At 39.8% G+C, this 60,948-nt stretch overlaps 6 protein-coding genes across 8 annotated transcripts in view; 3 read left to right on the top strand and 3 right to left on the bottom strand.

The window, feature by feature from the left end:
- Positions 1 to 675: 675 nt before the first annotated feature.
- Positions 676 to 5,931, top strand: gfi1aa (growth factor independent 1A transcription repressor a). Its single transcript, XM_084733119.1, has 7 exons — positions 676 to 832; positions 2,403 to 2,594; positions 2,749 to 2,943; positions 3,680 to 4,086; positions 4,309 to 4,446; positions 4,586 to 4,751; positions 5,561 to 5,931. Exons 2-7 carry the CDS (start codon positions 2,483 to 2,485, stop codon positions 5,737 to 5,739), a joined length of 1,197 nt encoding a protein of 398 aa, XP_084589245.1. The 5' UTR covers positions 676 to 832; positions 2,403 to 2,482; the 3' UTR covers positions 5,740 to 5,931.
- A 1,386-nt stretch (positions 5,932 to 7,317) lies between these two features.
- Positions 7,318 to 20,562, bottom strand: rpap2 (RNA polymerase II associated protein 2). Its single transcript, XM_084732898.1, has 12 exons — positions 20,458 to 20,562; positions 19,736 to 19,781; positions 19,434 to 19,548; positions 18,775 to 18,873; positions 18,618 to 18,683; positions 18,413 to 18,501; positions 18,266 to 18,301; positions 16,943 to 17,978; positions 16,348 to 16,454; positions 15,530 to 15,610; positions 13,098 to 13,166; positions 7,318 to 7,468 (listed from the first exon to the last, which is right to left on the bottom strand). Exons 1-12 carry the CDS (start codon positions 20,501 to 20,503, stop codon positions 7,324 to 7,326), a joined length of 1,935 nt encoding a protein of 644 aa, XP_084589024.1. The 5' UTR covers positions 20,504 to 20,562; the 3' UTR covers positions 7,318 to 7,323.
- A 212-nt stretch (positions 20,563 to 20,774) lies between these two features.
- Positions 20,775 to 28,833, top strand: glmna (glomulin, FKBP associated protein a). The gene is made up of 19 exons (XM_084732029.1): positions 20,775 to 20,903; positions 21,217 to 21,295; positions 21,941 to 22,066; positions 22,166 to 22,279; positions 23,150 to 23,258; positions 23,363 to 23,651; positions 23,764 to 23,863; positions 24,074 to 24,255; positions 25,112 to 25,165; positions 25,528 to 25,558; positions 26,089 to 26,178; positions 26,300 to 26,341; positions 26,503 to 26,576; positions 26,671 to 26,755; positions 26,874 to 26,983; positions 27,540 to 27,603; positions 27,789 to 27,924; positions 28,199 to 28,269; positions 28,366 to 28,833. The coding sequence occupies exons 2-19, from the start codon at positions 21,257 to 21,259 to the stop codon at positions 28,453 to 28,455; spliced, it is 1,806 nt and encodes a 601-aa protein (XP_084588155.1). The 5' UTR covers positions 20,775 to 20,903; positions 21,217 to 21,256; the 3' UTR covers positions 28,456 to 28,833.
- A 3,037-nt stretch (positions 28,834 to 31,870) lies between these two features.
- On the bottom strand, positions 31,871 to 38,785 carry cdc7 (cell division cycle 7 homolog (S. cerevisiae)). 3 transcript variants are annotated; one of them, XM_084732031.1, is made up of 11 exons: positions 38,422 to 38,785; positions 37,564 to 37,650; positions 37,273 to 37,408; positions 36,447 to 36,540; positions 35,959 to 36,101; positions 34,751 to 35,096; positions 34,441 to 34,548; positions 33,558 to 33,730; positions 33,342 to 33,424; positions 33,069 to 33,218; positions 31,871 to 32,340 (listed from the first exon to the last, which is right to left on the bottom strand). In XM_084732031.1, the coding sequence occupies exons 1-11, from the start codon at positions 38,513 to 38,515 to the stop codon at positions 31,934 to 31,936; spliced, it is 1,821 nt and encodes a 606-aa protein (XP_084588157.1). In that variant the 5' UTR covers positions 38,516 to 38,785; the 3' UTR covers positions 31,871 to 31,933. The 3 variants fall into 3 exon arrangements, with proteins under 3 accessions (XP_084588157.1, XP_084588158.1, XP_084588159.1); XM_084732032.1 differs by having other exon boundaries at positions 35,030 to 35,096; positions 38,422 to 38,780; XM_084732033.1 differs by having other exon boundaries at positions 35,033 to 35,096; positions 38,422 to 38,721.
- A 667-nt stretch (positions 38,786 to 39,452) lies between these two features.
- On the bottom strand, positions 39,453 to 55,903 carry hfm1 (helicase for meiosis 1). Its single transcript, XM_084732057.1, has 39 exons — positions 55,754 to 55,903; positions 55,543 to 55,658; positions 54,883 to 55,192; positions 53,360 to 53,694; positions 52,871 to 52,912; positions 52,678 to 52,748; positions 52,415 to 52,547; positions 51,577 to 51,728; positions 51,393 to 51,470; positions 50,721 to 50,876; positions 49,724 to 49,924; positions 49,469 to 49,557; positions 49,303 to 49,346; positions 49,054 to 49,155; positions 47,696 to 47,841; positions 47,336 to 47,430; positions 47,085 to 47,218; positions 46,896 to 46,943; positions 46,567 to 46,647; positions 46,344 to 46,435; positions 46,081 to 46,187; positions 45,907 to 45,954; positions 45,621 to 45,718; positions 45,389 to 45,523; positions 45,168 to 45,253; positions 44,245 to 44,328; positions 44,011 to 44,168; positions 43,813 to 43,916; positions 43,297 to 43,476; positions 43,087 to 43,152; positions 42,792 to 42,916; positions 41,753 to 41,835; positions 41,474 to 41,589; positions 41,303 to 41,386; positions 40,743 to 41,051; positions 40,565 to 40,646; positions 40,328 to 40,421; positions 39,805 to 39,956; positions 39,453 to 39,654 (listed from the first exon to the last, which is right to left on the bottom strand). The coding sequence occupies exons 1-39, from the start codon at positions 55,822 to 55,824 to the stop codon at positions 39,600 to 39,602; spliced, it is 4,662 nt and encodes a 1,553-aa protein (XP_084588183.1). The 5' UTR covers positions 55,825 to 55,903; the 3' UTR covers positions 39,453 to 39,599.
- Positions 55,904 to 57,668: 1,765 nt separating this feature from the next.
- The window catches only part of znf644a (zinc finger protein 644a), a 13,438-nt gene continuing 10,158 nt past the window's right edge, over positions 57,669 to 60,948 (top strand). Inside the window, exon 1 of the mRNA XM_084732012.1 lies at positions 57,669 to 57,965. The gene's annotated coding sequence lies outside the window, so the exon portion shown is untranslated. The remainder of the gene's footprint in view (positions 57,966 to 60,948) is intronic.

Below are 60,948 nucleotides of genomic sequence, written 5' to 3'. Positions count from 1 at the left end.
TGGAGATGATTGATCTGGAGCCTATCCCAGCTGACATTGGGCGAGAGGCGTGGTTCACCATCGGAGGACTGACACATAGACTCACAGTCACCAATTAACCTAGCATGCATGTGTTTGGACTGTGGGAGGAAGCCGGAGAACCCAGAGAGAACCCACGGGGAGAACATGCAAACTCCACACAGAAAGGCCCTGCCCCCAGCAAGCCGGGGAATCGAACTCAGGACCTTCTTGCTGTGAGGCGGCAGTGCTAACCACTGCACCACCGTGCCGCCCCCATGATATAAGAGCTTATCTTGGAAAAATGGTTCATGACTAAACTTTCTGGAAATTTAGTAAAGTCCTGCACACAGAATGAGTCACTGGCTGTTTTTAATCGCTTTCCAGAAGATAAACATAATTTTTTACTTCATTTAAACTTTAATAAGTTGTATTTATAATTCAATGAAGGAGTAATCTGTAAAATAAAGAGACTTTCCGAGGAAATAAAAGCCTGTAATAATGAGAGGAAATCAGTTTCAAAGTTCAATTTAAATGATCTATTTTTGTAAAATGCAAATGTCTGCTGCACTCTTTTATCAAAACATGAATCAGTGTTTTTGTTTGACGGTCATGGCTGACTGACATTAAAAAAGTGTGAGTGTGAAAGAGGGAGGGGAGGAAAGAGAGAGAGAAAAAGAGAGTGCACATGTGTGTGACAGTATGAGTAGCGGAGGGTTTGTGGTGTGTGTGTGTCTCTGCAGCTTGTGGCTGATAGTCATGACACTCAGACTGAATGTTGGACAGAGTTCAGGACAGTGTGTGTTCTCAGAGCTGGGATATTAAGTGCTGCAGTGTGAGTATGGGACATGTGTTTCAAGCTTTTACGCCTCGGCTATCTGCGCTTTGCTTGCAGGGTCTCTCACTTGTTGCAGCTGCATCAAACAAACTCGGTTCCCACCACGGACAAAAATCGATAGCGCCTTGCTTTGGTCCGACCTTGAACACAACCCAAAACTTCGCTATGATTTTGTCAGATTTCTACCGGCAACTTTTGATTTAATTTATCTTTTTTTTCTTTCTTTCTTTCTTTCTTTCTTTCTTTCTTTCTTTTTTTTTTTTAATATTCCACTTGGCACTTTGCGCGTCCTGCCCCGCGTCTTTTTTCCGTGGACAGTCTAATTGGGCCCGTGTTATGGGGCCGGGAGGGGGCTTTAATGATGTAAAACAATAAGGCTGAAGTCAGTGTAACTGTAAAGGGATACTGCGGCTCCCCACCAGCAGGCTGTTGTGCAGAGCGGCCGCGCACGTCTCATTAACAGGATCACTTTACAAGCAGTCAAACAAATAGGTCGTTATCCATCACAGGCTGCGCTGCCTCTCCACAAACACACGTTTTATGTCTCATCACACCCAAATCATATCGACAAAGAACGTTTTGGAATCATTTGGCCTGACGAAAATCCATTTTTTTAAATCAGTATATTCGATTAAATTAGAGTTTAGGCTTGTGATATCAATTTGAACCAACGTTACAGACTGGTGGGCGCACGAATTCAATCTCAGTTTGAATTTAGTTTTTATTTCTTGAGACGTTTAAACACCTTTTCCAACAGTGGACACCCATTAGAAGCAGTTTCCAGTATTAGAGAAAAATCTCTTTTAGCTTTATTTTAGCTTTTTTTTAAACTTTATTTTAAAATAGCCTTCATACTGATCATATTATAGTTAATTATGTCAACATCAGGCATGTACTGTAAAAATGTTTTCTGTTTTCACTTGTTAGTGTCCCGGCTGCCTTAAAATTTTAAGTTGACTGAAGTTGAAAAGACAAGCTGAGGTAATTTTGTAACGATACAAAACAAACTTCAAGTCGGATGAACTTGATTTGAATTCAGCTGTATTTGAAAACTAACGCAGTTAGGTTAAGATAGTAAGCTGAACTAACAACTCCTTAGTCACACTGAACATGACAAACAATTTTGATTTCCTTCTACATTCAACTTGTTTCAAAATATTTCAGGTTAGAGCGACCGTGTTTGTAAATCATTAAGTGTCCTGGAATTTAATACTAGAAACTTTAATCATGAATAAATAAAATCTGTATATTTGAGTTAAGTTAATGAGCAAAGATTAGTTAGGTCATAGAATAGTTACAGCCTAAATTTACAGTGTACTAAACTCTATAAAACATCCCTGTAAACTTCCTCTTATGTGATTCGGCTCTGCTACCACTGAGGACATATAATATATCCTCTCCAATCCCATCTCTGCCGGGATCCTTTGGGGGGACGGTGGTCCCGCTTTTGGCCACCTGCCCCCACAACACCTGGTAAACGATACGGCTCCTCTGCGCATGCGTAATAGCCTGCCAAAAATCCCAACGCCGTCTCGCCTGTCAACCAATAGTGTTCCAATCTGTCCAGAGATAAAGTCAGAGCAGCGTGGAGAGGAGAGGAGTGAAGTGGCGGATTTCGGACCTTAGCAGCACTCAAAGACAGAAACCATGCCGAGGTCTTTCCTGGTGAAGAGTAAACGGGCCCACAGCTACCACCAGCCCCGCTACCTGGACGATGATTACAACAGACTGGACACTATTCTGGCTCACGTTTGCGCAGGTAGGTTCATTTGTGCGTAATTACGCACGAAAATGGTTGAAAAATCCCGTTAAAACAGCTCTGTCCCCATGGGAATTATTTACATCATATTTTCCTTTTAAAGTATAATTAATTTCCTAGTTGTCAGTCAGTTGCATTCCTCTGTTGTCACCAGAAAACAAATCTCAGGCGGAGTTTGAGCCTAACTTGGAGGATGTGAGCGCCGCCGCTGACAGACTGTCCCCCGGGTCCAGGCTGCTCTCACCGGGGTCGCTGTCCTCCAGCTCCCCGCTGAGCTGCGGAGGCAGCGTGTGTGACCGATCCTCCGACTGTGATTTCTGGCGTCCCCCGTCTCCTTCCTCCTCACCAGGTCTGTTTTCATCCATTTTCATCCATCACGGTTGTTTTCACAAGTGTCAGAGGAGGATTAAAAATACAACAAAGTTTGTTTGAGCGTGCCAGGCTTCTGTAAACTGTGAGTGTGTCATTATTATAACAGACCAGCTCAAAATGTAATCATCAACAGCTGCCATAAATCCATACCAGCTAAAATCCTTTCAACATTCTCTGCACTGTTTTTAAATTGATATATGTGTCCAATATTTTGTCATAACATGAAAGTTATAAGACATTTCTTAGGACATTTTCACATAACCTTCCCTATATCTCCCTAGATAAATAAATGATACAGAGAATATTAATGTTAAAAAGCGATTCTCAGTGCTGTTAACACTTGGAGTAAAGTGATGATGTGGATTTGATTATTATGAAGGAGAAGATTGAACACAACTATTGTGATGTTGAAGTCAAAATAGGGGCATCAAGGAATGTGCATACCTTAATCTGTATTAGATAACTGATTTCATTTAAAAAAAAAAAAAAAGGAAACCAAATATTTTGTCACATATCACAAAGTCACAGAAAATCTAAGGTGCAGTATTTTGGTGCGGTGACTTCAGGGGTTTACATGTTTATAGTCTAAAATTAGCCTAATATTACGCACGTCATTTCCAGTATAAGGCCCAGTGTGCAGTTTCCAAATCATCAAACTTGAAGACAGGCCATGAAGTACAGATCTCACTCACATCCTCCAAATTAACTTCCAGATTCAGAGAAATGCTCCCCTCCAGCAGCTGACGACGCTCAGCACTTCAACATCCCGCTCTTCCCTTACTCCTGGACGGCCTACTCCGGCTCTGAGCTCAGGCACCTGGTTCAGGGGCCCTATCATCATCACCACCACCACCTCCAGCAGGGCCACAGGGAGCCTCACTCCCCTGTCAGCATCTACGGCGCAGAGGACGGCGGCGCCGAGCCGCTTTACGCACAGCGGGGCTGCTACCAGGACTATTCCTCAACTGGCCACCAGATGTGCAGGACTCGGGACGGAGACGACCTGTACCTGGATGTAAAGCAGAAGAATTCCCGCGGTACAGAAATCAAGTCTGAAAGTGACTTCACGTGCTCCAACCTCGAGTCAAGTGGATCGTATAAGTGCATCAAATGTTGCAAGGTGCGTTTACTGACCAAAAGCATAATAGTTCGATTGTTTTGATATTGTCTGAGTTTGCAAAGATTATTATTATTATTATTATTATTAATTATTATTATTATTATTATTATTATTATTATCAGGGTTAAGATGAATTTAAATGTGTATTTCAACCATAAAATTAATTTTCCATTTTGAGTTTGATTTCAAAATAAAAATGTAATCCGTCTTATTTTCCCAAAGGTGTTCTCCACCCCTCACGGGTTGGAGGTCCATGTGCGGCGGTCGCACAGCGGGACGCGGCCGTTTGAGTGCGGGATCTGCGGGAAAACCTTCGGACATGCGGTGAGCCTGGATCAGCACCGGGCGGTCCACTCACAGGTACAGGCCTCTGACTGGAAATGAAGTCCAACAAAGGCCTCTGAGCCGCTCAGAGATTTCAGGCCTGCTAAATTTTTGCAGTTAAATCCAATATTTTGAGGCCTTCCACGCTGACACTTCCCATATATATTTTTTTCAGGAGAGGAGCTTCAGCTGTAAAATCTGCGGCAAAAGCTTCAAGCGCTCCTCCACGCTGTCCACGCACCTGCTCATCCACTCGGACACGCGGCCGTATCCCTGCCAGTACTGCGGGAAAAGGTTTCACCAGAAGTCAGACATGAAAAAACACACGTTTATCCACACAGGTGAGACACACTGAACAAAATGAAAGTCATAATAACACCCCACACTCCACCCCCAAAACAAAAACAAAAACAAAACAAACACCATTGCCTACACTGTAAAAATAAAACATCAATTTAGTGGAACCAACTAATCTTTTCTCATTAACTTAACACGATTTTACACATTTTATTTGTTCAAGTTATTTAAAATAAAAATTTCAAGCCTTTATTTTTGGAACTTATAAACACAAGTTCTTCAGACTTGAAATTGACTTGAATGAACGTACTGTACAGAGTTCAATCAACTAATTAAGTTTCTAAAGGAACACAATCAGCAAATTAGCAGACTTCCCAGCATGCATTGTGTGAGTTAAAACTCTCCTGATATCCTTCTTTTTTTATAGTTTGAAGAAAATATATATGATGAAAACACGTTATTGTTTTCACATCGCAAACCTCGTACTGAATTCCGTCTCTACACCCTCGAAGTTAAAATTTAATAAATTTACTGGCAGCAGTTTCACATATTGTTTTCGGGGCAGTGCTGGAACAAAGTAGCCTCTTCATGTGAAATGCAGAACTAACTCTTTAAACTGAGAAAATGTAAAAGGAAATCAATTTTTGTTGTTCCTCAGTGTGACTGAACTGTTGTTGGTTCAACTTAACATCTTAAGTTTATTGAACATGTTTTCTCAAGTACAGCTGAATTAATATGACGTTTTGTCCTTTCAGATTCAATCAACTTTAAATTTCATGGCAGCCCAGACACTTACTTTTTAAAGTTAAAACAGTTCTGTTTTTTTAACCATGCGATCTCGCTCCCGCCGCAGGTGAGAAGCCGCACAAGTGCCAGGTGTGCGGGAAGGCCTTCAGTCAGAGCTCCAACCTCATCACGCACAGCAGGAAACACACGGGCTTCAAACCTTTCGGCTGTGACCTCTGCGGGAAAGGCTTCCAGAGGAAGGTGGACCTGCGGAGACACAAGGAGACGCAGCACGGACTCAAATGAACGGACGAAGATGCTTCAGAGTGAAATCTTGCACTTTTAATGTTTTCCTCCGACTACTGTACATACAGATGTTTTATTTGATTCTATTTGTTTGTTGAATTGTTTTTTTCCCCCGCTATTGTTGAATTTAGTTAATTATTTACCCTGAGATATTCTTGTTGATTTTCTGGAAATAAAAGTTTATTTATCGAGTGTGTTTTTATATTATTATTATTATTATTATTATTATTATCATTATTTAAAAGCATACAGGCTGCAAACATTAGTTTCCAAAGCTGGTTAATAATTTCTGAACAAATTTTCACTTTTAATGACCAAATCCTGCCTTTTCACATTAGTAGAGACTTAACAATATATCAAATATCACAGTTAAAAAATGGCTCAATACCACATTGACTACTTTTATTTTACACTAAAAATAAAAGGGAATTGTTGGACCAGCTTTTTTTCAAATAAAGTTCAAACCATTTCAAAAATTAGAGCAGTTAGTTTAACTTGATTTGAAAAATCATAATCCTTCTTGTTTCCAATTCAAGTAATTTTTCAATTGATTCTTCTTTTTTTTTTTCGGTGTACTGAAGAAGAAAAGCAGAGGCACAAATTTTATATGCACAAAAATGCTGTACACAACAAATTTATTATTTAATAAAGGACATTTTTTCAAGCTGTCATTTCCCTTTGTTTTTTAATATCACAATAAATATCGTATTGTGGGCTTTTTATCGCACCTTGAGCTTTTGGTATCGTTACATCCCTACAATTTAGTATTTAGTGTTATATAATCAGGGATTAAACATTAACTTCTGGAGCTCAGTTATCAGTTTTTTCAGTTATGAATTGACACATCTTTGATTTCAGTCTTTCTACATCTCAATACTTTCTAAATGAGTAGAAACATTCTCATTATTTATATATTTCTTTTACCTTAAATGCAGAAAAACAGAGTTAAAACCTGAATATACGTTTGTAAATCCTTTTGCGCCTTGAGTCACTGATTGTTGGTACGTTGTGAAAAACGAGAAGCTGTGTTGAGCCATGCAGGCCATCAATCACATCCCCAATCTGCATGACAGCTCAAAAGTTATATCTCCACTGTTCAATAGAAAAACGTTTTGTTGCGTGCGCCATCTGGTCAAAACCAAATATTTTCACACACGCATTGTTAACATACCCGTATAACAAATGACAATATGGTGCCATAAACACCCATGTGAAGGAAGTCAGGAGAAATGGCGTCACTTTTATTACAGCAGACCAGCGTGTCCACATGGCGTCTTCACTGGGGAAAAAAGCTGGGTGTGATTTATTTGGCCCTGCGGAGGTTAAACATCCACGGCTCTAAAACTTCAAGGATGTGATTTGCACATATCTCACCACAGATTGTGTGCACACGGTCCTGTCTGCACTCCACTCCTGTGTCCTTGATTGGTTCAAACAAATATTATAAAAAAAGGACATGAACTTTTGTTTTTAAAAATGATCCCAACCAACTTTATTTGTGGAAAACAAACACACACACATTTTTTAATTCAGTCCAAGATCCTGAGTGCATGTCTGTAATTCGTGGGCTGTTGTGTGAGTGTGTCAGTGTGTCGGGGTTTTAAAGAGTTGCACTAAGCTGAGGAGGTCCTGCTCCCGTAGGCCGAGCTCCGCCATCAGCGTGTTCAGATACTCCGCCGACGCCGGCGTCTCGAAGGCTTCTCGCACCACCGGAGACACCTCTGACAACCTGAAACACAAAATCACACGCTGTCACGCATAGTTTGACCAGCCTATTGTCGTTACAGATTCCTAAACACACACCAGACACCAAAACAAAAACAGGACATTAATACACTCAGAAATGTGTGTGTGGATATTGTTGACCAAAAGAGATGGAGAATGAAACTCATGTCATTTTATACTGCCATTTATATCACGATTTGTGGCAAAAAGTTCATGTTTCTGATTTAAAGTTGATTGTTATTGAGATTTAATTGAATTACAGTTGCTACAGTTAGTCGATTAATTGATTAGTGGATCAAAAGAAAATTAGTCGCCAACTTGTGTGATAACTGATTAATCACTGCAATAATTTTTCAAGCAAAATGTCAAACATTTGCTGGTTTCAGCTTCTTAAATTTATGGATTTGCTGCTTCTTATTGTCATTTATGATGGTAAATGAGAAGTCCTTGGGTTTTGGACAGTTGGTTGGACAGAAGAAGCCATTTGAAGGCATCGTTTTGAACTCTGGCTGATTTCTTTTTCCATATTTTATGGACTAATTGATAAATCAAGAAAATGATCTGCAGGTGTTTAATGAAAATAACCGTTAGTTGCAGCCTTAAATTCAGTATATTTTTGATAATGTTTTTGCATTTTTTTAATACATTTCTGAAGCATGGACAGGAAGAAAAAGTAACAAAATGGATAAATTCCTCAGACTGTTTGGTGATTGTTCGGTTTGTTCTTGACGCATCCTCGACAGTCCAACGAGGGATGGATCATGTAAAATGACCAGGCGCAAAAATAAAATATTCATTCACTCATTTTTACACATACAGGGACACACGTCATCGGTGATTATAAGACTGCCCTGACATTAAAAGGTCTCATCTTTAACAGACAAAGCTCAGTTATTATTAAGCTCTTATTCGAGCCACATGCTGTGTGACGGGACCCACTTCGCTGTGGTATCAAGTGCTGACTGGGGTTCATGTTGCTGTAAAGGAAAACAGGTTCACTGAGTCATATGGTTAACTCATCTGAGAGGGTTCTAGTTTTTACTCGGTAAATCTCTGCTGTTTTACACGAGCGTGTTTACATGCACATTATTGTCCCGGTTATAAATCTTATTCAGCGGATGATGTTTATATGGAACAGGAGCAACCTGGTAATTCATCTCCCTGTCTGTGTGATTATAAACAGCAGGTTTCTGATCGTCCGTGTGCAGTTGTGTCATCTAAGCCATTTGTTTCTCTATGAATGGAGAAAGTTTGGACACCAGGATCAGGGTTTACACGCCACAGGATCCTGGTTACTGGCACACCCAGACTTACCAGTTTATTAGGGACACTTAGTCAAAACTAAAGCTACACTTAAGTCAATAAATGCTACTCTCATGAAGGTTATAATGTTCAGGTTTTAGTCTTTTATTGATTCGGTGTTTGGATTATTTTGGAGGCTACAGTCTGTGGAGTTTTCAGCTGTTGTGCCAAAAGGACTTGAGAGGAAAAGGTCCGTCCAGATTGTTACCAACCCTAACTTCAAAAGCCAGCGGTGATGGTATGGGAGTGTGTTAGTGTCCGTGGCACCGTAGTTAACTGTCACGACTGTGACAGACAACGTCGATGCTGAAACGTACGCAGGTTTTAGAACAACATAAGCTGCCATCCGGACAACGTCTTTTTCAGAGACGACCCTGTTTATTTCAGGAAGACAATACCAAGAAACATTCTGCACGTGTTACATCAGCGTCGCTTCGCAGTAAGACGATTCCTCCAGGAAGTTAAAATGTTATGACTGCAACAATTCATGCAACCTTTTCTGCAAATTTGCTGGTTCACACGAATTCTACCAATAACAGCAACGTCACACATATGTCTCAGTGAACCGACTCTACGTTTTGATAGTTGACAGAAGAAAAGTTGCTGTATCACCGTGGTTACCCTGCCCCCGTCCAAACTTTTTTCAAACTTGTTGCAGGCATCAAATTCATAATGAGAGTATAGTTACAAAAACCAACAAGTTTATCAGATTGAACAATAAATATCGTTTCTTTGTTCGGCATTCAATCAAGCAGATGCCAAAAAGTTTTTGCAAATCATTGCATTTGTTAAAAAAAAAATTAAACACAACACCCCAATTTTTTGGAATTTGGGTTGTAATTAAAGTACAAAATTATTCTCTTTTTAATCAGTTTACTGACAAAAAAAATATCTGATTAAATTGCAGTTACTAATCAAATTGATGGTGATTACAAAGAGTTTACATCCATATATTCTTTTTGGGTTGTCTGGCAGAGATCTGTACTCTGCTGAGTGCACTTTTTCAGTTATTTATTATTTTGATAATGAAGTTATAGCTGATAAAAGTCAGATATAATAAAATCAGATTTGACAGGTTATGTCAAAGCACTTATTTTGAATTCTGATTTGTTTTTAAATGTAATTTACTAGAAAATCTAAATGACGATTAGAGGAGTCAGAACTGCTCTTGTTTTAATATGAAGTTAGTTTGGTTTGGTCAGAGCTGTGGATCACTATTATTATTATTATTATTATTATTATTATTATTATTATTATTATTATTATTTTATCAGTATCTGCCATGAGAAGCAGGTAATTATTAGTCTGTATTGGCTGAAAAAAATTAAGATTAACACCCCTACGTACAGAGCGTTTACCCTCCAGCTCTAAATCCACTGTTTGCAACCTTCTAGCTGATCTCCGTCACCTCTCTAACCCCCCCTGTCCCTCTCCTCCTCCCTCCCCCTCTACCTGTCCTGTCTACCTGCGCGGAGGTGCAGCGCACTGCTGGCTAATCTCCGGTTCACCCCGGGGTCTAGTGTTGCAGGGGGGGCATCCATTATTCAGCTGGCCTGAACAATAGAGGCCAGACCAGCTCCACAGCTGCCATGCAGCAGATAGATAAGACAGCGCACCAAATTATTCATGATGGAGGAATGGAAGGACGGAGAAGCTTGAAGTTAAATGGGAACTAATGAAATCATAGAGTACCAGTGGGACATGTGACAAAGAGAATAAACGTTTCCAAAAGGGCTGATTATCAGAGACGGATCAAATAAAAGCTAACTGTCAGAAAAGTGGCTGCTCATCAAGCAGTTCATCAGTTAGATAAAATCAAATCTTAATGGCGGTGCTTTGAAACATTTATCTCTTAACATTAACTGTCAGCAGTGCAGGACACCTGCAATCAGGTCAAAGCTGCAGTGCAAAATAACAAATCCAAACTCTTCTTTTTACTACAGAGATTGGAAAAATATTTGATCACAAAGTTTTATTTTTCATTCGCAAACATTACTCAGCATTTTTTTCTATATATTAGCAAGTTTTTACTTTTTTCTACATCTAAAATTACTTTTATTTCCATTTTCTTATAATTTCCATATAATTATATCTACACACTTCTATTCTTGAATGGGAGAAACTGTGATGCATCCAGTTTTCTCCTGAGGATCTATCTGATTCTGGTCTGATTTGTGTAGGACAATTATTTTCAATCTATTTTATTTTAACCAGAGTTATTTCATACTTTTCAGAGATTTTCAAAGACGCTGACAACATAATTTAGGTGCAAATCTCCACGATAAATTCAAGCTAACCCTCAGTATCTTTGTAATGTAATAATTTTTATATAATTGTGTTTTCGGGAAGAGTTTACAGCCACAATGCTAACTTTCTGTAAGAGTTATAGATTTGTGTTACCAACTGCCCCTCAAGCTGCAAAACACTTAATGTTTTCTTTTGTTAAACTCAAGAGAGCTCACAATGTAAGTTATGATACTGATGCAAACTGAGCGGGGGCCACTGAGGGAGTCATAAATCAGAGTCAGGCATCAGGTGAAAGTTTTCCCAGGCGGGGCAATTTAAAGTGCTCATTTTGCCTGGATGTATACAGAGCAACTATTGTGTGTGTGTGCGTGTGTGTGTATATTTAAGGGCTGCTTGTGTGTGCCTTCTGTCCTGCATCACGGATCTGGAGAGGTGCAATCAGGGGGAGATAAGGCCGCGAGGCGTCTGTGTGTACATAGACGGGAGCAGCACGGAACTGTCAATGAAATGCCAGCAACACACACACACACACACACACACACACACACACACACACACAGAGACAGACAGACAGACAGACAGACACACAGACCATATGGCATGGCACCATACACCGTCTTGTCAAACGCACCATGAAGCCTTGAAGCTGAAAGTGAATCCAACTTTACTTGTTTTCGTCTTTGAATGAAGACCAGGATGTTTGTGTAAAAACGCACAAAGCTCATCGTTGTGTTGCTTTGATTTCAGCACAGTATCAATCTGTTAAAGGACCACTGTGTCACATTTAGTGGCTGAGCTGTGAGCATGCAGACTGCAACCAACTTGTCTCACCATCCTCTTTCAAATTTACAGGTGGTTACAAAACTTGCAAAAAATGCAAAAGGCTGCAGCTACAGCCGGGGTTTGGTTTGTCAGTTCTGAGCTACTGTAGAAACATGGCAATGTCCCTGCCATGCACCCTCTTCAGATATTAACAGCTCATTCTAAGGTAACAAAAACTATTTTCAGGTTATTACAAATTTATGAAAACATATTTATGAAAATTATACTCCCTTTCCAGCAATAAATCCCTGAAAATCCTGGATATTGGTCCGTTAATGCAGAACAGAAAATATAGCACAAGGCAAACATGTCAATTTTAGTTCTATTTTACTCATGCATGTCAGGATTTTTTTCACCCAGTCACATCTTGCATCTGTAAAAACAGTTATTGCACAGAAGCTTGGCAGCTCCTTATTTTTGGTTTATTTATATCACTCTACGTAACGGGAGAATAAGTAGGATTTGTCAGTTGCTATTTGGAGTCATACCAGAAAGAGGAAAAAGGATCATTATTCCCAGGAAGTCAAATACCAATGTTTGGGCTGGTAAAGTGTCCCGAGCACAGAAAAATAATAAGAAAATAAGAAAGTACAGGTAGAGGGTGGGGTTGCTGCAGATGTAGGATTGACACACACTTCTGGTGCATTTAGTTTTTTTTTTTGTTTTGTTTTTGTTTTTTGAGAAAATCCTGCATAGTTTGCCTTTAAGTTTGGCTTATCCTTAATAAGCTACTTAAGTACACTTGTACCAGTCATGTACTCACACAGAAACAGTTGTGCACACGTAGGCAGTGAAGAACTGTGGTTTTGAGTTTGCTGACGGGGCGATTTTCATGGGAAACAACGGTTCTTTAAAGACGTATGCCAAAACCAAAAACACATATTTTTCTTCATACCCATAGTGCTATTTATTCATCTAGATAGTTTTCATGTGAGTTGCAGAGTTTTGGAGATATCAGCTGTAGAGATGTCCGCCCTCTCTTGAATATAATGGAACTAGATGCCAAGAAAAACTTTCTTTCTGTGGTAGAATAGACATGAAACTGCTCACAACAAGGCCTGTGGATTATCTTGAGTAAAGAGAAAGCAGACATCTCCAAAACTCACCAGCTCACACCAAAACAATCTATATGAATAAACAGCACTACAGGCCAGAGGAAAAATATGTGTTGATGACTTTTAATTTCCTTGTCCTGCTCTCATGGTGCATCCCATTAACAGTGAAGTAACATATTCGCACACAGACACACACTGCAAACTTACAGATGGAGAAGCACGACGGCTATGAGGGTCCACTCTGGAGTTTTGTGGATGATGTTTGTGTTGGTGAACCTGTAAGAAAACAAAAGTGAATAACAGAGCAGTCACAACTAATTTGTTTGTCTACACTCTGCAGATAAATGTAACCACAGAACATACGTGAACTAACTCCTCCTCTCGGCAGGTGTCAGAAATCACCTGATTCTGGTGATAAGCAAACTAGGCAAAGAAAATGTGCACAAGGCCGGAGCGACCTCCACAAACACTGGCTGCCACAGTGAGGTGATGTATGTCTGTGTGACAGCGCTGCGTATATTCTTTGGTTTAAGGGTTCTGACAGCACAAAGAGAATTCCTGGAAGCGGGCAGGAGTCTGGAGGAGGTGTTACTCACTACGCAGTGATTTAATAGCACTCCTGCTGAAAACATCCTCACCAGCCAATGGGAACACAGAGCTTGTCTATGGCAGGAAATGTTCAATTATGGTCCAAGTTAGATAGATTTTTTTTAATCAACTACTATACGAACTACTTGTGATAAGTAATAAAAACCATTTCAAATAATATGTGTTCCTTAATTGCACAAGGAGGCTGAAGTTGAAGGGAAAAAGAGGAGACAGAAGATAGATGCTAAGATGATGCTAAGATGCTAATTTAGGCTGGAAATGAAGGGGATGAGACAAAACCTAAAATTCCATAGACTGAAATTGCAAATTCACAGAAAAAAAGCACTTGGATATTTTTTAAAGTCAAAAATTTACAAGAAAATTAAAAAAAAAAGGTTAAAATTGTCATTACTAACTATTAGATATACAGTAAGCTATGCTGGCAAAAAAAGCATCTTTTTAATTGTAAATTATGACTTCATAATCTCAGATAATATTCAACATGCATATTCAAAAACGTCTCCACAGGCATCCAGCAGGACTGCAAAGTCTCAAGACACTTGGTCCACCCACACTGGTGTTTCCACTAGTTTAATTAAACAAATGTAACTTCCTCTCAGGACCTTGTTGGTGTGTACAGACTGAACTTGATTGGCATCTCACTGACCCCTCCTCCTTAGTTTTATTGCACCTGATTGGGTGGGACTCCATCACCTGCCGCGGTGAACGCCACACATGTCTTTGCTACGGACCTTTTTCATGGCAGGATACAGATATAAAATAGTCGGGCAAATACATGTTTTGTCTATGATACTAATTATGGTTCCACTCCATTTGGTGTGGCAGATCCTTTCCAGTGATTCAACAGCTGCTCTGTTTGACCTGAATGGAATGGAACCTTAATTACTATCATTGGTGACACCTGTGTTTACTCAGTGATTTCATGTGAAAATGGCTGCTGTGAAAAAGATCTACTGGTTGAGGCTCAAGGTCAAGGTTCACCAAAGTTCAAGACATGAATCTGCACGTGTGACTATACCTTTATGGACCTGTGCATGCTGGCTCACTGTCACAGCTTACTGGGACATTTAGGCAGAACAGAGCCACCGTTAACATTATCAGTGGTAGCACCTGTGTTTTCCTGCAGTGTTTCCTGCCAAGTCTTATTGCTTTATGAAGTTTGGTGGACTCAGCTAGTTCTTTAAACTGAGCTGAAGTCTAAAAAGCAAGAAGTGGCAACACCTGTGTAGGTGTACAGAGCCTTTAAAAAACACATGGTAAAAATATTTAAAATTGTATATTTATGTCTTACAATGACAGATTAACACAGACTGGGTGTTTCCTATATGTATCTATAACTATTTATTATATCTGTATTATATATAAATGTTAAGGAAATTGCATTTTGAGCTTTTTTAACCTCTCAACAGAGCAAAAAATGACCTGATGACACTGGAAGATGTTGCATCAAAAGGAGACATCTACAAGACATCTGTGCTTATTTTTGATGTGTGCTTTTCTGACATATCAACATTCAAGTTACTTTGTGGTGTAGCCACTAACCCTCTTTCACAGTCTTGTCAAAGTGAAGAAAAGCACAGGTGCAACTCATCACATGTCAGTTTGCCAGCACATCGACAACACCGGAACTAAAGCACCTAAACAGAATTAATCTTAGTAACTTCACCTGTGTTTTTCCTGCTAAGACACAGGACAAACTGTCAATTGACAAAAGGGTCTATAGACAGCTGATAAGTCTCCTGCTGATGTCATGTTTCATGCCAGCCTATAGGGGGCGCCAGAGTTCTTTGTTGTGAAAGACAAAGAAAATCCACACTACAATTTCTCTTACTCTGAAGAAGATTAGCTGCATATTTTGGAGAATGATGCATGAATTTCAGCAGGCAAATGGTGCTCTAATTTAATTATTATTAGAACTATTTAAATTAAGAATAAAGCCTACATATGCAATATATACAGGCATGACTGAATTCCCAAACAGCTGCATGCAGTCCTGCAGAGAGGAGAGTGTGTGTCTGTGCCACACTGACCTGAACGTCCTGACCAGGTTGTTCAGGTCAGTGGAGACGTCGCTCATGGTGAGACGCAGAGGTCCGACGATGTTCCTGAGGCTGCACAACGCAGAGACAAAAAGATGAGACAGGGACACAAAAACAACAGAAAAATCTGAATTGTGAATGGCAGTAAATTTGTGGTATTAAGTGGAGCTAGAAAGCGTCCAGTGATGAATTTCTGTTTATTGATGTAGTGTTTATAAAACCAACACACAGTCCTGTAACTGCATGCCTCAAAAGGTGAAGAAAGACACTGACAAGGCCAGCAGCCTCATTAAAGGGACAGATTTCATGTGGCTGTCCCGTCGATGTTGATGCAATAAATTCCTCAGTATGTGTTATATTGACCAAGTTTTCCTGCTTTGTCTTGAGCCCATGTAGTAACATCCTTTACACATCATAAGTTTCACAGTGTGGTGAACTTTGCTTCAACCTCGCAACCTGCTATGAATTAACCTGTTTTCTTGTGAAATGCTCCAAACAGTTTTGTTTGAGCATTTTATAACTTCCCCAGCGTTTTGTTGCCGCTGCCGAAAAGTGTTTGAAATGTGACATCAAATTCAGAATAAGCATACACTGCAAAATAGTCTTTGGACAGTTTTGAACTGAATATATTTCAAAAAGGGTTAGAAAATTTGAATATTTTGTTTTATTTACGTTTCAACCAGCATCCCAATTTTTTTTTAAATCATGATAAAAGCATAAAATGTCCCAAAAATGAGAAATAACAGATATTCACTGACACACACACACACACACACGCCCTCAGACACACAAATGAAAAGTGTACACACCAGCTGGTGAGCTTCTCCACCGTGATCCGTTTCTGGATGACGTGCTGAGCATGAGAGTCGACGAGCGGCAGAACCGGGTCCTTTGTGCTCTGGTCCTGGACTGTCACCTGGTGGGGGGGGCAAAAAAAAAAAAAAAGATGTGTAGGTGTCTGTGAGAAAACCTCCGGATATAAACACGTCTTACTACGCCGATCAAATCTGTCATTTATTTTTCCAGACTTTAAAATGACAGAAAAAGACATTTTCAGACCATTTTTGTGGCAAGAGATGACAGAGCTGAACCATGCGAGGAAGACAGCAAAAAAAGATTCAGTAAGGCCTCCAGAGAGTCATGTGACAAATTAAAATACTGCTATTAGTTTCCTTAGGCCCCTGACTCTTTTTTTAAAGTACTGCACCATAATTGAGGATGTATTGTTTGAGTGTAAAAGCCAAAATGGGTTTATTATCTTGAGGCAACGCCGTACCATAGAGAGTTAAACATGTAGACTCGAAAAAGCACTGAAGTATCAACGCTTTTGACAACCTTACTCCATGTGGCCTTTGACTCTTATGAGTCCCTCCTCTCTTTTCTCTCCCTCCTTCCTCCACTAACCTCGTCTCCATGCGGCTCCTCTTTGGGCAGAATCCAGGTCCCTTTATAAAACTCTTTAACTCTCAGCTGCAGCTCCTGGCTCTCCTTACGCAGCGTCTCGTAGTCTGGAGCCGGGCCGGACGCTCTCTTCTGCACCCCTGCATCTTCATCATCGAGGTCGTCTTCATCCAGCTCCTCCTCTTCTTCTTCCTCTTTAACATCAGCGTAAGGAGAGCCCAGTGAATGTCCTGCACCGTACAGGAACTTAAGGGTCTCGTCAGTGCACCAGTCCCTTAACGTTCTCTTCAGGCACTCGAGGAGATTCAGTCTGATGGAGTCGGGTTTGGGCCCAGCAGCGTGATGCTTAAGTAGATCTCGTAGTCCAGCTGCCCCTCTCTTGCTCATGCCCACCTGGGTGATGTTGAGGCCGGCCATTGCCGTGTTGAGACCGTCCTCATTCGTGTCGATCAGAGCTGAAGAAGGGAGCTGTTTGTTTTCTGTTGAGGGGTTTGAGTCTTTACATGTTGTAGAGGTGAGCTGATCTGCTTGTGTGGCTGTTGAGTCGACAGGCAGGGGAGCAGTGGGACTGACCGTCTCAGATAAACTGCACAAATTCAGCTTAGATGCAGCCTCCTCCACACTGGGCTCCTCAGACAAGTCTTTCTCCACCTGCTCTCCATCAGGTTTGTCTGCGTTTAATGAGAGCGTCTGCTTGGATGTTTCAGAAAGCGACTCTTGACTCCTAACCTCCTCTTCAGCTCTTTCTCTCCTTTGTTTCTTCCTCTTCTCCCGTTTCTCTCGTCCACCTTTGTCGTCCTCATCCGTACGTTTAGGCAGGTCGCCCCAGTGCACCCTGGGTCCCTGCCGCTGGGAGACCACGCTGGAGACGAAGTCCTGCTCCTGTTCGATGTCGCTGCCGTCACTGTGGCTGAGGTCGGCTGCCTCAGAGTGCTGCTGAGTACGGTAAGGGTCCTCCGACTCAGTGGCCACCACGTCCTCAATGTCCTTTTCTTGGAGACGCCTCTCTGACAGAATCACCTCCTCACCAGAGGACCCACTGGACACACGTGTAACACTGAATTACTCGATTTATTATAAGACTTATATCATAATTAGAACATCAACATCTAAGAAGTGCAACACGTATCCAGTAGTCTGACAGCAAGGTAAAGTGGTGAAAATATTCTGAATATAGTGTAATTGTGCATTGTTTAGCTTCTTGCAGAGGTGCTCCTGCTGTTTTTTTAAAACTGGAGACATGCCAACCACTGTCTACTGTAAGTAATACAATACTTCATACAACCCCACTTCAAAAAATCCAAACTATCCCTTTAAGCTACATACCCATCTCCTTTCTTCATCAGTTTAATTTCTGGAGGACTGTCAGCGAGAAACAAAGTAAACACACAGTTTTAATATGTAGGAAACAATCACATTTAATGATCGGTTCATATGTGTGAGTCAGGACAGAGATGTGAACGGCACACATACCTCTCATGCTGCCTGAGCCAGAGAGGTGTGGTCGATATTTGTAGCTCAAACTCTTTGGAGGCTTTGTAGCATAAGTTACTACAAAAACACTAATCACAAGGGAGAGATGCACAAATAATATTTTATTTGATGGTTTCTTCAAAATTAATAAAGTTATTGTATAACACAGATATTTTTTAATATATTCACAAACAGCAGCACTAACCTTGCGCTCTGTTATGTCGTAAACCTTATTGGTCTTAGTAGAAATTCTATATTGTTGAGTTGGGATCTATAAAATGAACAGTAGCAATGAGACTTGGAATAAAATGTGACACACAAGGACATTAAAGTTCTCCAAATAATGATATAGAGGGTCTTACCTTGCCCAGTTTATTTGGACAGATGGGATAACCACACAGTTTAACAATGGATCGCTCCTCAATAACATCTTTGTAATTAGCAGGAGTAATGAACTTCGCCTGTGAAGAGAGGAGGAACATGTTGCTCACCACAGCAGCAACTAAGTAACTTTGACAAAAGTGTCAAAGATGAATCTTAACAGAGAAAACTTATCTGTAAAATAAGAATATTATATTTATTTTGGTCTTCAAATACTTGGTGAGTTAAAAAAAAAAAAAAACAAAGCAAATGCGATATTTCACTTCTACCAACATTATGAAACCAACACTTGAAACGTAAGCCTGTCACTGAGTAAGCAAAAACTTTTGAATATCAGTATTTGACAGGGGGAATGACTTGTAGGCTGACAAGTAAATCATCAGGATGGGAATCAATAGCAAATTAAATTGACCAGATCAGTACAACAGTGACCAGACAGTGATACAAAACTACTAGGACCAGAGTATGACAGCAAGAAATATCACAGAAAAGAAAATTTCACTTTCAAGTCGCTCTCTCATCCGTGGACAATCTCACTTCTTGTGGCATTTCTAGCAGATACCTCCCTCATGTCAAACTCTTTCGGCTGAGCTGAGGAATCTGTTGGTCTCCTGAAAAAGCGAATGCAGCTGATACTCACACAGTCAGTCAGGAAGTCTTCAGCCACACTGTCCTCCAGGAGACGCTCCACCACCTTCAGGGCTCTTTTCTCCAGCTCCAACTTCTCCCTCAACTTCTCCTTCAATACCTCCCTCCTGACAAAAGATAAAGTACACACATTTGAAGAACGCTACTTATTGACACTTCGTTATCTCTAGAAAATGTATTTCAGTGGAGTGAGAAGGAAATACTACAAACAAACTACAATCTTTGTTATTTATTATGTGTTGTATGAAATGGGGCATTAGCTGGACATTAGGATTGATACAACTCAGTTCAAACCTTCTTGCTTCCTCTTCAGCAGTCAGTGGTTTGGTGCGTTTCCCACCTGCCACCCAAACAACAACATGATTAAATATAATATAAACTGGTGCATGATTGTGCCCCTTCTAATTCAAGATCAGAGAAATTCAGTTTAAAATCTTGCATAACATTTAACATATAACATTGTTTTTTTTTAAATGTCAGACAAGTTTACAACAAAACTGGACATTCTGTAACAATTACGCCTAAACACATTACCACTAAATCTGAGTGTATTAATAAACATTTGGGTTACATGACACATCTTATCCTAAGCCTTAATATTTTTGTGGTGTGGACACGTTGACCTTATGACAAACAAAAGTGAACGTACACGGTCATTATTATGTTTATATACTTTACTTTTATATTTAATTTTACTTGTTTACGTTTTCATATGTTACTTGATGGATATGAACACTTAGCACATTACAATCTGTGTGCCAATGTTCATTTCGTGTCCACCGGCTAAATGTCTGTGTTTCCAATGTTTAATAACAAAAAACAACAACAAAAACAGAATGGTTAATATGCTAATAGGACTGTTTCCCACTACACCACTGACCACTGAGCAACTAGCTAGCTACACAAAGTATGACACTTAAACATGTTTAAACTACTTTCTGACGTCCCTTAGACTGTGAACATATTCGGAAAGCCCGCTATTAACACGCAAGAACAAATTATCGATGTAAACTGACCTTTTTTAGAGGTTTTGACGCTTCTTCTTCTCTCCTCCACCTCCATGCTTCCTCTGTTTGCTAGATATTCAACCCCTGACCGATGACGTATTTGATTCTACGGCGAGCCCAAGCGGACAATTCAGCCATTAGGCGAGGGTCGTGTCTGGAAGGGAATCCCAGACCCGCGATAGATCTCGCGAGAGTAATCATTTCAATCCAAGCCATGATCTCTTCCTAACCACAAACAAGTGGTTCTTTTTAAAACCCTGAAACTTACATATATTTTAAACAGAGCGCTCTGACGTTACAAAACATAATACATTTATATAGAGTAGACTAAAAGACACAAATATCGCGAGAGTTTTGCAAATACTGGGTTCCCTTCTACAAACAACCGTTAGCTAGCACTGAACAGGTAGCGTGGTAGTTGACTCCCGGCTGTTTGGGACATGTAGTTAGCTGAGGTGGGTATCTACCTTACGATTGTCCTATTGATCATTTTTATACTCGACAGCAGTGCTTATTGTTTCCGACGTTGTTTGGATAGCTAGGATAGCACAAGAAAATGTTTGTTTTAAAACTAGCGGCTAAGCTAATTTAGAATTACACACTAGCTTTCATTGTACTCTCCTGTGTTTATAGAAGACTGCCCCACTCAGATAACCCAAACATTCATACATATAAATAACGGGTAGATGCTCTTGAAATGTGAAACGTGATTATCAAGTGTTGTGAAGTGCATCATGTTGACATGAACTCTCCTGTTTGTTTTTGGAGGACCTCTGTGTGAAGATAAAGCCCACCTGAAGACAGCAGGATGGCTCTGGAGCAGCTCAGTGATGTGGTCCAGAGATGTGTGAGTCCTTCAGGCGACTGGAGAGGCTTCAGTAAACCACACCCAGCCCTTTACATGCATCCACACCTTCTACACATCACCACACATGTCTGGGTCTCCACAGACTTAATACCCAGTGCATCGATTTTATTTATTTTGCACAAGGAATCTGAATTAAGGCTCCACAATTCATCAGTCATAAGTAAAAAGAGAAATTTTAGAGGCCAGTGTGTTGCTACTATCTGTGGTACATTATACTGTTATGTTGTAATAATGCTTGAAAGATTGTGGGGCTGCAACTAAGATTTATTTCCATTAACAACTGACTTGTTGATTATTTTGTGATTGACCATAAATTTATAAATGTTAGAGAATGCTGGTCACAATTTCCCGGATAAATAAGATTCTGTTCACATATTTATGTCCAATCAACAGTCCAAAACCCCAAACGAGTTCAGTTTACAATAACAGCAGCAAATTCTTATATTGAGCAGCTGGAGACAGGAATTTTTTTCTTTCAAATGTAATTAATTAATTGCGTAATTTCAAATTTTATTATTATTTATCACAATTTCATTAATTGAAATGGTTCACCAATAATTTGCTGCAATAAAATGTCTTTATTTTCTCTCTTTTAATCCCTTTCGTCATCTCTCTGTCCCACAGCAAGCCCTCCCTGATGACAGCTACACCACTGAGGATCATGACGTCTTCACGATCGCCGGGCGGAGCTGCATCGAGGAGGGAAACAGCGCTCAGGTCCTCAGTATCGTCCTGGATGAAAAAAATCAGGTGTGCTTCTCAAAGCTGAATTGTGTCAAAACATAGACTGGTTCATAAGTGTGTTGCTTATTACACTGCATGACGCTCCTCTGTTTGTCTTTCTTGTAGGACATCGTGAGGTCTATGGGTTGGAATCTGCTGCCGCCGCTCATTCAGGTTCTGCTTAAGAAAGAAGACAAGAACCTTTCTCAGTGCCTGGCCATTTTCAACCATCTGCTAAAGGTCTGGTCATCTTCCACTCCTGCCGTCCCTACCATACGCTTATTTTTGTCATTTTTAGGGAGGGAAAAGAATCTTTAGGGGGAGACAGCAGGTCAACAGTATACATGCCACATAGAAGTGGTGCACACCATCTGAAAGCTGCCAACCTAAAGATTAATTAAAGCGCAGTCCAGCACTGTGTGTCAAGTTTTTGTAGGCATGAATCTGTAAAAAAAACATTGCCTATTCACATAAAGAGCAGCAGTTTTTTGTGGCTGATACCCTTTTATCACACAGATTTTTGTGCGCAATTTAAGTATGTTTTTTACCTTGAGGAAGAAAAACTCATGCTATGATTTCAGTTCAAAAACTTCTAACACATCGGAGATTAAGAACTGCATTTTTCAGTGGCTGGAAGGCGAGCATCACTCAGAGAGCCCCTTATTGTCAATAGACCTCAGAAAGCCGCACATCCTCTGAATGCCCCGGGTCTCTAGTTTGTGGTTGTGAGGTTTCATGATCCTAGAGGTCACTATAGGTCATTCTAGACAGAGAGCTCAAATTTCAACAAAAGCTTCTCACTGCAATGAAAGATTTTCCCTAATTTAGCCTAAATTTGGAGCATTATTTAGCAAACTTGTTTGGTACCAATGGATGCCTTAGGTCTTTTAGTTTCATATGATACCTGCATCTTCAATCTAGCTTTACCAACACTAACTATAACCTGTAAAGGTAAATAATGTTGGCCGGGGGTGATTATCAGGGATTTATCGATCTGATTCACTCGTGCTGACGTGACTGATATTAGTTATAATTTAATGATCCAGTGATAAATCTGGCCATGTGTTGGGATGATATTGTTCTTTTAAAGCTCCAGTTGTGGTTTTCCAGACCTGCAGGCCCAAAGAGCTGCTGATTGGCCTGTTGGAGCAGCTGGAGCATGATGACCCGGACACCGTAGCAGAGAGCCTCCATCTGCTGCTGACCCCTCTACAGAAAGGTAACGTTTCTGTAAATGTGTACTCCAGTATTTTTGTCAGTATATCAGCGCAAATAGACTTTTCCATCGTTCCACCTCCGCTGTCGTCTGTGTCTTCCTCTCAGTGCTGCTGCGTCTCAGCAGCCGTAAGGCGTCGTCGTTGGGCATGACCCTGTCCTCTGTGCTGGACCAGGTGGCCAAACTGCCTCTACCTCACACCAAAGAGCAAGAGGAGGACGACGTCTTCTCGCTGTGCCGCTGCTGCACCGATCTGACAGACTTTATCAGACCCTTCGTCCAAGAGGCCGGGCAAAACACCCTGAACAGCAAGGCAAAAAATGACACCACAAACAAGATGGCGGGTGACCAGAACGGGGGTAAAGAGGACGAGCTGCGGACAGAACTGCTCAAGTTGTGAGTGAGACATTTGAGATGTTTCAAAACTCAGACTTGCATATGAAATATCTGCCGTATGAAGGCCGGTACTGATGATGTGGTTGCCTCCTCGTGTTTCATTTTTCTGCAGCTGTATGAAGGCTCTGAGTCACCCTCTGTTGGAGGTACAACTCAAGGATCCCGACACTCTGGCTGTGTCTCCCCTCAGGAATTTTGCCACAGAAATTTTGGTACGGCAAATACGTTCATCATGGTGTAAATTTTCCTGGTCCTGCAGATTTTAACTGGTTTCTACAGTAATATGTCAGAGAAACTCACATTTCTTCTTTCTCAGTATGTTGCACTAGCCAATACACAATCAGTAGATGCTGGGCTCATATTTGGCCCTGTTAGATATCATGTTAATGTTGAGTGTGTTTCTGTGTGTGTGTTCTGTACAGAACACCCTCGGTGCTATCAGAGAACGCCTCCCTGGTCTCGTGTATCAGCCTCTGCTGAAGAGAAAACAGGTTCCAGGCTTTCTGGAGGAGGAGGTGCGTTATCCTAAAGAGTCTTTAGCCAGCCTGTCTCACCTGGTGTTTGTCCATCACCTGGCTGCTGATACATTCCCCAGTGTTTTCAGGTAAGACAGAAAAATATCTATTATCATAAAGCACCAGGAATTAAAAAAAGCTAGGATTGTGTGCAAAACTTAGAAAAAAACAGAATGCAGTGATTTGCAAATATTTTCCGAACTATATTCACCAATATTCAAACCGATTGACTTTTCTGTTTTTGCAAATAAGCATTAATTCCAAATTTGATGCGTGCAACATGTTCCAAAAAAGTTTGGATGGAGCATGTTTACCACTGTGATACATCACCTTTTCTTTTAACAACACTCAGTCAGTGTTTGTGTTGCTTGATATACAACTTCAGCTGCTCAACAGTCCGGGGTCTCTGTTGTCGTATTTTGTGCTTCATAATGCACCACGTATTTTTAACAGGAGACAGGTCTGGACTGCAGGCAGGTCAGTCTAGTAGCCAAACTCTTTTATTATGAAGCCACGCTCTTCTAACACGTGCGGAAAGTGTCTCGGCATCGTCCTGCTGAAATAAGCAAGGACGTCCCTGAAAAAAAAAGACGTCGTCTGGATGGCAGCATATGCAAAACCTGTATGTATGGTCAGCATTAATAAGGCCTTCACAGATGTACAATTTTAAAAGTTTAGCAGTTTAAACATTAAATATCTTGTCCTTGTACTGTATTCAATTGAATGTAGGTCAACAAGGAATTTGCAAATCATTGCATTCTGGGTTTTTTTTACATTTTAAACAGCATCCCACCTTATCTGGAACTGAGGTTGTAATAAGTTCCTTCAAGCAGACGGCTAGATGATGATACAGATGAATCACACTGTTTGAACATTATTATTAAAATAATACTCAGAATTTAAGCTGCATTGTTAATCCTATTGACTCTCTCTGTGTGTTTACAGTCCGGTGTTCTCTCTGCGGTGTAATATGGAGCACATTTGCCTCCTCCTGTCCAGGTGAAAACATGACACAGTCTTATTTTATCTGTTCTCTGCTGTTGCACTATTGGCTTTCATTGATTCTGTTTGTTTGGTAGTGCATCATTCAAATTAAGTTCTTAAGCAACCACTGATATACGTTTTTACAGGACACATTGGCCATTGAAGCCATGTTGTATAATTGAAAAAACACTGACATCAGCAAGGATCAAAACATTGTGTTCTTCTTTCATTGTCACTTTTTCTGTGCTCACACACAGGACATGTAACTGCCATACACAGCAGATACAGACTTGGATCAGTCAGATGATGTTTGGTGTGTGTTGTGTATTTGAGCTGAATCCTTCATAACTTATTTCTGAATCATATTTTATTTACAGAACCCAGGAGTCCAGGATTCAGAAAGGACTGGTGAGTCAAACTTGAAACAGAGTTCAAGATGAAGGCTTTTTCATTTTTGCAACATTCTGCAGGATTGGAAATATTTCTCAGGTGATAAAGAAACAGAAGTGAACATTTCTCGTTACCTACAAGACTTATCCAGCTGTTATGAAGCATGTTGACAAGACAAAAATACACTGTGGCTGCCAAATCAGATGAAAAGAGGAGATGATGAAACTTATCACTCGTGGGGCAAGAAAGAATAAGTGGACATTTAAATAAACTTCCTGGTGTCCATTTGCTGCATGTCATTTCCCTGCTGTCTTTCACCCTTTCCTCTCATATCTTCAGCTGTCCCATCAAATAAAGGCATAAAAAAGCCCCCAAGTTATATATATAAAAAAAACTGTGCTTCCTCGGATTTTAGTTTAACGCCACCGGACAAGAATGACAGACGTCGCCATTACAAGCCAAAGCATCAAGTGTAATTGTGTCAGTTTGACTGATATCAAATCTTGCAATATTTCGTGTCACGTGTGTTTGTGTTCACCGCCACACAGGAGCTGTACGAGAAGAGTCTGGTGCGGGTGGAGGATGGCAGTCTGCCTGCAGATCTGCTGGAGATCAAAACCTTCCTCACAGTCCCTCAGGTGAACAGATATTCGTACAAACCTCAGCTTTCACTCTGCTGTGATTCTCACAGTGTGATGCTGCTTTACTGATGTGCGTTTTATGTCAGGCTTTGTTACTGATTTCACTGTTTGTTTGCAGAATTTGGTGAAGGTCATGACGATATGCCCGAGACATGATTTGGTAAGTCTTCATGCTAGTAGATCATGTAGCAGTAGCTGACTTAAAGATGACTTTGTAACGCCACAGATCATTTCTACTTTATTGTAGCTTCATTTGCATCAGTTTTTCTCCGGAGCTTTTAGAAAATACTGATGTTTAAACGTTTGGCTCTTTGTCAACAGAGAACCAGAGGTCTGAAGGTGTTCCAGCTGAGCATCGATAAGTTTGACACTGAAGCAAAGTACAATTTCTTCCAGTAAGCTCCACCTTTCCTTCTTAAAAGACATCAGACATGTCTCTTTCTGTTCTGCCCTCCGGTGTATTGACTTTTCCTGGCCGTGTTGTTTCAGGTACATGCTGAAGACCAGTAATCACTCCGGAGTCGAAGGCTACGTCATCAAAAACATCAAGAATCAGATCGACTTCGCCCTGCAGGTGAGATGGCGTTTTTGATTCCAGCTCTGCCGCCATTTTTCACAGATTTTGATGCAGTAGATTAGAGCTAAATGACAGTGTCTGTGCAAAAGTAAAAGTCTGTCTTTGTCTCTTTCAGCCGGGTAACAGTAACACCTGGTTCGAGGGAGTTCACCTGCTGCCTCTGTTGCGTAAAGTCCTCATTCTGCCAGACGGCCCAGAGACCGACCTCCTGCAGTACTTGGACAGGTATCACACCTCTTATCTCGCTCAGGGGTGCAGGGGACTGGAACCTATCCCACCATGCACTGGGGCGAGAGGCCAAGTATATAAACAAGTTGCCAGTTTCTCCCCACAAAGAAAAATGTCACAGCAAAACCGAGCTCTGTCCTCCTTACAGCATCAATTGCACACATTAAAAACAAATCATCACTTAATTAATTTTAATGAATTAAATAAAGTTTTCTCAGGAGCTACTCCTTTGCGTAGAAAGGAGCCAGTTGAGGTGGTTCGGGCATCTTGTAAGGATGCCACCTGTTCAGGAGTTCCAGGCACATCCAGCTGGGAGGAGGCCACGGGGGCAGACCGAGGACCAGGTGGAGGGATTATATCTCCACCCTGACCTTGGAACGTCTCAGGATCCCCCAGTCAGAGCTGGTTAATGTAACCGAGGAAAGGGATGTCAGGGGTCCCCCCTGCTGGAACTGTTACCTCCTCGACCTGACCTCGGATAAGCATTTGAAGATGAATGGATGCATGGATGGACTGTTTACAAGGTGTGTTGTTTTTGTGTTGTTTTCTACAGAATTATGGAGTCTCTGAACCTGCTGCGTTACCTCGTCATCCGAGACAAAGTGACAGAGAACCAGGTGAGTTTTAAAGCACAAGTGTAAATATCAGGACGCCTTTAGAGCCAGAAGACCAAACTCAGTGACGATGTGACTGATTTTTCAGCAACAGGACATTTAAATATCACCCCACATGTCTCTGATTCCCAGAGTGCATCTGTTAACTCCATTCAACATGTTTTTGTGCTGCTGTTTTGATCTGGCAGACGGGGATCTGGGCCGAGCTGTATAAAATAGAGGATACATTCCTGAAGCCGCTACGTGTTGGAGTGAACATGTCGAGAGCTCACTACGAGAGGGAGCTCCACAACACCATGGAGAACAAGAAGAGCAAGACCAAAGGTCAGATTAAAGCTCGTTTATTAACGTTGACACGTACTGTCTGTTTCAGCTCTGCATTTCTCGAACCACTCATTAACTTTTCTGTAAGACAGAAGAACTTTCTGGGAACAACACCTCTAAAGAAGCTTGTGAAGTTGATTCAAGTATAAAAAATTGCACAAAGCGTACGCAGCAGTATAGAAAAATATGCATCTGATTTTATTTTCACATATTTTGGTATTTGTTGTGATATAATAAAGCTGAAATCCCTCCTCTGGATGTGTGTTTTCCACAGAGGAGTCAGTGCTCTCTGTATCCGTTGGTGACGAGAAGCTGCCCAACATGACGTCAGAGTCACAGATTCAGGTCAGTGACAGTCAAATAGCGCTCGACTGTGTGTTTTGTGCAACGCTGACGCAGAGCGGCGACGACAGGAGAATGAATTTGAATGTGTCCTTTCAGGCTCTGCACTCAGCCCTGCACACGTTTGACATGATCGAGAGCGTCTTGGTGCGAATAGAGGAGCTCACCGAGGTGAAGGAGAGTCTTTAGACGGAGCCTGTGAGTTTCTGCCACCGGAGGTCCTCGTCGTCCACTGAACAAAAGAAAGCCTTCAACTGATCAAACTGTTTATGCATTTTGTTTTATGAATGAGAGTCATCAGATGTGGATAGTGTGGATTATTTGATTGGGGGTTGTATGAGGTACTAATGCATAGTCAGTGTATTAGCTACCGTAGATACTGGTCAGATGTCCCCAGTCTGGAGAAGCAGAGAGGAGCACCAGCACAGAAGCTATGCAATGAACTGCTGTAGACAGGGTCAGCAAGAAAAGGTATTTCACCCACTTAAAAAAGGTCCACTGAAAAGCAATCCGTATCAGTTTAAGTATATGCTATATTTAGAATATTTTCACTGTTACACTTTGCTGTCAGACAGTCTTTTCTGACTGGAAGCCACTCTTAACATAAGCCAGACATCTCTCTCCAAACCAACCAAACTCCATTAGCAAAATCACTCATTTTACCTCACACAAAACAGGAGTTGGTGGTCTACTTTTGCCTTGATCTGTTAGTTTGTTTGTGTTATTGTGTGACCTCGGTGAATCCAAACTATCTCGAAGTCACAGAAAAACACAAACAAACTAACATATCGAGGCAGCGGTAGATCAACAACTCCTGCTTTCTGCGAGGTAAAATGACTGATTTTACCCAAGGAGTTTGGCTGGTTTGAAGAGGGCGATATTTGGCTTATATAACAGTAGTTTCCTGTCAGAAAAGTTTGCCTCATGGCTCCTCCAAACTTGGGAAAGCCATCTGCTGTCGACGCTGCACTGACTATTAATAAGTTCCTCATACAACCCCTCTTCAAATAATCTTAGCTGTCACTTTAACTTACATGCACTGTTAGTGTTTTTTTTTTCATATTTCAAGTGTGTCAAGTTGTTTTCAGCAGGTCTGCTGGGTTTTTAGTGTAACTTTAAAATGTTACATACAGTGTATAAACCATCAAAGTAATGGCTGGAAAGTTTTTAATTGCCTCTGTAATAAATAAACTTTTGTACACGCAGGGTAAATAAAGTGCTGTGCTGTTTATTCTAAGTGGAATATGGCATCTGTAATATGCCCCCAGGGTAATTAGACAAAGTGTTAAAATGATTTTTTTTAATGAATCAAGTGGTTACTAAAGAAAACATTAAAATCTCAACTGTATGAGTAATTATGGTTTCATTATAGGAATTTTTCCACAGTATATTTTGACATGAAATCGTAGAGTACACAGATGTTACCAGTGACATGATACCAACTATTTCATCACTATGGCTGCTGTGAAAAGGTCCTTTGTTAAATGGCAATTAATCATTTTATTTTTACTTTAAGTATTCTTTATAGACTGAATTTAATGTCTGACACACAAAAATACAAACAAAATCACTCGTCATTGTTTGGACACAATTTTTGCTGTTTACGCTGCAAAATAGAAGTAAAATAAAACATCTCTAATGATTTTACATTCACACTAGACACATTTACTTTAAAATTAACGTTAGACTTGAGTAATTCAAGTGTGAATTACAGTTGAAACCTTTATTTCTCATGCAAATTACCAATTCATTGATATTTTATTATAAATAAACGGTTGTATGTTTATTACGAATATGAAGTAATGAATTGGACGGCATCACTATTTACTGTATTCTATTGATTGCTTCAAGAATGCAGTACAGCTGTTGTAAACACTTTTCATCTTACTCTAGCCGACAAATTAAATTACTTTAAATATATTAGAATAAAATACAGTACTGCATATTAAATATAGTTTACTGTTACTGTTTTCACTGCTGCACTGCATTGGCTTGGTTTTGACAGTTTGTCAGCAGCTTAGACTGTTTTTCATTCAGATAACTTTGATAACTTTCTTTTCCCTGTCATGATTGTAATGTGCACACAGCAGCAGCCTCAGGTAACCAGCTAGAAGCAGACAGGTGACTGTGAGGCAAAGCATCATGGGAGTAAAGCAAAATATAAATACGACTTTTTTAAAAAAACAAACAAAAAAAAACCTTTTTTTGTATGTAAAAGTCTCAAAATGAAGACTCTTAGTAGATTGTGTCATCATTGTAAGCCAATTATTTAAACAGCAGTTCTATAGGGATGATTCTGTCCTGAGCTTTTTGATCCATAGGTTTGATGACTTTGATATAATCTCTGTATAAATGATTTTAAATGTGTTTATTATAATACACAGAATATGTAAGACTTAATATACTGTAAGTAGAAGCTGCTTGCTTTGTTTTACTCTTTATTAGAAAACACAAAGAGCACATTTTCAGTGTAATAAATAGCCGAAACATACATATTCTCATACAGCATCACATTCATAAAATACAGATGGAATTCCAAGCACCTTCAAATTAAAAGCCCTTTCAGACTTTAAGAACTCTCACTTAATGAAGCGTCTTACAGCCGTGGTGATGATGGTAAACATACGGACTCTTCCCTCTCAACAAGAACAAACTCAGACAGAATATTTGTTGTCTCTCTTAACAAACATTAAATAAAGGTTTTGTTGGAAGTACAAACTTGACTCAGGGCGTCACTCACGCATCATGTTTGTTTTTTCTCTTTGAAGTAAAAAAGGACAGAAGGTAAACATTAAAAAGCAAAACAATCAGTGAGCGTACAGCTGCAAGAAGCTGGAAGTCAGGAACCTTCAAGGTTGAATGTTTATTTCAGCTTGTGGATTGTTTGTTTTAAATAACTGATGCAGCAGCCAGTCTGCCAATACAATGTAATGCCTTAAGTCAATGCTTTTCCTGCCATTGGTGCACATTAGAGCCCTTTAAATCCCCATTCTCCAAGTACTTTATAACACAGCTGCCATAAAAACACTTTAACTCTACTGTAGACCTGTGAACCAGCAAGTCAAACCTACACTAACTTTAAGATAAAGAAGCCTTTATCAGGGGTTGATGGGAGAGAAAATAGTTTCCCTCACACAGAAATGAACCAGAACTCTATTGTCTTGGGATCTAAACTTCTCTCCATTTTGCTTAAAAGATTCTGTGCACTGCAGCAGATTTCTGTCTCACAAACAGACAGACTCAGTCCTCTGCTGGGTTACAACTGACCCTTCTTAAGTCCCGCCCCTTTTCACTCTTAGCTCCAATGACAGTTGAGCCAGTTTGCTGTCAGTCAAAAAGCTGTAAAGGTGACATATTTGCATATCTTAAATTAGCTAATGTTAGCAAAACGGTAACAAACTACTTTACATCAATCATTAGCTAGTTAGTTAGCATTTTTCTAACATTATCATGTGACCCTGTGTGTTTCTTTTACAGGACAGGGAGAAATCTGAGTTTGCTCAATTATAATTAGAACACAGAGCAAAAAGGTGTGAGATTTAGGAAGGATCAATTTGTAAAGTAAATATAAAGTATAAACATGTTTTTCTCAGCAGCATCCAGTTTATTAAATCTGGACCTAAGCCTGTGAAAGTCAGCAGTTCCAATTATGCTGATGTCTGCAGTTTCACAGGTGTCTGAACAGCGGGTGCTGCAGGGCCTGAGCAGCTGTGATCCTGGTGGATGGGTTCAGGTCCAGCAGCCGGTCCAGCAGGTCGTAAGCCTCATCAGGAACCCTGTCCCAGCCCCGCTCATCCTCCTCCACCTTGCAGTCTGTCTCTGAGCTCTGTTCAGTGAGGCAAGACGTTTCTGTGTCGCCTGCTCCGTCTTTGTGTCGCTTGAATGTTCCCTCAGCGGGACGGTGTGTAGGCGTGCCATCTTCAATCTTGTGACGACGGGCGTTGGAGGAGTCTTTGTTGGCTTCGGGAAGGGGTGTGACTTCATCATCTGGCGACGGCCTCCTCCCTCTCAGCGTCTCGCACAGCGTCCTGAGATCCTGCCGAGGCAGCTCCCGACTGCACACCACAGCCTTACCTGAATGACATTCAGCACAAAAACATCAGTGTCAGCACCACACCACCGAATTCTGCTCTCCTACAGTGTTAAACTGACAGTCTATAGTAATATATAAACAAATGTTAGAGTACCTGAGGATCTCTGTGCTAGAATATGGTTTAATTAGCTGATAATTTGATGATTTTTTAAATACAATTTTTAAAGTCTGCTTATGTAGCAATGTTATTTCATTCATCATTAGAAATGCTGCAGGAAAAGAACAAGAAAGTAATGACAGATGTAGGCATATATATATTTCAACAAAGGGAAATACATTATTTTTTGCTTTGCATATCTTTTGCACTTGAATGCATCATGAAGTCTCTGTGCTTTGCTGTACAATGCAGCATTCACAAGATGCACCTGAATGCACTACGAAGGACAGAAGCAGTGCACTCATAAATGACCCCAAAAATTGGTAAATTTCTTTTTTATTACATGACAGCCCACCCAGATTCAATCATCAAACAGAAATTCACTGCATCCAGTACCTGGGAGTGTTAATTTCAGCCCCTATGAATCATTTTTTTATCCAACACATTTAAATTAGTCTCGAGCGATGAACTTATCGTGCATGTTGATATGATGACAATGAAAATACGATTTATCTGTCAGCACAAGTCTACAGTGATAAACTGTGCCGATTCATTAATTGCAGTACAGAAGCAGATGGATCAGTTCATTGAGTAAAAATTATTAGTACACACCAAATGACTTTGCAGCCTGGATGGTCTCTCTGGAGCCTCGTATGGTCATGATCTGAGTGAGGGCGATCAGGTCATCGCTGGCTTTGAAGAACGGGTAACGACCACTGAGCAGTGAGAGCAGGATCACGCCAGCTGACCACACGTCTATGGCTGCAGCACAGTAAGATGTGACAGTGCAGATGAGTCAGAGTGAGAGATGTTTGAGTTTTAAGCTTCTTTGCACAGCTGTCATTTTTATGGTCATGTGCAACAGTTATGCTTTAAAGCACCAACCTGTTCCTTGGTTGGGACACTTTGTGAGGACTTCTGGTGCTCTGAAACCCGGAGTTCCTGCCCTGGGTGCCACCTGCTGCTTCCTTTATATCAATAAAAACAGCACAAAGCAGGAGTAAAGAAAACAGACATTAAATGGCTGTGTTGTGTGTAAGTGGCTTTTAATGATTTTTTTTTTTTAAAAAGTAGTTATACTGTTCTCTTTTTTTTTGTTACCTGGACATGCAGATGTTGCAGACACGGTCAGTCATGTAGCAGTTACAGGTGAGGCCCTGCTGTACGCTCCTCTGAGGTTTCTGACTGCTGCTCTGGGTCCTGACAGGCAGCGGACGGCTGGTTGAAGAGTACCTCCGGCTGGCTGGGTCCTCTGTTTTGCCAGGCTTTACCAGCTGAATACAAGATTTTATGAAGAAAGAATACACTGAGAAATAAACTTTGAAATAGGGTTTGTATAGCACGTTCAAGTTACCTAAAGCAAAGTTTTCCAGACTCTTGAAGCATTTATCATCTCATAAATTGCTACTATAAATTCACAAATTCCTTTATATCAACAGCAATTGTATATTGTCCCTTTGTTTATTTACAGTTTTGATCATGATTATTTAATGCTTGTTAATTTCCAGAATTATCACTTTAGCACTTTAAGACTTTGTACGAAATCTTTTTCAAACACTTGAGAAGATGAGATATACCTTGTCTATAGTTACAGAGAACACTGCGAGAGATAACTTGAGAAAATTCAGATATATGTAAGACCAACATGTATCACCACCACACTGGTATTTTTAAAATAAAGGTTTTAAGGAATCAGTACTACACTAAAATACAGAACTTCAATTTCTTCTTCCCATGTGCAGAATAAAAACAGCCATGCACAGGTGATATGAGTGCACAGAACAGTATCTGCAGACAGAAAAGCATCGCAAGGGAAGATTTCACAACGAAAATTACCCTCCAACTGCTCAACACTCGTTCTCGACTTCGGAGGCCTCATCTTTCGTAAGACTCATAATTATAATAAAAGTATACAGCCTAAGTAAATAATGACCAAATATTCACAGGTAATACTCAGGATGGCCCCACTTCACACCCTGCTTACCTCGGTCTTAATGGCAGCTTGTTTGGTGGTGGATGAAGCTGGAGTGCAGCTGTTCAGGTTCCTCTCTCCAAACACAGGCCGTGGCACTTTGCGCAGTCCTGTCAAATCCTTGAGAAAATAAAATAGCAGGATTTAGCTAAAACCGGCACATTAGTGCAGAAAGCAGAAGACAAACACAGACAGACCAATACAGCAAATTCTTAATCAAACTCCAGACTTGTGTTGCCCAATAAACCCCAACTACTCTTATTTATAATTCTGCTTTCACTGGACAAGGAAAAGAATCAGAAACAAAACTCAGTGCTGACACCTTTGTGTGCTTTGTGCGAGAGGTGGAGGTGGTGACGGCGGTGGTGACAGAACGAGCTTTTTTAACCAGTGCTTTCCGAGAGGTGGAGGAGGATGTGGTGGTGGAAGTAGAGGAGGAGGAGGAGGAGGGGGGGAAAGTTGTGGATTGTCGTGGAGGTTTAGGTAGAGAGGTCGAGCCTGTGGTGGTTTTAGGAGGGAGTTTAGGTGGTGCTTTGCTCCGTTGTGTGGCGTCCTGTTTTCCTGTGGACCCTCCACCTTTTTGTGACGGCCTCTGCCTCACCACCTTCAGCAGCTCGATCTGGGTGTCCTCTGTGCCCTGAGCCAGGCCGAAGTCCACCAGCGCATACCTACACATACATTTTAAACAGGGAAATTAATCAGTACAATACTGTGTTATATGAACACTCACCATTCTGAAACCCCCAAACCCACCATCACTTCCAAACTACACAGGAAGGTGAGAATTTCCCTGATAACAGATAAAATTAGAGATGTACTGATTTTAATTTTCTTGGCTGATTCTGAATTGCAATTTTTTTTGTCTGACCTCCAGATTCAGATTTTCTTGTCAATGAAATTTACACCACACACAATTTTTTGTAATTCTATTAAAATCAGGGTTTCTGTAGGTTTAAACAAGTCTAATTTGACAATATTTAAGACCACTATGAGGGCAATTTAAGATTTCACATCCACACGGGCAATAAAGTATGAAATCAGACAAGAATGAAACCTGCCGAACCAAATTGCATAATGTAAGATTTCTTATCCTTTCCCTGTTTTAAGGTGGAGCATGAAGCTAGCTGGGTGTGCTCTGATAAATTATGGCCTGGCTGCAAAGTTGCATTAGTGGTTTTTGGGTCAACGTTGGTTTGTTTTTGTAGTTGTTACAGTGTGGTCAAAATTTTTCCCACAAAGTCTGTGAACTGATGGCAAATTTATATACAAGTAACATTAACTTCATAATCCAATCAATTTTTAAGACCTGTCAAAGTCATATTAAAGACATTTTAAGGCCTAAAAATTTTAAAAAGGACCCACAGAAACCCTGTTGAATGGAAAATTAAATTGTATGTTTATAATAAAACACTGACAATTAAATAACTTTAACACTTTCTTTTCAAAGTGTTTCAGCTTACTGCCATGTCCCCTTTTCTCTCTCTCCTTCCATTATTATTGCCTTTATTACAGACGGGTGTGACTACTCACGTTTTGCTGCTCCTGTTGTAGAGGAAGTTGTTTGGTTTGATGTCTCGATGAATGATACCAAACTGATGGATGTGTTTCAGGGACTTCAGCAGGTGATAGATGTACAGACGGACCTCTTCAAAGCTCAGAGAGCCAATGATGTCCTGAGAAATACAGTTTAATTAACATAACCATTTCAATTCTTTTGTTTTTAACTCAAATTTTGTCTCGTGTGAGGCAGTTGTTTTTGTTTGGAGGTCCCAAATAAAAGAAGAAAAAAAAAATCAGAAATGATGAATAGTACAGTATGGTTATTTTAAAGTTTTCTTAATTGAATTTACAAAACAGTTATTGCATCTTGATATATGACATAAAATGGCATATGTAGTGATTGAAGATTTGTTCCTTGTCTCCCACCCCTAATACAGATCATGTCAATGCAAAAGTCAGTATGTCAGTGAGAAGCAGCCTCATGCTTGACAGAAACCAATGCATTACAAGGTACATACCACAATAGCTTGATGCTCCATATAGGGCATGACTATCACCACATGGTCCTCCCTCCTGAAGCAGTACGTCACCCCCATCACATTTTCTCTGCCTCTGCAAAGTGGGAAAAAAGGCACACATTTCAATGTGTTTTGTAATTTGTCTGTGATGACGTCAATCTTGGTCGGTCACTTCCAAGAATCATAATAGAAAATACTGAGAATAAATGCACATTCCTATATTTAACTGAGTGTCTTGCCAAACCAGTTGCAAATGTATTGAGGTGCGCAGGTTCAGCTGAATCATACCATGTTAGACAAACGAGCAACCCACACACCAATTTGCTGCGGCTAAAAATAATCTTTAAGGAGCGAGATCTAACAGTTATGATGCAAAAGGGTTATTCAATTCACTATTTTACAATTTGTGAGCACAAAACTCTTACACAGATTATGCGTCAGCACTGTAACACATCCATAGCAAATATAAAAATCTCTGACAGCAGTATAAATAGTATGTCTAAGGGTTTTAAACAGCCAGATAACACAAACAAAAATAGAGAGGATCAGCAGAGGGGAATATTTATCTGGCAGATTTACATGGAAACTAAACAATAAACTCCCATTAAACTCCCTTTGAGCTGATTGTAAAAGGCAAATTATTATTATTTTAACTAATTCTGTAATGTAATACTCATTGCAACAAAGTATAAAAACACTGACAGTAAATATATGCAGTGAGAGAAATCCTAACTATTTAAAAAGTGAACAACAGCATAAACTATACATGAAGAAAAATCTATAAATGTATTTTAAGATGTGACTTCAACAACAGTACTGGACTCACCCAGCAACAGTGAGACACTGAAGCTCAGCAGCGATGCGTGTAGGATGGCTGGTCGGGATGAGGTGCTTCAGGGCAAACTTCTCTCTCTTACCATCCCGCATCTGAGCCTCACCCAGATACACTGAGCTGAACGTGCCTGATGCAAAAACACACAAATCATGAACAGAATAACCTCTTCTGCTTCAATAAATCAAATGAGGTGAACGAGGGACTATTGTATGAAACTTAAACAAAGATTTATTCTAAACAAAGTATATAAACTTGAAAGCTGAAGTTATGCAGCGGATATACCTTCACCAATTTTGTCCACAACACGGAATACCTTGGCCAGCTGAGGGACAGCTTTGTAGAGAGACTCAATGTCTATCTCCACATCCCCTGGAGGAAAACAGAAAAAAAAAAGGCTGTCATAGATGCGCAAATGTCGTCATTCTGGAGAACAAGATTTTTTAGGCCAGTGCACCTATGCACCTTTTCACATACTTTTCTTTTGTTTTCAAAATGTTACCTTTTGGTTCTGGTTCTGCGTTTTGGATATTGCACTTGGCCACACTGCAAGTTCGATAATATTATGTTTAACTGTGCAGCTATGTAGCAATATGAGATATATGTATATATATATATATATATATATATATATACATATATATATATATATATATATATATATCTTGATATACATATTTTCTTTAAAACAACACTATAGATGTTTAAACAGGGCAAACTAGGCCTGGGCAATTTGGAAAAAAGCAAATATCACTATATTTTGTGACACAATACCTTGTGAACAAAATTGCAACATCACTGGCAGGATGACAATTATTATGACTATTTTTGATAAATAATCATCAGTAATGTGAATAAAATGACTAAGTGGGTAAAGACAAATAACAGAACAGCCTGGTAATTTCAGAAAATTACATCACTTTATTGTAATACAGCTCTTAATACCACAAGACAACACTTATATAACCATATCGAACATCTTAGACAATGTCTAAGACGCTCCTGATGTACATATAGTGTATTTGGGACCTGCAAGTATTGGTTCTTCAAGCTAATATTAACCATTAACAATGATATTCTAATGTAATGTGTATCGATACCCCAAATTATGTTTGTTTTTTAGTGATAAAGCCTCCAACTTACTTGGCACTTTGCTTCTCCTGTGACCTCTGTCAGGTTTATTTATGTTACAGCCATCTGTGCTGATGCCTTCAGTGCACACAGGAGACAACTCCATCTAAACAGGGAAAAATAAAATGTAGAAAGAGACTTTGAGAGGCTGAAAACGTTACTGACACAAACGGAAACATTTTCATTATAGATGATATCATACAGTTAGTTACGGTGTCATATTAACTATAGGAAGTAATGTTAAGCTGCACAGTGTATGTCTTCAGTGTGATCTGGTTATAGATAAATATGAAATGCACACAGCTAATTTTAAAACCATCTTCCTCATTACAACAAAACTAGCATGCTACTGGTAGCTACAGTCTGTCAGCTAGCTGACTAGTTTTAGGTTTAGTACAAGAAGGAGAAACTCACCGCTTTAGTTGGTCGTAGATTGAAATACTTTCTCAAATTAACATCTCAAAACACGCCACACGGGTATGGGCTAATGCTCCATCGTCGAAAACTTACACATATAACTTAAAAACTCAGTCTGCGGCTGAATAAAATAACTTGTTCACGGTTTCAGACTTAAGCTTTTCCGCCGACAACAAACTCCGCGCTAAAAGTGACGTCGGACGCATCTCGCGTCACAGATCACGCGATACCAAGCCATCTTTTGGTCGCGTCTACAAAGCAACTCCAGATCTCGCGAGAGTGATATTTGTTAGCTCAAACTATGGTATTTCTCTAACCCTTGCCAGCAGTTCTGTCCTTAAACCTGCCCAAATTTTCTACCACAGCGTCGTTACATTATAGGACTTAAGAGGACTCCTAATAGTAAGATAAGAGACTTTCTAAATACGGCTGTGAGTTGTTATAAACACACATATTTATTATACACACTAACTTAAAAGATGGACCTCTAATCTATTTACACAAAATAATCAGTAACTATCACAAAACTACTTCTACTTAAACTACCCCAAGACTGTACCATCAAATAAACAAATGCTTTATTATTTTATTAAATAGATAAATAAATCACTTACATTAGTAAGTTAATATGAAACAATTAATTTAATTTGTGAGTATATAATAACATGTCTTTAAAACAGTCTAGAACTTTAGATTTTTAACAAAACATGAACACAAACATAAAGACTTTATGTTAATAATACATTCCCTTCACAGCTAAACAAGCGGTGCTTCTAAAATATACCATCAAATATCCCTAGAAAAAGTTCTTCTTCTTTGGTGTTGGTGCTGTATATAAAGTAAGGGAAAAAGAAGGAGCGAAGGGGTTAATCAGGTGAAAAAGTATATTTTAGTAAAAGTGTATTAGATATAGGATTATTTTAATTGTGTACTATGGGAAGAATGCTGTAAAGAGCTTGTAATTATATTTTCCTCTACCATCTGTTGATAGGTGAGCTGGTGTTGGCCGGGTCGCTCATTGTTGAGAAGAAATCAAACCTCCTGGTAAGTGGGGCCACGCGGGTCTCCATCTGTTTTGGGAGATTTTGTGGTGTTTTTACCACGAACTTGTCGCTGAAGATGCTTGGTCTCTGCACAAGGAGGAAGAGAGGCAGGCGTCACCTGTGTAGCTCAGCTACTGACCATACTCCAGTAAAGATTGTAGAGAGATTAAGCAGTAAACAGGCATCTAAAAGTGTTATTTTTTGGGATGCTGTCATTTTGATACAATTCTATGATTGTTGCCACATATTTTACATTGTTTTAAGCAGGATGAGTTGGCAGTTACAATCAAGAAAAAACTCTAAAGCCACTGAAGATCAGCCAAATCATCCTTCATTTCGCTTCGTTAATTCAGGAAAATAACATCCTCCACCTTATAAAAATATGTTAATTCTGAGTTGTGTGTGATTTGTGGGTGCAACGCATGCATACACCCACACACACACACATACACACACACCTTTTTATTCCAGTCCAGCGTGTTCTGTGGTTTCTCTGTGACTGGTGAGGGTCCTGGTTTTCTGATTTCAGGATTTAAGGTTGGTGAAATAGACCTAAAATACAAAAATATGCCAAATGTTTTTACTGTCTTGACTACAACATAAAACCTCTATGGATGACTGTGTTTTACAAAAGTACATTTTACATACAGTATTTCACAATTCACATTCATATGTGCAGAACGGTCTGTTCCTACCTCAGTGGTGTTCTGTCAGAGGTTAAACAGGGTTTGACTTGTGACTGACTGAGGAACCCTGGTGCTGCTGTACCAACAAATCCTTCACATGAAATATATGAAGGTTTATAAAAATCACAACGATCAAAGGTTTGATTACAATGACTGCTTGACTATAAGTATGATAACTTCAGTCTACCTGGTATGTTGTAGTCTGCTGCATTTTGCTGGACTCGAGGTTTAGTTGGACATGAGGCCAATGACGTCTCGCTGGCATGCACCAACTTCTCATCATCAAAGTCGCCCCAGTCGTCCCACTCATTTCCGAGGTCAAATGTGACGGTTGGTATGTGTGAGGTTGAAGTACTTTCACAGTGAACGCTCTGGTTTGACGCGGAAGCGGACTTCTTTGAGTAAGCCGAGTTGGTTGTATTGATCTGGTTTAGGCGCGTTTTTTGGTTCTGACTCACACCAACACCGACACCTGGGGTCATCCACACTGAGAAACCTAAACACAGATGAATAAAAATAGGATAAATACATCATCGAATGTAACTGCACTTTCTTTTTTTTCAATCTGAAAAAAGTATCTGCATAAGAACTTCTGAATGAATGAATGCTGTTTCAAGAGTTTGTGGGTGCAAAACAGTGAAAAAAGTATGTGAAGTATATGAGATTTGTAGTCAATGAGCCAAGACATTCAAAACCACCAGTCTGGTCTGTCTACTAATGAGTTTAAGTTAAGTTGTTTGACAGTACTTTGATGTTGAGTATTAGATGCTGCAGGCGTTTGGACAGGCTCCTCTATCATCCCGTGCACGTCCTCCACGTAGTCATCATAATCTCAAAGGAGAGAGAAGCGAGAGACAGAGGATCATGTGACTGCTAAACCCTGCAATGTTGGAAAGCGTGTTGAGCGTGTTTACTTACCAGTGAAATCATCATCCAGATGAACAACGTCCTGCAGGTGAGCAGAGTCGTCTCCTGTTAGATCCACAGTCTCTATGTGAGCTCTCACTGAAGCTTCATAGTGACTCCCTCCATACCTTCATCACACAGAATATGACATCAGCACCAGGCCATCAGATTTCACTGACATTAAGCTTATTTTCACAAAAGTTACTGTCACACATGAGAATTTATTTTGCAGCACTTGTTAAGGGATCTTTTCTAAGATTTGCACTTATGAATCAAAGTCCACAGCATCACCTGGAAACAGGAAGAAGCCTCTCTTTGGGTTTGAAAGCAAACTCTTGCATGTTGACAGACACAGACTCCTCGCTCATTTTCATCTGAGGAAATAAAACATCAAACACAGACTTACTCAAGTAAGTAAAACGTAAAAAATACACTTGTTTTTTGTCAAAGTATAGTTGTCTTACTCAAAGATTATATTTACAATTCTCATTTTGTACAGTAGGATAAAACACACAACAATGTACCTGCAGCTTTATACATATATCATAACCTCAACTGGAATTTCAAACAGAATGAGCCTACAAACACACATACTGTTTGCTGTCTGCATATTCTACACCTATAAACTATTTTTTTATATATATATATAGCTTTTCTAAAGTACATATCTACATGCCTACACTCTAATATATAAAGTAAATATGTTATGCACATACTTAACACACATAGTATTCTCATATCCTAATACTACACAGTATACTATCTGTACATGTATAATAATTATGTTATATATAGATACTACTGTTCGTATAATTTTTACCTCTGGTGTTCGTATGCAGTAAATACACAATCATTTTAGAGCTCAGTACTTTCGCATGTCAGTTCTTACGCATCATTTTTTAAGTCATTGTGTTGTCAGTGTCAAATGCATTGTCAAAATGTCTCTTTCATGTCTTAAGGCATTGGGTCATGTCTTTGTGATGTTTTTATGTAAAGCAAAAGATTGTAGCACTGTGCCCAAGACACATTTTCCTCGAGGACAACAAAGTTTACTCCACTCCACTTAAAGTGTTGGGTATATTTCTTATTTTTCTGTGCAACAATTCAACTTTCTTCGTCAGTGATACCACTGGTGATCTGGCAGTGACTCACCGGCTCCCTCTAGTGTTCAGTGTCAAGCGTGGTGAAACAAAACCTGCAGAATTACACTTTTCAATTCTCATGTGTTGGATTTGATCTGTTGTTTAAGACCGGTTTAGGAAAACACAGCGACCACAGATTTGTAACCAGTCTTTAACACCTCTGTCTAAACATCTGTTTTCTAACCCACCTTGAGCCGTTTGACAGGAGTCTGCCCGAGTGTGTCACCCCTGCTCCTCAAGTCTTTCAAATAGGATGAGAAACTGGATTCTTGACTTGCTGACCTCTTCCGTGTCACAGTTACACCCACTTTACCTAGAGGGAGCCACACACACACACACACACACACACACACACACACACACACACACACACACATCTGCACTCTCACTGTCTGGAGGAAAAAGACCTCTGTAGTGTTGACAGGCACACAAAGCCGATCCATAAATCCACACACACAGTGAAAGACGTGTGATTCTACTCACAGCAGTCGTGGGCACAGAGATCCTTGTTCTTGCAGAAGTGGTTGCACTGTCTTGTACTGCCTAAACCTGTTTATAAAGTTGTCATATTTGAATAGAGACAAAAGAAACAGCCCAAATATCAATCTGCCTTTGAAGACATACAATATTAATATACAATATTTTATATTTCAGCATAAACAAAATCATCAGTGACAAAGTTTAGTGTAGTGCCTTGGTCTGTAGCAGATGTGGCATTTTCCCTCTGAGCTGCAGCCTGATCTGTAGACTGTGGTTTCAGCGCAGAATGCTGTGGTCCAGTACGATCATATGATATGCAGTATGGATTATCAGTTCCAAACCTCCTGGCTCCAGAGTAGTACACGGTGAACTTCTGCTGGATGTCCAGCCCCACTATAGGAAAGGAAGAGGTCAAAATGTACGGAAAACGCCCTCCCTGCATAGCACTCATCGGCAGTCCAGCTCAATAGTCTATGTCCAGGATGTGCAAAAACAAGATATACATTATATACAGAAGTGTGTTACAGCAAACTGCCAGATAAGAGATATCTCAGCTCAACAACAGCTCTGCTTTGCACAATTATAGTTGAAAAAAGGTATGGTGAATTGTTTGATTTATAAATAAAGAAACTTTGCACTAAACTACACAACATCTATAGTATATGTTGATATCAGAACAAATTGTGGATACATTTCGATGTGAAATGCGAAGGTATTTCCAAGGTTTACCGTATTCTGAGCTAATGAGATTGACACTGATCTCCTCTCCTTTCAAGGCCTTTGTCACCTCGATCTTCTTCGACCAGCTACCCGACCTCAACAGCACCAAGTCCCTGGAAAACAAGCTGAAAATCAATATACTATATGTTCTACAACGGGGCTGTCTTTTTAATGACCCAAAATTGAGCCTGGGTTTTTATTTCTCACGTGAGTTTCTGGAGGAAGACCACACTGTTGCCAGAGTTTCCGATGATCAGAGAGACGTAGTGGTGGTTGGGAGCTGTTCTCCTGGACAGCAGCTGAGTTTGGTTTTTTAGATTCACCTTCACAACAATCTCCGCTGTGGTGCAGCTATACCTCGGAAGCTACAAGACACAGCAGCAACTTCAGAGAAAAAAAAAGCTCTGTTATATAATGATAAAATTCTGTGACAACTTTTACCTGCTCCACAGTAACTTCATACTTTGGGAGATGTATAACAGATTCTCTGATTTGGTTGCCAAATGGTGGATGTCTGTTGAGAATCTGAGCAAAAAAAATAAAGTAACAGATGCATGATCACAATGTCTTCTTTTCAAACATTACCCTACTTGCCAACCTTGAGATCTCAAAAACAGGGAGGCTTTCGAAAAGCAATCAGACATCAAATGTTAATTCAAGTTTTTCATTGTAATTCTGTTGATTATTTGTTTGTTTCTGTTTTTTCCTACACACAAATTCACACAAAAAATGAAATCAATCAAATCAATGAGTTTCTAGTGACTTTTAAAGAATGAAAATATCATAAGTGCACATTTTCTGCAAAGATGCCTGCAGGCGGCCTATAACTTATTAGCTGAAACACACAATAGGATTGGAACGATAGCATTTACCTTCAACTACTAGTCCAATCTGAAATTCATTTCAGTAACACAGAAAAAGAATTTAAAAAGAAAATCACAAACGTTTTTTCTATGGGTACATTAGTAGGCCTAAATGTGCCCCTTTCCTTTAAAATTTTCTACAAGAAACAGGAATTCTAGTAGTATTCTAGAAGTATTTCTTTCTCTTAGTGCTGTCCATGTCTCTATTTGTCTCTCACTCACTGAGGAGGGTGAGGCATGAACACGGAGGTAAAACTGGATACAGTGGGTGTGAGCAGCTCTCTTCCATGTCACTGAACTGAACTGTTGTCCAGTTGGAAACGGCAGCTTTTTAGAGTTGCAGGAATTATGCATGTTGTACAGTACCAGAAACAGGTTGTCATAAATCAGGAGAAATATGGTAGAATTGTGACCCCTTGAGGAGACCAGGAAGGGGCAAAAAACGAGATTCTCACGGGAAAATCAGGAAGGCTGTCAAGTATGAATATTGCACAGACTGACCAGCTCAAGCTCTCTGGCGTGGGTTTGCTCTATTTTGCTGAAAGTGGTGAGTCCAGCATTCACCATGGCAGTCGATAGAGTCTGGCCTGAAACACACAGTGTATTATTGTCAAATGTTAATACTGCATGTAAATCTAAGAAGAAGAATGTTTGGGTTATTAATTAATGAGTCTAAGGGACACTACATATTCATATGTACACCATATGGATGATGTACACACCTATCTTTTCCAGCTGTTTGGAAACATAGGGCGAGTTTTCCCAAAGCTTGGCTCTGAAGCACTTTGCCAGGATCAGGGAGTTGAGCAGAGCAGAAAAACCGGTCTTGGATGGCTGACTCAGAAACTCTGACAGGCCTGATAGACATCAAAATAACAACAACAATCAAAGCTACAAAGAAATGCAGTCAGCCATCACTTTATTTATTTGTTCTTGATCATTTACCCCACATACATTTGCTGATGCGCATCCCAGTCCTGAAGATCTTTGCTGTATCCTGGGTAAGTCCAAACTCTTGAATTGAAATGGAGCCCAACTGAGCCTGAATCAAGCTAAAGACAATACACACACACACACACACACACACACACACACACACACACACACACACACTATATAAAGTGGACTGTCCATAGGAGATCCATAATACAAATTCTGCAATAAATTTCATAAACTAGTACTCTTTTTTTTATTCAACACCGTTTTTCTACTGGGGGAGCAAATGAATTAATAATCCTACCAGTTCACTTTCATCTCGCTGTTTTTGATCTTTCCCTCAATGGGAAACCTGGAAAAAATTATAAACATCTCATTTCCAATGGTTTGTGTCTAATTGCACCAGTATATTTTTGCAATTATAATCAGTGTTTATGATACTGTATCTGCAACTGTCAGTCTTATGAACACTGCTGACCTGATGGTGACCCTGTTCTTGTCCCTGTTCAAAGTGTTCAAAGGCCTCCTCTCATTCACTCTCAGCTGAATGTCGCTGAACTCTCTGCTCTTCGACACCATCTCAATCTGTACATGCAGCCACTTATTATGGTATTTGCTTTACCAAATATCATAATTAAAGGGATATTATTTTGCAGTGACCCAGCCCAGCAACGCAAAATGTCACTGTATCTGCGTTTTAATCAAAAAACACTAACTGTGCAGTCTTATGAGCAAACCTACCAGGTCAGACAGGTTCTCAGTGCCCGCTACTTTGCTGAACTGTTTCATGGTGTCAAAGGCAACACAGTACCTTGCCATTAACCTGCCGCTCTCTGAGAAACAAAAACACACGACGTAACAGTTTCATTTCTCGAATATAAGGCTCAGTTGAACAAAAACGACATGAACTAAAGAGGAGCACATTGAGGATTTTAACAGCCTTTTAAACTAATTTCCTCTCTACCTGTTGGTTTGATGTTGATATCCTCATCCATGTCAATTAGACCAATAGAGGACAGAGAGTTGAGGTTCTTCAGGCACAGTTCTATGAGAGGATCCATGAAACAGCAATCACCTTAAACTGCGATATTATGCTCACTGCAGACAGCTAAAATAGTGGGGTACTGTTATTAATGTGCACAATTAACCCAAAAGGTCTGAAGCACAGCTTCCATGACAAGTGCCTTCACTATAGTGGTTTAAATTCAGTATAGAGTTTCCTCCTAATAGCAGTGTGCTACTTCAGTGACTTCACTAGTGATGTCAAATACAGCAAAAACAGTTGTGACCCACCTTGCAATTTTGCTTCAATTCCATATCTGTCTAGGTTGGCGGAGAAACCTGAAATTGAAGTCGAAACACACTGCACTGGTTTAACATACAGTAATGACAATGAAAGTGTGCAAAATTGACTTTTTTGTCCACAGGCCAAGTGCTAATTTTGTCCCCTGTGATCTCTTTGTTTGTGTTTTGAGCTCTGACCGTAGTGTGTGGGGTTCTTGAGGGCTCTGATGTAGAGGAAGGTGGAGCGTATCCAGTCCAGAGCCATGTTGACATCACTGATGGTTTGGAGAACAATCTCAGCATTCAGGTGCTCCACCAGGTGACTGTGTAAGCTGGGGAAAAGACGTGTACTGTTACCTCGTGCACCACTGTATAATCTCTCTCATATGAGAGCGCAAGAGTCAGAGAAAGAGGAAAGAAGAAAATGTCAGCTGACTGAGCCGCAGCACCTGCTCTCAATGATTTCCATCCCATTCATAAGTTTCATGTACTTGTCTTTGGTTTGCATCTTTGTCATGATCACCACAGTTGCTGACGTGTCAAACTAGAGGAATAAAGAAAAAAGAAAAAACTCATTTAGTTTGTGCATCATACTAAAACTAGCTGTTGCTATCTTTCTTAATTCATCATCAGATATCTGCGAGTTAAAGTTATCAGTGTAGAATATTAAAATGGCACAGGCCCAGTAAAAGAAAATGCACCAAGCAGTTCCTTGATTTGTGATAGTGCACAAACCCTTATGGTACACCTCCTAATGCTGAGGGAGGTAAGAAAATCAATAAATTACTCCATTATCATTCTGCCATTACTTGCGGTCTTCCAGCTCGGCCTATCATCTGCAGCAGGTCAGCCTCGCCGTACTCCTCACATGAGCCTGACACATACTGCATGGTGGACTTTATCACCACCAGATGAGCTGGCAGGTTCACCCCCATGGCCAGAGTCCTGGTGGTAACTAGGATGTTAAAAAGTCAGATGACAAGCACAAATTCAGTGGCAATAAAATACAATAAAAACCTGCTTTGAAATGGTCAGTGGCAAGTGGCAAAAATCTGAATGTTTTGCATTAAAATGTGGTAACTTTCCTAATGTACTTTTGATTAGAGATGCACCAATAAGTTGTCATATGATCAGTATCAGTGGATATAACCTTTAAAAGTCTAACATTGTCATTTGTCATGTTGAGGTTAGTGCTGGTAACAATCTGGATGTTTTTTTCACTCTCCATGATTTCCAAAAACAGTCGGAAAAGTGGACTCATCAGGCTACAGCACATTTTGCCACTTTGCATCAGTCCTGACTAACTAGATTCCTAACTTGCATTTGCAGATGTAGCGCTGAACTGTTTACTGACAACCAAAGTGATCCTGAGCACATGCAGTACCCGTAATACAAGTATGTGGGTTTTTAATGCAGTACTGCCTGAGGGGTCAAAGGTCACAGGAATTCAGTGTTGGTTTTCAACCTTGTCCCTTACATGCAGAGATTTCTCCAGATTCTCTGAAACTTTCAATGATATTATGGATTGTAGATGGTGAGATCCTCAAATTCCTTGCAGTTGCATGATGAGAAACGTTGCTCTTAAACTGTTGGACCACTTGCCTACGCAGTTTTTCAAAGTGGTGAACCTCACCTCATCCATGCTTGTGAATGACTGAGCCTTTGGGGGAGGCCTCTTTTATAGCCAATCATGATACTGTCACCTGTTACCAATAAACCTGTTTACCTGTCGAATGTTCCAAACTATTTTGAAACATGTTGCAGACATCAAATTCAGAATGAGTGTATATTTACAAAAAAGAAAAAAAATAAAAGTTAATAAGTTTGAACATTAAGATATTGTCTTTGTACTAGACTAAATTGAATACAGGTCAAAAAGGATTTTCAAATCATTACAATATGTTTTCATTTATGTTTACACAACTTTATTGGAATCGGGTTTGTATATTTGTAACACAACCCTGCAGTTACAAAGCTTGTGCTGAGGCCGTGCAGTGTTTCAACACAATATGGGTGAAATACTGTAAGATTCGTTTGTTGTAACCTGTCTTTCCAGATTATGTCTGCAGTGTTACAAAGAAAATAAAAACACGGGATCATGTTGCAAGCTTATAGCGCCACATATCCATTTACAGCATATAAAACTGAATTGGTGACAAAGTCTCACAGAGGACAGGCAGGTCTCCCACAGTGAAGGCATGTTCTACCAACTTCCTATCAGACAAGTCAACTCCTGCATGGTGGAAACCAACTCCTAACATCACCAGGTCTGGACCACAAACATAAAAAAAACAAAATACTGTTATACAGTGAATAATTACAGCAAATGGTCATTTACTTTCTGACCGGATGTGAACTGAAACAGATTTTCAGATTCTGCATCTGATGTGTCTTGACATTTTAAAAGGGGACTCACCTCTCAGTTTAGAATCCAGAATAGAATTGGCATATTTCATCAACCTAAAAAGATTAAGGTCAGGAAGATCAAGCTTTCAATAAAATTAATAACACAAAAATGAAAGGTTTTGATGAATAGTTGCATTATGTGAGAACATGTAAGCTTGGGTGAGTCAGACACAAACCTTTGCCTGTGCTCAGTGCTCATGATGAACCGAGCATCCTTGGCCAGAACTGTGGCAGACTGCTGAGCTCCTTTCCTTGTAGAGCAAAACTACAGAATAACATAATTATTAGACCATGGAGTAATCCAATCCCACCATGCTTATTAACTCTAAATAACCTTACAACCTCGTTCAGTGACATGAGAAAATTAAGAAGGAAAACAAACACACAAGCAGACAAAATAACATACAGCTTGGCCTAATTTCTACACTCACCACCAGTGAAGGCTTCTGGTCAGAGTACGTCTGTATGATGTTGGCCATCTTGTAGTTGAGCGACAGGTCAAACTTGAACTCTGTGTGGGTTTGGCTGCAGGGGAATCCCAGCACCACCTTCCTAAGCTTCACTGGACGGTGGCTCTCATCCATTTCCAAATATGTGGCTGGACTGCTGTCATTAGACAGCCAGTCTGCTATCTGACAACAGGCAGCAAAAACAATGATCGGCCACACTTTGCTGAGTTACACTAGAAATACAGTACATTACAATAGAGATAGAGAATTGTGTCCATGCATCACAGATTTGCACACAAGATAGACACAAACACCTGAAAAAGTCTGTTGTTACAAATTACAAATACTCATCAGATGTAACAAAATAAAATACAAAATACTGAAATGTAACTAAAATACTATATAATTTTATACTATACTATATAATTTTTTTTACCTGACAACACAAAAACATGTTCTATACAAACTTAGGCATTCAGTAGCCTCAATATGGATCTGACCTTAAATGGATAGTTCAGATTTTTTGACCTTTGAACTCTGAACTCTTGAACTTTGAACACAGCCACATTATCCATTATCCACATTAGATGACAGTTTGCACACAGTTGGCAGTTAGAAGAAGCAGACAGGAGTACCAGCACGAAAGCTAAGCAATGAACTGCTGTTTATCAGTTTGAGTATATGCTTTAGAATATTTTCACCTCTTGACCTTTTACAGCCTTTTCTGACAGGAAACCATCATTATATAAAGCTGCTGTATCATTCTTTGCACTTCGCAAAGCAGGCTCCTTTAGCAAAAACAGCAATTTTATCTTGCAGAACACAGGAGTTGCTGACCTACCGCTGCCTCAATCAGTTAGTTTGTTTGTTTCTGCGTATGAATTATATAATTCTGACGGATTTTCCCACACTGCCCTTTGAATTCTCTTGTCCTAAACAAATTATTGCTGTGCTCTTTCAATGATTCTCAAACACTTACATCAGAGATGTTGGGTATGGTGGCTGACACAGCAACAAACCTCATTGAGAGGCTTGTGTCTGGATTCTGTGCTGTCCTGTAAGCATGCACGGCCTTCATCCTGCTCACCACCACTTCCAGAGTGGCACCACGGGTCGCATCCTTCACCACATGCACCTGGAAGAAAAAGCATTTGTCATCTTAGACCTGGTTTTAGAAGTGTCTCACAGGTTCAGCAGAAAAACTGGTATGTGGTAGGGCCAACCGAAGGTAAAATGTGTCACAATATAGCATTCTAAGTGAAGCATTGTGATTCAAAAGCGAGGCTCAGCCTACAAATAACATTCCCCAGATGTAAGAGAACATGCTTGTTTGATTCAGACCAAGCCCAAAAATATGAATTTATAACTGTATTCAATTGTGAACATGAGGAGGTGGAATAACTACACAGGTTGTTTCCACTCTCATAATACATGAAACCAGAAAATGATGTATGATATTTTTTTAATAAAGTGCTGAGGGCAGAGGCTAATGATGTGTCATCACGCAATGTGGCATAATTAAACAGGTAGACAATACATCTTCTGGCAGACGAGGGCACAGTGAGCATTCACTATTATACAAGCATAAAATGAGATACTATGAACACTGAAAACTGAGCCTGAGAACAAAATATCTGACAAACACACTGACCTCATCAATAAGGAAGAGTCTGACTAGCTGAAGCAGACAGTTGTCCTTCCATTTTCTTGTCATGCTGTCCCATTTTTCCTGAGAAAAAGATAAACACAGAATTTTATATTCAGGAAAAACTTTTTTTGGCGGGGTTACTATCTTTTCATCCCTTTATTTGCAGAGGCAGGGTGGCGTCACATACAGGTGTGGTCAGGATGATGTGAGACTCCTGAATCTCAAAGAAGTCATCGATCTCTGTGTCGCCTGTCAGCTCCTTACAGCTCAGCCCCAGAGGACCAAACTTCTTTTTCCAGCTCTCAAAGCACTGACTGCAGAGAGCTTTGATAGGGGCCACTGGCAAGAACAAACAGTTAATCTTTTTACAAGGCAGTTCTTTGTACCTCAGAAATACCCTAAATCTATAATTGAATCAAAAATCAAAAGATTGCTAAGCAAATCAAAAGAAACACGTTAAAAGCCTATGCATGATTAAAGTCAGGCGTATTGTGCTGAGACATTGTTGCACTTCAATGACTTTGTTTTAGTTGTTGTATCTCATTAGGTATGGAATTTCTTCCTCCTTCCTGAACTTTGACTCACAAGCTCATACACCCAATATTGTGACTGAAAAACATAACCTTTCATATTCAATGCCATATATTTTATGTAGAGCTGCAATGATTACTTGATTATGAATTGACAATTTAATTACTTATCATCTATTTTGCTAAATGAGGAATTGTTTTTGAGTAATTTTTTAATAAAAAAATGTCCAAATTTTCTATTTTCAGCTTCTCAAATCTGCATATTTTCTGGGTTTTTTTCTCCTCTATGAAATTAAACTGAAAATGTCACCTTTAGCTTTGGGGAACACTGATCAACATCTGTCACCATTTTCTGACATTTTATGGACCAACAACTAATAGATTAAATGAGAAAATAATCAACAGGTTAATCGATTATGAAAATAACTGTTAATTGCAGCCCTAATTTTGTGAATGAATATAATTGTATATAGGTCTACACAATACTATGCTCACTATAGACAGCTTTGACATCTCTCCAGGGCTCAGGGGTCTCCAGTAGCAGGCGAATGATGGCCAGCTCAAACAGCACTGTTTTCCCAGAACCGGTAGGAGCACATGCCACAAAGTTCTTACCCGTGTAAAGAACCTGTGAACAAACCAAACACAAATGCACTCCAGGAGTTCATCTCTAACAGGTTCCAACAAGACAAAGAAAACTATCATGTTATTCCTAATCCTCAGCACTCTGTTAATAAGGGCTTTCAGATAATGCTTACGTCGTCGAGTGCTTTGGACTGAACGTAGTTGAAAAAGGGGAACTCGTTGAAGACGGATCTGAACTTGGCTGCTGTGTTCGCATGGTTCAGGAAATCAAACCACATCACTTGTGAAATTGCATTCCAAGCATTCTAGCTCTGTTTAAACACTGTTTAAATTGTGTTGACTTACACAACAACAAAAAAAGGATACGAATTTCAGACACTGGCCGTAAAACTCCAGATCCAGAGGGCCCTAAAAAGTGCACAATCAAAACATACCACAGGTTCATTTTCAGTCACACTCTCACTGATTCCACCTTGATCTTAATATGTATTGTTTAAGTTATCTGTAGGGGGAAGAAATCAGATTATTTCAATTTGTGGTGGATGTAAAGTAAAACTGCAGACTTCATGGGGTTACAAAGGTTTTCTGCTGTTAGTGTCTGCTGATAGTACTGTTTTACTATTCACCACCTAGTGACCAACATGTTTCATTACAATGGAGCGGTCAATGGGGGGAGCTCACCTCATTTCACCTCATCACACCCAAACACATTGTGGCAGCTGCTGCCATGGCTAGACATGGGCATGCTCATTAGCTGGCACACTTTACAGAAGCTATATGAGTGTTATTTGGTGAACCAGTCACAGACATGTGAGCACAGCGCCCGTCTGTGACTGTGTCAGTGCAGCACAGCACCTTGTATGCAGAGCGGCTGAGGCGTCATGGGCGGAACGAAGGCTCTCTTTGTGCCCTTGTCCTGCGTCTCTGCGTGTGCCGCCTGCTGCGGGGGTCGGCCGCTCGCTGCAGATGAGCCCAGAGGAGGAGGGGGTGAGTAGCGGGGCTTTGGGGAGAAAGGCGGAGCAGCCTGGCTAACTGTCGCCCGTGGTGGCTGAAGAGGAGGAGGCACTGTCGCCATGGTAACCTGACTGAGAAAAGTTTGAGGTCTGGATGCTGTCTGGCTGCCGCTGCTACTGAGGTCATCTGTGTTTGACGAGTCACCTCCATTGTTCGACACCTGAACCTTGAACAAGCTGTTGTGGGAGAGAAGAGAGGATATGGAGGGAATAAAGAACTGAAAGAGGAAAGCAGAATGTGTGTGTCTGTGTGTGGGGGGGCTGTTGTTCCTACTGCAAGTGTGGAGGGGTTTTTTTCTTAAAAAAGCCTCTGGTAACAAGGCCAACATGGGGGATGGTTTAGCATCTTTTCACGTTCTTATGAACTGTCCACTGATGTAAAAATCAAAGCTCTTCAGGATGTACTGTAGCACCGTCATAACTAAGCGTGTCATGGACTCCAACAATTTGTGGGATTAAAGAGCAAATCAGCTCTACATTACATTTCTGGGCAGCACAAATAAAAATGGAAATATGGCTTTTATGTAGTGAATAACATTAATCCTAATTTATGCATTTTTTAAAATTATGTTCTGCAACCGCCTCCAAAGAGAGAAAATGTTCATTGGCTCTTTATGGCTTTAAATGTTTATCATTTATAAAAAACAAACAAAAAAAAAAAACAGTGAACACGCTCTTTAATCCACAATCAGAGAAATGTTATCTTGACAAAACCGAAACTTACCTCTAGAGATGTTAATGATTAATCCTTAATTGAATAATGTTGAGAATTCATCCAATTTACAATTTATGAACCGATAATGTATTTTTTTTTGTAACATTTCACAAGAGCTTACAGGTTTTCTCACGAGTTGGTTTGATCTGTCATGTTAGTCTGGAAATGGCAGTAATTATGCCTCATTTGACATTGTTGTTATGGCAGAGGCATTTGTTGAATAAGGACAGGTGAACAAAGCAGCTATTTTGAGCTAGAGCCTTATAGCTTTAGTATGCTGTTAAACTGTTTGTGCTTGATTTGGTTTGATTTATTTAGTTAAAACATTTTAAGAAATAAATATAATATATATGTAGAAAAAAATAAATGAGCAACATAAATTAAGATTTTATGTACAAAAAGGAGTAAGATGAAGCAACATGCTTGTCTAGTCCTACCTCTCTTCTATACTAATCCACTGATAATCAATTATATGATGTCATAAACTTACATTTATCAGAACAAATGTACTGCTAGAATTGTTTAAATAAAACTGGAAATAAGAAAAACACATGCATTGTGTATCTTATTAATTATGAATGATTACTTGACTGATTGTTAACATTTTCAACTATCAGTTAAGGAAAACAAAAATGTGCAACCCTTCTTACCTTCTCCGTAGAGGTGGGCTTTTGCTGTGGTCCAGAGACAAACACCTCCGGCTGATGGGCACATGACCAGAGTCCTGCGGGGTTTCATCTCCACCTCCGCCACTCTGACAGGCACCCTGAGAGTAATCCCTGAACCCTTCACCTCCCCAAAGGCCATCACATCTGCTGGTGCTGTTGCTGCCATCCTGAGTTTCAATCTCTTTCTCATCATTGCTATAACTGTAAGGACTGCTGGTTGTTGATGGTAAGATCTTAAGGCCAGCTGATCCTTTGAAAAGAGGCAGGAACATCTTGGGTTTCTGTGAGAAACCTGTGAGTAATATTGATGGAGAGAGTTTCATCAAACCATGTTGTCAGTAGCTGTAAATTTGATGCTAGTGAGAATTAAGGTTGATTATTTTGTTGTTTTGCTTGGTGATGAAAAGAATTCACAGCAGTCATTTTGCCATTTCAGTCGTACTAATGAGAATATACCATAAGACCCAAATCCTGGTTTGTTTATGCATATCAAGTAAAATTGGGAAAGCTTTCAAGCCTATTCAAGCTATCGTGTCAGTGAGTCATACGGTTAAATTTAGTAGGACTTCAATAGGCCAGATACTGAGCAGTTTACTCAAGTCAAGTGAAAAGGAATTTACCCTAATCCAGAACACAACATACTGTATAGGGTGGAGAGAGACTCTGCCTCCTCCTGCATATCCTGAGTGGCTGGAATCTGAAAAAGAGATGGAGGCACTTCCAGCTGCCATGGACTGGCCTCCTGGTGCAGTGGCTTTCTGTCAAATACAATCCAGACGGGAAAAATAACAGTCATTCAGATGAGAAGAGGAAAAAGAGTGAGAGATGATGAGGGGCATCTCTTTGTACTCACACTTTGTGGACAATGGGTTTCTCAAAAAACAGATTGTCCAGCGACAAGGTGAAGTCATCAGAGTCCAACATCTCATCAGATCATGAAGGCACTCAAACGTTTGAATGCAGACTGGGGCAATGTCAGTCAGTCAGTGTCTTGGTTGGGGTCATCTGGCTTTAAGAACCAAACAGGAATAATTATATAGATACATAAACCAGCTATATTTACATTATAACTAAACACAGTACAATATAAGGCTTTTTTGTGGAATTGTACTAGCCTGTGACAACCAGACTAATTTGGGAGGTTTATCGTCTTTTCATTTTTCTCTCATGACATCCTTGGATGTAAAGATGAAGCCTTTTAATGATGTACAGTTAGTTACAACAAGGGCTGGTCAATATATTGATATCATATCAGTAATGTGATATGAAATAGATACAGATCATCCTAGATTTATCAGTCTATTATGATATGGCATAAGTGTTGTCTCTACAGGAGAGTGATGTAATTTTCTAAAATTACCAGACTGTTCAAGCTGCTGTATCATTTGTTTTTACACACTTAGTCATTAAATCTACATTTTTTATGATTATCAAAAATCTCATCGTGTTAATATTTTATGAAAGCACCAATAGTCATCCCTACAATATTGTCACAATATCAACAGAGGTATCTGGTCAAAACAATTGTAATAATTAGGTTGTCCATATTGTCCAGCCTTAGCTTACTGTTGGGCACTTTAATCTACAGCATTTCAGCATATTCTATAATGTCACCGCTATTTGAGAGTTTGTGGCATGTTATTTTTGGGAAAATATATTTAAATCAAGATATATAGCCTATAGCATAGCATACCCTAATTATTGATGAATGATTTATGAGCCATATGACCCAGCACAAAAAAAGAAATATTCCTGTTGATTTAGCTTAATAATTTAAGAGGCCTTTATTTAAAGATGACAGAACTCTTTAAATAGCCCAACCACTGAACAAAGAAAAATTACATGAAAAATGCTTTTTCATTATGAGTGATTCAGGTAAGTACCTCATAGCAAAATAATATACTAATTTCATACCTACTTTTCTGGGTTGAAACATTGCAGGTAGCTAACTGAGCTTTGCTAGGTTCATTAGCTGGAGTGCTAACTTAGCTAGTAACGTTCAAATATGAGACATTTTAAGTAACAGCCATCAATTAACAGCATAGCTACCTGCTACAGATTAAGCAAGGATTCTCTTCTCGCTATGTACCCACCTCTAATGAACAAATGTAGTCCATAGTTAGTAAAACTCTGTGTAGTCTTGTAAGAGCTTAAACCCTGACCTTATATTTATATATTTGAAATTTTAGTTAGCGCCTCTTTATCATGTGAGCACGCGACTGAACCACCCATCTGTAAAAACTTTATTAGCACATTTCCATCTACACTAGTTACAATAACATTACTATAGCTACATTTTCAATGAAAAATATTGGCTGTAGCTAAATATTCTCATCAAAATTTAAGTAGGCCAACTATAACATGTTTATTGTTGAATTCACTGCACACTTTGTTAAGTGTGTGTTCAAACCCAACGTGTTTTCTCCTTTAAAAACACCATACTGGGAATAACTGAACCGGCTAATCACCGGCTACGACAGCAACAAAGACCTGTGAGAAGACAACCATGGGGGGATAATGGAAACATCTCTCCTCTGTTGGCATACAATTTTTCCCTGTGCGTCAATGACAGTTTATATAGTTAAATCAAATGTGCTCTTTACAAAAACAAACCAACTAGTAAATGAAAATTCAATTTATGTTTAATAAATACGCTGATTAACCGCCATCAACCTACAAAAAATCTGCTACCCAAAGGAGATGGTCATTAACTAAGGTTTTTTATGCCTCCTATCTGGAACGAACCATTTCAAAACTTTCGGGGGAACATGGCGCCGACTCGTAACGCTACATGACGAATTTATACGAGACAATAACACGAGAAAGTGTTTAACTAAAGTTGCTTTATGACGTAGTAACACAATTAAACGTAACTATTGGACCATTTCTTTGATTTGCTACCTTATCGCTAAATGTATGTACGGTTACCCTTACAAAAGAAATGATCTGTCCCACACCAGACCACCACGGAAAATGGCGACTGTGAAATAGATGGAAGACGAAAGTAAGAAATTATTCAATGCAGCGTATAAATCGTCCCCTGTCTGCATCCGCACCGCTCGGAGGTAACGTGTGATTGTTTTTCATCATTTTATTGATATCTGTTTAGCGAGTATCGAGGAACGATTGTCATTAGCTGTAGTTTTGCCTGAGGAATAGGTTTTGGTGTGGAACAGCCTTAATGGAATGGTCTGCAGCTCCTGCAAGCAGCATCCAACAACACAGCATGATATAAACGCCAAAGAAATGCAACGATAGCTGTACGGAACATAGTATAAATAATCCAATTTGCTCTGAATGTAGGTACCTTCGGCAACCTATCCCAACTTTTGCGGGATGGCTTATAACTGAACTACTATGGTGAAAGTTTCAGCTCTATACAAAAATCCACAACCGCTCATCAAAAGCCATTTACGAGGTCCATCCCTTTGCATTTTTGGTGCTGTCGTGTAGATGTTTAAAACACCTATCTCTGCCACATGAGCATTCACTTGATATGACACTTTTATTGCCCTTCAAATCCAAGACCTCTCACTCCGGCGACCTTGTAACGTTATAAATGGCCACAAATAATCATAGAAGCAGCGTGTCAAGTATATGTTATATTTAGCTAGATTTACTTTGTAGTCAATGAATACTGATTGAGTCAAGAAGCTAACTCTGGTGACACTGCAAGTCACTAAACTGTCCACTTTTCACATCAGATAAGCACACTACAATAACAAAGATCTACCTATATCACGTAAAACGTACGGACCATTTAATACTGGACTTGTAAAAGCCTCTAGAAACACGTCACTTTTACGCATTTGACATGTGCTAAAGTATGCTAAAAGCTGCAACTATTAGTTATCTTGAACTGATGGTTTATCATAACCATCACTAATTCACGTTTGCATTAAGATTTGCAACTATTGGTTATTTTCTTTATTCATTTAATTTGCAAATTATTCTTTCAATCGTGAAAAAATGTCAGAAAAATACCCCTTAAAATTTAATACTGTCCTGTGTGTAAGATTTATGGGAATTTATTACCAGAAATTTAATATAACATTCAGTGTGATTTCATTAGCGTACGATCACCTGAAAATAAGAATTGCTGTGTTTTCGTTAACTTAAAGTTCATTTATGCTAACAGTTAGAAATGCATGGATACGGACAAACTGTCCTCGTCACGCTTTGCGTTCATCTCATCTGTATTTCTGCGCTGTTTTCTGAAAGTGCACCGACTGGGACAAAATGGAGCAGTACTGCCGGTATTCATGGGGGCAGTGTAGCAGCATAGCCAACAGTTAAAGAGAGATACAACCAGAGGATACAACAAAGAAGTTTTAAAAATCCAAAAGAATTGGAAATGTCTTCAGTTTGATCATGAAAAGAATTCTCCGTCCAAGTCACAATTTTTTTAACGGCTGCACAGACCTACGTCGTCTACAACGCACCTCTGCTTTTACCTCTTTCTACATTAATTATTACAACCTCTTCTAGTGTCAACATTTTAGATGTTTTCAAAAAATTTTTGATTATCGTTCTTCGTTGTTTCGATAAGTTTTGACTCTGAGCGGCGCCCCCTAGTGGATTTATTGCTTAACATCGGTGCCAACATAAAGGATGCACGGAAGTATGTGGGCCGTGTTGCATCATTTGAAACAGACATATCTATTTTTGGTATATAAAAGGGGCATAAACAAGCCTTTAGAATGAGTCGTTTATATCTGCAGAGGGCGCCAGTCCTCGTCCATGGACGCTGCCATGTCGTACCGCCATGTTTCCACAGTAGCCCAGACCAGAAAATCCAAATACTGTGTTTTTGCATTTCACGGCTAACGAAAAAAAATGAATGAAAAATATCCCTCACAATTTCTTAAAACCCAAGGTGACTTTTTGTCCGACTGGCAGTCAAAAACAATTTCAATTTTCTATCACATAAGAAGAGAAAAGCAGCAAATCCTCACAGTTTGTACACTGGAGTTTGGGCGTATTGGGTACTTAAACCTGGAAAAAGCTGGGTATTAATTCAGATTTCCAGATTCAAAAAGTCTTTTTAATGCTTACGTTAAGAATTGACCCCAAAGTAGTCACAGTAATAATGTACTTTTTATTTAACATGACGTGAGCAGCACACTAAAATTAGCAAAACACCACGAGATGTTACGCTATGAGGTCTCACGCCAAAGGCTGGTCACACAAGACTACCAGCGTTAAAACTGCAGGCTGTACCACATATCCGCGGGGGAAAAGACATATATAAAAAGATCGATTTTGGGACCAGACAAAGGAAAATCGTTTCGAATAGATCTTTTTTTTCCCCAGTCCTATGTATTCGTACACAACTACTTCAATAATTGTTTGTCAATTAGTTAGTAGCTAGGGGCGAACAATCTATTGATGATCAAGCGTTGTAGTAGAGGAACTTATCCATAGTCAGCATGTTACCCACAGAGGTTGGCGATGGCGACGTACAAACCTAAGCAGTGTACTGCTGTGGACAGGGGCAGCAGAAAAACGCATTTTAGCCACTTAAAAAAAGGTCCAACTAAAAAAAATAAGTGTGCGGTAGGTTGTACAGTAAATTTAGAATATTTTCACCAATTTACCTTACAGACAACCTTTTCTGGCAGGACACTGGTGTTGAACAATCCAGATATCATGCTCTCCAAAGCCACAAGACTGGCAAAACCAGTTCTTCTACCTTGCTGTTGCTCATCTACCATTGCCTTGGTCAGTTAATTTGTGTGATTGTGTGACTGGTGAATTCAAACTAACACTTTCAAAGTCACACAATTATACAAACTAACCAACCAATCAAGGCAGCAGTAGACCAGCAACTCCTGTGTTCCATAAAGTAAAATTACTGATACTGTTTTTGCCAAAAGAGTCTGCAAGGTGAAGTGGCAGAAATGTCTAAATATAGCGTACACTTAACGCCATTTTTTTTTCTTTTTGAAGGTGGCTAAAATACAATGACCCTGTCCATAGCAGGACATTGCTTAGTTTCTTGGGCTGCACCTAATGCTTTGAATCTTCATTTGTTGCTATGGTATTCAA

The sequence above is a fragment of the Lutjanus erythropterus genome, chromosome 12 (assembly GCF_056507025.1).
Source record: "Lutjanus erythropterus isolate fLutEry1 chromosome 12, fLutEry1.hap2, whole genome shotgun sequence".
In the NCBI taxonomy this organism is placed as follows: domain Eukaryota; kingdom Metazoa; phylum Chordata; class Actinopteri; order Lutjaniformes; family Lutjanidae; genus Lutjanus; species Lutjanus erythropterus.
The sequence above is the reverse complement of the archived record's forward strand: the minus strand, read 5'-3'. Positions and strand labels throughout refer to the sequence as shown.

What these genes read in the sequence shown, in the direction of transcription:
- gfi1aa (XM_084733119.1), top strand. Translation starts at nt 2,483, where the DNA reads ATGCCGAGGTCTTTCCTGGTGAAGAGTAAACGGGCCCACAGCTACCAC. An exon ending in GTCTCCTTCCTCCTCACCAG is followed by an intron (nt 2,944 to 3,679) that starts GTCTGTTTTCAT and finishes ATTAACTTCCAG; the next exon opens with ATTCAGAGAAATGCTCCCCT. An exon ending in AGTGCATCAAATGTTGCAAG is followed by an intron (nt 4,087 to 4,308) that starts GTGCGTTTACTG and finishes ATTTTCCCAAAG; the next exon opens with GTGTTCTCCACCCCTCACGG.
- glmna (XM_084732029.1), top strand. Translation starts at nt 21,257, where the DNA reads ATGGCTCTGGAGCAGCTCAGTGATGTGGTCCAGAGATGT. An exon ending in AGATCGACTTCGCCCTGCAG is followed by an intron (nt 26,756 to 26,873) that starts GTGAGATGGCGT and finishes TGTCTCTTTCAG; the next exon opens with CCGGGTAACAGTAACACCTG. An exon ending in CAAGAAGAGCAAGACCAAAG is followed by an intron (nt 27,925 to 28,198) that starts GTCAGATTAAAG and finishes TGTTTTCCACAG; the next exon opens with AGGAGTCAGTGCTCTCTGTA.
- cdc7 (XM_084732031.1), bottom strand. Translation starts at nt 38,515, where the DNA reads ATGGAGTTGTCTCCTGTGTGCACTGAAGGCATCAGCACAGATGGCTGT. An exon ending in CAGGAGAAGCAAAGTGCCAA is followed by an intron (nt 37,651 to 38,421) that starts GTAAGTTGGAGG and finishes GTTTTCCTCCAG; the next exon opens with GGGATGTGGAGATAGACATT. An exon ending in TGTGGACAAAATTGGTGAAG is followed by an intron (nt 37,409 to 37,563) that starts GTATATCCGCTG and finishes TTTTTGCATCAG; the next exon opens with GCACGTTCAGCTCAGTGTAT.
- rpap2 (XM_084732898.1), bottom strand. Translation starts at nt 20,503, where the DNA reads ATGGAGGTGGAGGAGAGAAGAAGAAGCGTCAAAACCTCTAAAAAAG. An exon ending in CGTCAAAACCTCTAAAAAAG is followed by an intron (nt 19,782 to 20,457) that starts GTCAGTTTACAT and finishes TTTGGGTGGCAG; the next exon opens with GTGGGAAACGCACCAAACCA. An exon ending in TGGCTCAGGCAGCATGAGAG is followed by an intron (nt 18,302 to 18,412) that starts GTATGTGTGCCG and finishes TCTCGCTGACAG; the next exon opens with TCCTCCAGAAATTAAACTGA.
- hfm1 (XM_084732057.1), bottom strand. Translation starts at nt 55,824, where the DNA reads ATGTTGGACTCTGATGACTTCACCTTGTCGCTGGACAATCTGTTTTTT. An exon ending in AGCGAGATGAAAGTGAACTG is followed by an intron (nt 45,719 to 45,906) that starts GTAGGATTATTA and finishes TATTGTCTTTAG; the next exon opens with CTTGATTCAGGCTCAGTTGG. An exon ending in TCTCATTAGCTCAGAATACG is followed by an intron (nt 43,477 to 43,812) that starts GTAAACCTTGGA and finishes CCTTTCCTATAG; the next exon opens with TGGGGCTGGACATCCAGCAG.